The sequence below is a fragment of the Cajanus cajan genome, chromosome 10 (assembly GCF_000230855.2).
Source record: "Cajanus cajan strain Asha chromosome 10, NIPB_CcT2T_4, whole genome shotgun sequence".
In the NCBI taxonomy this organism is placed as follows: Eukaryota; Viridiplantae; Streptophyta; class Magnoliopsida; order Fabales; family Fabaceae; genus Cajanus; species Cajanus cajan.
Window position 1 is genome coordinate 39910669 of NC_138526.1, and position 72089 is coordinate 39982757.

The 72089-nt window shown below is 33.0% G+C and overlaps 4 protein-coding genes and 1 long non-coding RNA gene across 5 annotated transcripts in view; 1 reads left to right on the top strand and 4 right to left on the bottom strand.

The window, feature by feature from the left end:
- Window positions 1-8465: 8465 nt before the first annotated feature.
- LOC109788646 (retrovirus-related Pol polyprotein from transposon RE2) lies at window positions 8466-10337 on the bottom strand. The gene has a single exon (XM_083064857.1). It carries the CDS (start codon window positions 10335-10337, stop codon window positions 8466-8468), a length of 1872 nt encoding a protein of 623 aa, XP_082920983.1.
- A 312-nt stretch (window positions 10338-10649) lies between these two features.
- Window positions 10650-12992, top strand: LOC109817168 (organic cation/carnitine transporter 4-like). The gene is made up of 2 exons (XM_083065732.1): window positions 10650-11453; window positions 11650-12992. The coding sequence occupies exons 1-2, from the start codon at window positions 11039-11041 to the stop codon at window positions 12789-12791; spliced, it is 1557 nt and encodes a 518-aa protein (XP_082921858.1). The 5' UTR covers window positions 10650-11038; the 3' UTR covers window positions 12792-12992.
- A 15360-nt stretch (window positions 12993-28352) lies between these two features.
- LOC109817179 (organic cation/carnitine transporter 4-like) lies at window positions 28353-33146 on the bottom strand. The gene is made up of 2 exons (XM_083065502.1): window positions 31200-33146; window positions 28353-29574 (listed from the first exon to the last, which is right to left on the bottom strand). The coding sequence occupies exons 1-2, from the start codon at window positions 31738-31740 to the stop codon at window positions 28445-28447; spliced, it is 1671 nt and encodes a 556-aa protein (XP_082921628.1). The 5' UTR covers window positions 31741-33146; the 3' UTR covers window positions 28353-28444.
- Window positions 33147-42048: 8902 nt separating this feature from the next.
- On the bottom strand, window positions 42049-46698 carry LOC109817182 (organic cation/carnitine transporter 4). The gene is made up of 2 exons (XM_020382395.3): window positions 46111-46698; window positions 42049-43339 (listed from the first exon to the last, which is right to left on the bottom strand). The coding sequence occupies exons 1-2, from the start codon at window positions 46514-46516 to the stop codon at window positions 42159-42161; spliced, it is 1587 nt and encodes a 528-aa protein (XP_020237984.2). The 5' UTR covers window positions 46517-46698; the 3' UTR covers window positions 42049-42158.
- Window positions 46699-70256: 23558 nt separating this feature from the next.
- Window positions 70257-72089, bottom strand: part of LOC145952914 (uncharacterized) — a 3770-nt gene continuing 1937 nt past the window's right edge. Inside the window, exon 3 of the long non-coding RNA XR_014430414.1 lies at window positions 70257-72089. This exon is cut by the window's right edge and continues 1038 nt beyond it. This is a non-coding gene — a long non-coding RNA (uncharacterized LOC145952914).

Here is a 72089-nt window from a genome sequence, read left to right on the forward strand (position 1 = left end):
ATATTTTAAACTTTATTATTATTTTAAATTTATTGAGATTATTTTCTTATAATTATTTTAATTAGTTAAAGGAATTTTATAAAATATTTTTGAGGTTTTTAGTAATTATGAGTATTTTTAATTAAATAATAAACATTTACAAAAAAATGTTTTGTATAATATTTATTAGAGACATATGTATTTTTTATAATATTTTATTATAATAAGTATTTAGAGAAAAATATGCATTTTTGTTATAACTGATTATATATTTTATTTTAATTATAATTTTATTGGGAGAAATATATTTATTATATATATATATATTACATATTTGTTAATTATTAATTATTATATTTTTTATAATTATTTGTGTTGGGAGAAATATGTTTATTTGATATATTATTTATTTATAAATTTTAATATTTGAAAGAAAGGAAAAAAGAATTATAGTTAAAGTATTCTTATTGAAGGTATATGGTTTGCCACTTAAACTAGGAAAGTCTAATATCATTCTTAAGGATAGAACAACTTGAATATGAGCCTACCACGACCTTAATTAACATGCATATCTAAGTCTTTTATGGAATTAGCTCGCCAACTATACCCTCCAAATACTATGCAAATTTCCAATAACCAATTAGAATTTTAACCTTGAGCTTCATACCTTACTCAGTTGGTCACTTCTTAATTAACATGGCTCCCATACTGTTTCACACAAAATCTAGAGAAAACAACTTAAAAATAACTTCTCATTCAGGAGACGACTAACTCACTAAAGGGTTTTCAACTTTGGGCTCTTAGAATACTACAACTTATATCCACACAGTGAGATATTTTAATTTCTAACACAACTTTACTCTCCTATAATTTTTTTGTGTATCTCAACTAAAACATGCATCACATGTCTATACAACGTATAACATCATTCAACTTAATAACTTAAACAATATACAACTTACAACTTAATCAACTTTCAACAATAGGTAACCTCCATGTTAAGCAACTTAAAATATGTCATATAAGTAATTAACATACTTCACATATTCTATACACTTATTAGGAAACTAAAAACACATGCTTTCCTTCAACAAACCATGCTCGATGCCATTTGCCCAACGCTCGACATCATTGAGGCAGAGAGCCTCTATCTCCCCCGTGCTCAACACTAATCCACTTGCGTTTGGTGTAGATGAGACATGGGGTCCCATATGTCAATCATGCTTGATGTTATCTAGGCAAATAGCCCCTACTTGACCCATGCTCAGTGCCACAAAACCTGCACCTAGCATTGTCCAAGCAAAGAGCCATTGAGCAATCATGCTCGATGCCTCTCATTCCGCATTCAATGTGATCGTTGGAGAACTCCTAATTAACTCATATACACCTGCCGTTACCAATTTTGCGCCCTATATTAGTAAGATAGAGGACCCTTGACCTACATCATGCCCTATGCCATGAAGTTGTGCTTGGTGTGATGACAATTTTTGCACTTAGCAAAATCATGATTTTGGCTAAGTCATCTCATTATAACTCGATACTTAACAAAATATTCATAAATATTTCAATGAATCATAACTTTATCAATCGCGCATCATCATCACATCACAATTCGCAATTACAACAATCATCACAAATCTTGCAATCAACCCTATGCCAAGGTCACGCCTATAGCATCTCTTGCCCAAGGTCGTGCCACCCCCGACATAAGTATTAATTGCCTCACACATCCCACCCTATGCCAAGGTCACGCCTGTAGCATCTCTTTGCCCAAGGTCGTGCCACCCCCGACATAAGCATGAGAAATCACACATCCTACACTATGCCAAGGTCACGCCTGTAACATCTCTTTGCCCAAGGTCGTGCCACCCCTAGTCATAATGTGAGGAGCCACAATCACATCACAATCATAATCACATCAATCCATCACAATCCACATAAATCTTACAATTAACACTATGTCAAGACCACGCCACAACTGACACAAGTAATACGAGTTAATTGCCTCACTCATCCCACACCATGTCAGGGGTACGTTCGTCCTTGTAGCATCACTTACCCAAGGTTCGTATCATTCCTGGTCATTAGTGCGAGGAACCACAATCACATTACAATCCACACAATCTCTTGCAATTAACTCTATGTCAGGGCTGTCATATTTGACATAAGTGATGCGTGTTAATTGTCTCACTCATCTCACACCATGCCAGGGGCACGCTCGTCCCTGGAGCATCACCTCCCAAGGTTCGTCTTATCCCTGGTCATTAGTGTGAGGTACCATAGTCACAATCATAATCATATCCACACAACATCTCATCTCATATCACAATTCCATACTACATACTGATAAGTTCACACAATGCAACGATTCACATACCCATGAAGCAATTCACCATGTATACTCATTATAACAATAATATAACAATAATATAAAACTCAATTAATTCCCCAGTTTAATACAATATTAAATTAATAGAATTATGAATTTAATATAAAATTCATAAATGTAATAATAATCAATGGAATTATCAACATAAACAGTAAAATCCCTAATTATTCCAAAACCTAGCTCACCGACACTTTTCTACAATTTCGTTCTCTCTCCTAGATCATCATTCTTACAAATTAGCATATTCATAAACCTCAATATATAATTCTTAATTGAACCAATAATTCTCCAAATAGAAATAATTATAAAATTACTCATAATCCTAAAGGATTCTTCCTCTATCCAATTTCCTCATGTAACTCTACATATAAATAATCCTTTTTCCCCCGTACTTGGATAAACAGCAGTTAAACTAAAACAAGGATCTCTTGGTCTCCTCCTCTAAGTCTCCCTTGGTCTTCAGAGAGAAGAAGAGGGAACAGAAGAGAATAGGAAGAGAGAATGAGAAATGTGAGAAAATGAGAGGTGAGGTCTCCTATTTATAGGAATCTGCCTCACCTAACCCGGAACGGCTCGTTCCAAAAGTGGAACGCCCGTTTTGGGCCCGAAAAATCTACGCAAGTTTTTGCACAGGAACAGCCCGTTCCAAAATCAGAATGGCCCGTTCCAGGACTCTTCAGAACGGCCCGTTCTCCAACTAGAACGACCCGTTCTCCCTCCAGAATGGTCCGTTCTCAACTACATTTTTTAGGCAATTTCTTTATTCTGGAACGACCCATTTCACTTTTGAAACGGCTCATTCCGGGCAACGAATTGGGCCCACGGCCCAGTTAAAATTGAGCTGTTACAAAAATCACATCTAACACAACATGCAACTTAGGATTCAATATACATGCATTATCAATTAACTCAAAATCAACATAATAAGCAACATGAAACCATTAACATTAGAAGGAGAAAAATTTCTCTAGCTCAAGAGTCACTCTCTCTAGCTTCTCTCTAACTTTCTTTAAGTTATGAACCTATGAAGTTTACTTCTTAAGAAAACCTTAAATATCTTTCCCTAAACTTGGTCAACTCGACCCTAACTATAAAGACAACCTCAGAAACAACCTAACTCTCAAGGATCCCTTGATCCTTAGAGTTCTATAGTAGCAATAAGCACAACATATCAACATTAAAACACAATAAAACACATAATTAATCTATAAAACATATAAATCATATAGTGTTACACTTTGCGAAGTGTTGTTTCTTTCGCAAGTCCTTTTAATTTGTGGATCGTAGTACAACTCCACGACTGAAGTTTCACCTCAGATAAATAAAATTCAAACTAGAAATAGAACAAGTGACATATAATAAAATTAAAATCAAATTGATTGAATTGAAAAATCAACGAATTTTTAAAAAAATAATATAGTACCATATTATAAATAAACAATAATAGGATGCAAGTTCCTGGCAATGACACAATTTACTTGTTACGAATTTGGCAAGTACACAAATTATTGTAGATAGTAAATTGGATAGAAGTCTAAGTTATCAAATTCACAGGAACTTGAGTTATAATTGTTTAATTTAATTACAGTACTAAAAAATTGGATTAAATAAATTTATAATTTTTAACATGAAATAAAATAAATTTATAGAATGATAAACGTAAATGCATGTCACAAAGCAATAAAGAATTTGCATTTAGATAATAATAAGAATAGTCAAAGATTGAAATTCACTAACCTTTTCCATGCAAATCCTTCCCAATTTTTATTTAATATTAAAAATTATACAATTAATTCAATAGCTCTCAAATATATTTAAACCTGAATTTCTTAGGTAAGAAACTCTAGGTTGTTTAAGGAAAACCCAATTTTAGGTAATTTTTATTAAGTAACTCGCATTAAGGTCAACGACCTAAAATTTGACTAATAAGGCTTACAATATTCTTAGGAATAAATGTTATCAGTGTTTTACCTAGATTATAATTATAGAAGGGTTTTTCAACTTCAGTTAAAATTATAAAATTATCCATTGGTCAAACCACCAAAGCAAGCATCAAGTATAAAGTAAAAATAATTAATTAAATAAAAATAATATATTGAATGAGAATATGAAAAATTACATGATTACAACACATCAATCTACAACATTGGAGACCTAGCCGCTAATTGTTAAAGATTAGACAAGAAAAGAGGGATTATTGAGCAATTTGTGATTACAAGAACGATCTCACAGTAACTCTCTCTAAAATTGTATTATTATTAAAAATATCATATACAAAGACCTTCTAAAAATCCTTATTTATAATATTTTAACTAAGCTTTTGTCCATGCATGCTCGCTCAAAGCACTCAAACGTCTTGCTTAAGCGAGCCATCAATTTCTTTCAGGGGTTGCCTCTAACTTAATTACCTCACTTAGAGCGCTCTTCTTGATCGATTTAAGCAAATTCATCATTTTGTTGGCTCGCTCAAGGTGAGCAGTTCATTTTCTTAAGCGACGCAACATATGCTAGCTCCTAGTCGTGGTTTCTGTTTGAGCTTGCTCAAAACAAGTAGTTGCATCACTTTAAGTATATTCCTCTGAAGAAGCTTGTTGAGATTGCCTAGATGGTTGGCTTGGAGTGAACCTAGGTTGAATCTTCTGTAACTTCAAGTTTCCTTCTCCCCATGTCTCAAAACTTTAACAAAAAAAAAATAATAATTAAAAATACATAAAATTGAATAATTTCATTCTTTTTAAATAAAATTAACTCTAACTATGTATTTGTGACAAAAAAAAATAAGACTCTAAAATATAAAATATATTTAATATTTATCTAAATTAGATAAAAAAAATAGACATATTTTGTCAATTATCAGTGGTGCTATTTCTACCCATAGTTTATATACGACCTTACCCATCATGTTGTAGAAAAGTTGAAATTGAGAAAACAAAAAAAATGGTTAGTGTTGAGATGCCAACCGCGTTGTTTAAGGAAAACAGTCAGCAGAGCAACGACCTCCCATCACCGGCAAAGAAGTTATGCATGGACGAGATGCTTCGGGAGTACTACTACTATATATGGTAAGTTCAAACAGTGGCAGCTTAAGCATTTTGTCCTCACTAGCCTTGCTTGTAGCATTTCACACCATTGACGTGATTTTTGCCGATCATGAACCCCACTAGAAATGTCTCACCGGTGATTTAGATTGCAACACGACCTCTTATAGTGCCTTGAAACTTAAAGCAAGTTTGTGGGAGTGGGTCAAATGTTACGGTGGCACCCCTATGTCCTAGTGGGGGTTTAATTTGTGGTGACAAATTTAAAGTTGGGTTAGTGTGGGCTTTATTTTTGTAGATTCCATAACTAACTATCATGTTTAACTAAAATTATGTATACTGAACTTTATATTAATAAATTTCAACTAGATTCAATGATATCGCTTTTTAAATTACTTCTACTAATTTTACTCTAGATTCAATAATATTACTTTTAAAGTACTTGTTATTTAATTGATATTTTTATAATGACTTTTGTTATTTTTAGTATCAAGATTTAATAAAATATAATTTAGAAGAACATGTTATTTTTTAAGTAAAATTAATCAATAACATTAAAAGACGTTAATTATGTTTGATTTTGAGAGAGAAGATGAAAATGTGAATATCATTGATTTAGAAATTGATTACCTTACAAAAGGATTACAGAACAATGTATTTATAAGAGTTAGAAACAAACTAACTCTAACTAACTCAAACTAGAAAAACTAACTAACTTGTAATAACAACTTTCATCCATTTCCCTTAGCATCCCCCCTCAAACTCATGGTGTCCAAAGTGGTAACCATGAGTTTGTTTCGAAAATGATGAAAGTGTTGCTTAGCTAGAGGTTTGGTAAGCGTATCTGCAACTTGGTATTCTGCAGGAAGATAAATGACTCTTACTTCATTCTGTTTGACTTTATCTCTCACAAAGTGCAGGTCCAGCTCAAAATGTTTCGTTTTGGAATGCAACACAGGATTGACAGTAATGAGTACTGCACTTAAATTATCACTGTAAATTCGGGGAAGAGATTTTGGAACCCTCAATTCACTTAACAGTGACTGTATCCAGATAATATCTGCTACTACATCAGCTATGCTACGATATTCAGCTTCTGTTGTACTTCTAGAGACAAATTTTTGTTTTCTTGATGACCAGGAAATAAGATTGGAGCCTAGATACACACAATAGCCACTGGTTGACTTTCTATCATCTTTATCATTTCCCCAATCTGAGTCACAGAAGCCAGCCAGATTTAGTTGCTTATTCTTTTGAATGAGAAGACCATGATGGATGGTTCCTTGTAGATACCTCAGAATTCTTTTTACTGCCTTCTAATGATGTTCTTGTGGGCAGTGCATATATTGGCAAACCTTATTAACTGCAAAAGAGACATCCGGACGAGTAATGGTGAGATATTGAAGTGCTCCAACTATAGACCTGTAAAAGGATGGATCTGGTACTGATGTTGTCTCATTTTCTGTCAACTTCAGGTTAGCAAGCATAGGTGTAGGTTGTGGCGTTGAATCACTCATGCTGGCCTTATGAAGAATTTCTCTGAGATATTTTGTTTGAGTCAAAAGGAGATTACCTTCCTTTGTGGTAGTTACTTCAACACCTAGAAAGTAGTGGAGAGAACCAAGATCCTTTAGAGAAAACTTGTCATGAAGAAAGGAAATTACAGACCTTATTTCTTCCTTCGAGCTGCCTGTAATAATGATATCATCTACATAGATAAGTATCATGAGTGTTGTGGTTTTGGAGAACCGCACAAACAATGAGGTATCACTCTTGGTTGAATGAAAACCCATATGAATAAGTGTATTGCTGAGCTTACAATACCAGGACCTTGGTGCCTGTTTCAGACCATATATTGCTTTGTTTAGCTTACAAACCTTATCTTTGTGTTGAGTGTTGAATCCAGGTGGCTGAGACATATAAACTGATTCTTGAAGGTCTCCATGAAGAAACGCATTATTGATATCTATCTGATGTATAGGCCACTGATTGGTGATAGCAAGGGATAAAACGATTCTGACTGCTGTTGGCTTGACTACTGGACTGAATGTCTCTGAAAAATCCAAACCTGGTTTTTGATTGTAACCTTTAGCCACCAGTCTGGCTTTATGTCTTTGGAAGCTCCCATCTGGGTTGTATTTGGACTTAAAAATCCACTTGCATCCTATAGGTTTGTATCCAATAGGTAAATCTACTAGAGACCAAGTTTGATTGGATACAAGAGCTTGATACTCATCCTTCATAGCCTTTAGCCATTCAGGTTTTGCTAAAGCTTCTTTCACTGTGTTTGGCTCAATAGTATGATCATAGGATGACTTCACGAGTGCAGCTGCATAAGTTTTGGGCTTAAAAATTCCTGCCTTAGACCTGGTGGTCATGAGATGAGCATTTTGTGGACCACTTGATGAAACACCTGGTTCAATTATTGGAACAGTTGCTACAGCAGCAGGATTAGTATCATTCAGAGATAAAGCAGTAGTAGTAACTATAGGATTAGAATTAGAATGATGATTATTTTGGGATGATGATGTCAAAACAGTAAGATGACTTAAATCAGAATTATTATGAACAAAATTGGATGATCTAATTGTAGGAATAAAGGGATTAGGTTGTGTTTGACAGGGAAAAACAGTTTCAAAAAATTTAACGTTTCTAGAGATATATCTCTTTCCACTTGGAGAGAGGCAGATGTACCCCTTGTGATTAGGACTATATCCTAGAAAAAGACATTGTTGAGATTTGAAATCAAATTTATGGGGATTATAAGGCCTTAGCAATGGATAACAAGTACAACCAAATATTTTGAGAAACTTGTAATCAGGTGCTTTGTGAAACAGCATTTCATAAGGACTAGCATTATCAAGGTTGGGTGTAGGTAACATATTAATAAGAGATGTAGCAGTTAGAAAGGCTTCTCCCCAAAAACTTAAAGGGAGAGAAGCTTGAGCTAAAAGAGTTAAGCCTGTTTCAGTAATATGCCTATGTTTGCGTTCAGGGCTTCCATTTTGTTGGTGTGTGTGTGGGCAAGATAGTCTATGTATAATTCCATTTTGTTTTAACTAAGGAGAAAATGTAAGGAACTCTTTTGCATTATCAGATTGAAGGGCCTTGAGTTTAGTACCAAGTTGTTTTTCAGCAAGGGATTTGAGTTGTAAAAATGCAGATAAAGCTTGAGACTTGTATTGTAAAAGATAGATCCAACTATATTTAGAGAATGCATCAAGAAATACAATATAGTATCTGCTGCCATCAGTGGAAGCAATAGGAGAAGGTCCCCATATGTCAGTAAACACAAGCTCTAATGGCTTAGAATATACAGTTGTAGATTGTATAAAAGGTAATTGATGTACTTTCCCTAAACAGCAAGAGTGACAGTTAAGATTGTTATTAGTATTACAAGAAATTTGACATTTATCTAAAACAGTTTTGACTATTTTGGAGGAGGGGTGTCCAAGTCTTGCATGCCACAACTGAAGATTGCTAAAGGATTGAGCAGAATTAAGTTCTGTGACAGCTTGATAAGCAGAATAAGAATCAGTTGTCTTTAAGTTTGGAAAAACATATAGGCCTTGCTGAAGCCTACCTTGCAGAATAATCTGGTTGGTATCCTGTGTTTTAACATTACAAACGTCAGGGAAAAATTCAAAATATACACAATTGTCCCTAGCAAATTTAGATACACTCAATAGGTTTTTAGTGATAGAAGGTACATGAAGTAATTGATTTAACATAAAACGTCTAGAAGTGTTTGGCATAGTCAGTTTAGAGTAACCAAAGTTTCGAATTTTCAAACCTGCACCATTACCAATTTTGACATTGTCCGAGCCTTGATAGGAGGATTTGGCTAACAGATTTGCTTCATCATTGGTCATATGATGTGAGGCCCCACTATCAGGATACCACAAAGGATCTTGAACAGTTGGTGGAATGGCAATGCTTCCTTGGTCAGAATGGACTGATGCATTGGAATGAAATTGAGAGGTATTAGCCTGTGGAGGTTGTTGAAATTCTTGATTATACCTCTGCCAACAATCAATAGCCACATGCCCAAATTTTCCACAAATCTGACACTGCGGTTTAGGATTATTCCAATTATTTTGATTGGATTGAAACCAATTGTTTCTGTCAAATCCTCTTCCGGATGTATTTCTTCCTCTTCTATAGTTATTGAAGCCGCCTCTATTGTTGTTTCTTCCTCCACGACCATAATTGGTGCCACGGGCATATTGTTGTTCTCCTCTTCCTCTTCCAAAATGACCCATTTGAGAGTTTACTATTGCAGTATTTGCTTGAATGAAATTTTGTTCTGTCTTTCTGTGTTTGTCAAATCTTTCTTCTTGTGCTAATAACAGTGCCTCAATATCATCTACTGAGTAAGGATCCAAACGAGATGTAATAGATGTAATAAAAGAATCAAATTCTTCCGGAAGCCCATCAAGAATGGCCTCAATATGTTCTTCTTCTGAAATTGGTGAACCAACAGCTGCTAGTGAATCTACAGTCTTTTTAATTGAAAGAAGATATTCTGTTACCGTGCTGTTTTTCTTTGACATTCGTAACTGTAGCTTTAGTTTCTTGATCTTTGCTCGGGTCTGTGATGCAAAATAGGTTTCCAGCCGTTTCCATATTTGATGAGTGCGCACCAGTCCAACCATTTTTGTCAAGATAGGAGTAGTCATTGATGCCAATAGCCATGCCACTACTAGTTGATCTTGTTGGTCATACTGCAAATATTCTTCCCTGATCTTGTTTTCTGCTTCATCTTCTTTGGTCTTGAATTTTTCTGGAACTGAGTTTTCAAGAAGGTATTTCCCAAGGTTGAATCCACGAATTGTAGCATGAACTTGTTGTTCCCAGATGAGAAAGTTTTCATCATCAAGTTTTGTGGATATAGGTGTGTTGAAGGTTTGCAGATTGAATGAGGAAGCCATTGCGGAAGACAATTGTTACCCACTCAAGGCTCTTGATACCATGTTTGATTTTGAGAGAGAAGATGAAAATGTGAATATCATTGATTTAGAAATTGATTACCTTACAAAAGGATTACAGAACAATGTATTTATAAGAGTTAGAAACAAACTAACTCTAACTAACTCAAACTAGAAAAACTAACTAACTTGTAATAACAACTTTCATCCATTTCCCTTAACAAATTAAATTTCTTACTTAATGGTTGAATTATTATTTTTATTTATATTTGAAATCGAAAGAAGTAATTAATAATGAGATGAAAATTACCTAATTATTCTTATTTAGATGGGAAAAGTGAAAACTACAATATTATATCCCGCTTTATTAATTACTCGATTTATTAATTACAATGTAATTGTTCACCAGAGTTTAGTGGTCAAAAAGGAGGGAGCGGAGTAATTAAAAGGATGAGAGACCTAGGATCAGTTTTCATGAGATCATTCATTAATCTTTCCTATATTTTTTTAAACACAATTTAAATTCTGTACATGCAACAAGTTTCAACTGAATAAGAGGAATCTTAATTTTCATCAAAATATAAATTAATCTAAGAGTATTTTTTCAAAAAAAAAAAGGTGGCGCCGGATAGTGTATATATATAGATACATAGGACTATATACCTGTCATTGATGTAAGAAAGTTGAAATAGAAGAAACGCAAAATGGCAAGTCCTGAGATTCCCATCACGTTGTCTAACGAAACTAGTCACCGGAGCAGCAACCTCCCGTCACCGGCAAAGAAGATGTGCATGGTCGAGATGCTCCGCGAGTACTGCGGCGAGTTCGGACGGTGGCAGCTTAAGCACTTCGTCCTCACCAACCTTGCTTGTGTCTTGGAAGCCTTTCACGTCATGGTCACCATCTTTGCCGACCAAGAACCTCACTGGAGATGCCTAGCTGGCTCCGCTGGTTCCAGTTGCAACGCACCCTTCCAGAACTTTTGCCAACTCAAACCGGGTTCCTGGGAGTGGGTTGGAAGCCGCGGTAGCAGCACCGTGTCTCAGTGGGGTTTAGTTTGTGGTGACAAATTTAAGGTTGGGTTGGTCAGGGCCTTGTTCTTCCTAGGTTCCATGATCGGTTAGTTCAGATTCTCTTATTTATGTCTATATTTTTGAAGTAGAATAGTAAATGCATCTTGACTATATATTTATGTCTATAGACTTTTATTTTATAATATTTTCTATGTCACGTTGTTTCTCTTTATTTTTCTTTTTATATGATATAAAATAAAATGAAATTTTGTGGTTTGGAAATAATTTCATAGTAATGTCAGGTGGGGGAGTATTTGGCCACGTTGCAGACTCCTTTCTAGGAAGGAAACGCAGCCTTGGAGTGGCATGTGCCCTAAACGCCATCTTTGGCTGCTTAACAGCGTTGTCACCAAACTATTGGATCTACGTCCTCTTTCGCATCTTCACAGGTTTCAGCACTTCTGGCGTTTCCCTCTGTGCCTACGTTCTCGCTTCCGAACCAATCGGTCACAAGAAGCGTGGCGTGGTTGGCATGTTCACCTTCTACTTCTTCTCTGGGGGCATTGCACTTCTCTCGGGAATCGCATACATCTTCCAAACATGGCGCTATCTCTACATAGCCTCCTCCATCCCCTCCTTTCTCTACATCATCCTCGTCCTTCCTTTTGTATCAGAGTCCCCAAGATGGTACCTCGTTCGCGGAAGAGTAACCGAAGCCATGAAACTCATGTCAACCATTGCTTCTTCCAACGGGAACCACCTTCCTGATGGGGTTCTCCTCGTACTCGACCAAGAACAAAGTTCCAAGTGTGAAGGCTTGGAAAACAAAGGTGCACATAGTGCGTCCATTGTGGACGTGATTCGCAACCCTATCACACGTGTACGGCTATTGAAAGCGATGACGCTTAACTTTTTATGCGATTTGGTGTACAATGGTCTTAGCTTGAACGTTACGAACTTGAAAAACAACCTATACTTGACCGTGCTGATTAACGCCGTGGGGGAGATGCCGGCGTTTTTGATAACGGCGGTGCTCTTAGAGAGGCTTGGACGGAAGCCGTTAACGGTGGCAACAATGTGGTTTAGCGGGTTGTTTTGTTTGATGGGGAGTATGATGGGAAACGTAGGAGTGTGGAAGTTGATGAAAATGGTGTGTAGTGTTTTGGGGTTATTTGGAATGGCTGGGACTTCAAATTTGTTGTATGTTTACACGTCGGAGTTGTTCCCTACGGTGGTGAGGAACGTGGCGTTAGGGTGTACGACACAGACGGCGGAAATAGGAGCCATGTTGGCACCGTTTATTGTCGTTTTGGGAGAGTGGTTGCCGTTTGCGGTGTTTGCGGTGTGTGGGATGGTGGGAGGAGTGTTTGCTGTGTTTCTTCCAGAGACTTTAAACCAACCCCTCTATGATACATTTGATGGATTGGAAGCTGGACTTGCATGATATCACGTTCTTTGTATTAAGGAAAATTATGATTTTCTATTATCCTTCTTTTTTTTCATCTCGTATTTATCTTTTCTTTCATTATATTATATCACTTGTTATATGAACCATTAATACAACCTTCGCACTATATGAGTTTATGTAATAATTAAGTAAAATGTCGTTAATTTTAACTTTGCCTCTGTTATTATAAAAAAGAAATGATATTTATTACTTTACTCTTCTTTTCTACCTTAATTCACCCTAGTTTGCGTGCATGGTCCAATATCAACATTTAATTCATGCTTATTATATACGACTATACAAGTCGAGCGTTTCCACGCTTGTTATCTTTATTTGTGATTATCTTAATTTTGTGCTTCTTACAGTTTGGAAAAAATATTTAACTTGCTTCATCATCGCAATAACTCGAGCAGACTGAACCATGCGTACTAAAAACTTGAGGACAACACCATTTCTGTTACTAATCCACTCTTAAGTAATGTCATTGTTCTATGCAGATAAGACTGAATTTAAATGGAAAACATTCTGTAATCACAGTGTCGTCATTAGACGTCTTATTAATCCATCTTTTTAGTTAGAAACTCGATCCTAATGCCTTTTTAATGAAAAGTACAATGTAAATGTGTAGATCAAATTAATTTTAACACATTTTGTTCAAATTTATATTAGTGGTTTTAAATTAATTTAATGAAAATCACTTTTATCAAATTTTAAACCAAACAAGCACAAATATTAGCATTACCTATATTAAATTCAATAAATAATACAATATTAGTATATTTATCATTATTTAATATATTTTCATACAATAAATAATATATTAATCTAACGTCAGTGATGTATTTAAAAATAAAAAAATGAAATTGAAAAAGAAATGAAAGACAAAAGTAATTATATATTTATATTTTTTGTATAAAAGATATATTAAATAATAAATTATATAATCTATTTACTAAAGTATTTAAGTTTTATCATATAAATTTATTATTTATTAAATTTGAATTAAATTAAATAATAACTAAGAATTTAAAAAATGATAATTAATTCATGAAATAATGTATATATAATATACTGTTCATATAACAAAAATAAAAATAATATGGTGATTTAAATTGTGAATTTGATGGCGATGATTAAAAACGAAAACTTGAATTGATAATATAAAAGTATAAGCTTTAATGATCAATTTATACAAATGATTGTATTTTAGAATCAATCCAATATTATTTTTCAAAGTAAAACTAAATAATGGTTTTTTTCTTTCAACAATTTATTTTGTCAATCAAATGACCGATGACATGCAATTAGTAACAAAATTACTTTAATTTTATTAAGAATTTCAATTCAAATCATTAAATATGTAGTTGCGTAAGAAGAAATTTAATCACTTATAATAATTAATTTTACTCAATTAATTAATATGTTGTCTAGACAATAGTAGGTGGTCCTTGAAATAAATAACTTCGCTTAATATTGAGGCCACAAATTTTCTTTGACTCACTTGTTTTTCTCTTTTAAAAATAACTAATGAATTTCTTCGATTGTTGTTGTTTTTCTTTTCGTAAAAGGGAGGGTGAGAACTGAGAAGGTCCAATATGGACCACGATCCAAATATGGAGAATTGACAAACTAATGGTAATTTAACTCATCTTTTATAGAATTCTCCAGTTAGTTTCTTACTCAGATACAGCTCATTTACTATTAATGCTTTCATCTTGAATCCATGCCACCCAAAGTTACGAAGGATTTTGATCATAAATCTAATAAATATAACGATGATATTATTTTTGCCCTCACGAATAAGATCACGACATTGCAGGCACAATTCGATCAATAATCCCTACTCTATGACACATAACACGAATTCCTAACTTCTGTCCTTACTATCCTATTAAGTCAGTTGTTTTGTTGTAACACTTCATTTTTTATAAAATATAATATAAATATTTTATTAATAATTTTGATATTTTTATTTTATTAATAAAAGGTATTAAATGTTTATTTAAATTAATTAATATATTTTAGAATATAATATATGGTATTTTTATTAAAGATTATTATAATATTTTATTAAAAAAAAAAAAGAATTTATAACTTGGGTTAATATATTTTAACTAGAGGGTTAAAGGGGTGTTAATATTTTCTTTTAAAGAATAATTTTCTTTTGATCAAACCCTCTTATGCCTCTATTTTCATGTATGCGCTTTAGAGCTTGAAGAACAAGAGTAGGAAGAAAATCACCTGGAATTGTGCACCTGTCATCTAGAGCTTATCTAGGTAATGGGACAGTGAGAAATCTTGCTTTAAGTATAGGTTTATATGTTAGATTGTGGAATTAACTCTCAATTCTGTGTATGTTGTGTGTTCATGTATGACGAATTTTTTCCAATTGTATTTGTTTTACTTCTTGTTCTTCTTACACATAATTAATGACTTGAATTGTCTGAATGATTATCAATTTTGTGTTTTGGATGATAATTGTACGATTTTAGGTCCTTGTTTGTTTCCATGGAAAATCCTAAGGGAACTTGAATGATTTTGAGTAAAGAGATATTGGTTGTATGTGTAAATTGGGTGATATTGAATACTAATTTCTTGTTATAGAACATTTTTTTTAATTTGAATTAGGTGTTTTGATGAATTGATGCATGATTCTTAATTTTGTATTTTCTATTGCGTGTTTTTTCTGATACATCATTGGGTGCCATTTAGGACACGTTGTGCGTCATTAAGATCGAGAGTAAAGTTTTCTCTTAGGGTCTCTAATGTCAAGTGTGGGATGACCCTCATTGGACGTAGAAGCTCCAGGAGTTCCTTATGACGCTTCTATGCATGTTGGGCATGAACACTCTAGAGAGCTCTTGGTGGTGTTCTCGTCGGGAGAGGGCTCCTTCACACCGAGTGTAGTCCAGGTAGACACCAATGTGGTCTTTCAGAGGTATCTCATCGGACGCAAGGCGTGTGCCGTTGGACATCGTCCTGCTTGGGAATTCTCTATTATTTTTTTTGGTTAAATTCCATTACTATAATTATGTGCCGTGATGTTGTTGTAGATATGACCTGGTGTGTGTATATATATGTGTGTGTGTGTGTGTATATATATATATATATATATGAATGATGAGTAATGTGATATGAGGAACATGTGATATATGAAACTATAAGGTCATGTGAATGTAATGCATTGAGTCTGATTAACATGTATCATATGAATAAAGATATTTTTTAAGGGTACGATATGAAATATATTGTCAGGGAGTGTCTCTTGTGTAAAAGCTTGGGAACCAACATTGGGAATAACTCAGTTTGGAAGTCTCAGTCTACCTTTGTGAGTATGAGATGTATCTTGTGTAGCTTAACTATCTTGACCGAACCTTGGTAGTATGTCCTTATATGAGAATCCATAGAGGGTGTGACCCGACATGTATTTCTAGACTACTCTAGTGTATTGCTAGCAGTAATGCATAAGTGTGATGTTTTACTAGCATCACATACAAGATAACATGTAGTTCGTGTCCACTGCATATGTATTATAATTTTATTTGTTGTTGTTTATAATGTTATGAATGAGCAAAGTATGATGATGTGTAACTATGTATGCTATATCATATTGTATGCATTGTTTGTATTTGACTAGTCGATTTATATTCCTACATTTTGAGCCAAAGTGAAATATTTCTCACTCCCTTTCCTTTTGTGTTGTTTTCTTATGGTTGTTGTAGGTGATCATTAGCATGATGTTGAGGATATTGGTGATGAAGCCTAGTCCTCAATGTTGAGTTTTTCTTTGATAGAATATGTGATACTAAGGATTAGTTAGGACTAGTTAGTATTTGATTCATGTTATTTAATTTGAGTATTTTAATTTTAATTCTTTGTAATTTTATTATTTTTGTGAAGTTTAGTTAGGTTAATAATGTGATGTTTTCTACCTGTATGGATTTGAGATCTTTTATTTACATGAGGTATTTCAATTTCACATTATATAATGTGTTATGACATGCAAGATAGAGGGTGTCATGGTTACAACTTTTGGCTACCAGTTCTTTCTCATTTTCCACCAATGTTCCTAAATTTGGCCTTCCCATTTCTTTGCCAACTACTTCTACCCATTCAATTCCTTTACCCTATACTACCCCAATTCTTTACCTTTTTCTTTTTCCCAAATAACTTAATCATCATTCTATCCAAAAAAATTTTACAAATCCCACCTTCACCTCTCTATCCACCACAACTTTTCCTATTCCACATTTCGAATCATTTCTACACCTCTCTCATTTCCTACATCACTATTTAACACTTCCCATCATCAATTTTCCTTAAACCTTTGCCTTGTGCACCACTCTTCACCTTCTCGTCCTCCATTGTTTTGTCCACCAAAACTACAACTCAATTATTTTGAGGGTTATGATATGTTGGATTGGTTATTTTAGGCAGATCAGTGTTTTATGTTCTATCAAGTCCCTTAGGATTAAAGGGTTCCAATTGCAACATTCTATATGAAAGGGGATGCGTTAAGTTGTTTCAAATGGATGTTCTCCAACAACCAACTAGGTGATTGGATGCATTTTATTAGGTCATTGGAGCTATGTTTTGGACCTTCCACTTTTGAAAACCATGAGGTTATTCTACTAAAGTTGAGACAAACAGGTTTTGTTTCAGATTATCAAGCAACATTTTGAGAAATTATGTAATAAAGTGTTTAGTTGGTCCCCTACAACTATTATGAATTTTTTCATTTCTAAATTCCTACCATACATAATGAACTAGCTATTCTACAACCTCATTCTATCACCTAGTCCAATGGTTGAGGCTAAAATACAAGATAATTAATAATGAGTGTGACTGCGTCTTTGTCATCTTCAAAAAATGGAACAAGGATAACGAGTCACGAGGTCAAGTCACGAAGGGTGCAATGGGAGTGGTGAAGTTTTTATAGTGACTAATGTGACATCCTCTACCCCACAAACTGATATATGCATATAAATTGATAATTGTAGAACAAGACTTAGAAAGAGTTTACTGGATAAAACAATGTCCTCTAATAAAGATGTCCCACAATAAACAAAAATTGGAACAATTTTTCAACATAAATGTCTAATAAAGTGAACATCAATAAAATCTAACATCATGTCCTAAACATGGATAAAAAAATAAAAATACAATTCCCAACTATTACTCGATGTCACATTCTATTAGAGTACAAAATTCATCACAAGACCTAAGTCTCATCTCCAGTACCATCATCCTTATGAATATCCTCACATACAACAATATACACAAGAACACAACTAAGAAAAATGGGAGTGTGAAGAATCTCACTCAACCTCCCAAGGTAGGATATAGCCAAATAATTAAATACACAAAACAAGATATAATAATTCATAATATGAGCACGGCATACTCAACCATAGAATCACAAAATATCTCAATAACCAATTATATATGGATGTAGGCAATACAATGGAGATAAACCTTGTTGTGCAATATACATGTGGCTCTAGTAAAACATAACGTTGTACATTGGCCTAAGGCACACAAATAATAGTTTAAGAGAACATTTCAAACCAAGCCATCAAAACACTTTGCATTAAGAGGAGAAACATTAAGACACGTCAGAACAGCGGTGTTGCACAACTTTCACCTCATGCATAAAACGAACAATATTAGAGCTACCGAACCCAACTGACACCAAGGTCATGGATCTCCAAACTTTTACTCAAGGGTACCTTCTCTAATAACGTACTTTATATTGTACCCATTAAAATAAATATGCACATTATGCATGTCACACAAGATCTAATATAATTATCATGTTCTCTCATTATTACATTATCACAATTACATATTACTCACATCACTACTCACTAGTACAGAATATAGATTTTACGTCGGTCATTTTAGGGGGTTTTACGTCGGAAAACGTTGCGACGTAGAAGCGGGAGACGTAAATTTTACGTCGGGGCGTGAAAACCGACGTAAATTTACGTCGGGCATTACAAGGTCCGACGTAAAAAGTTGTAAAAAATTTATAAAAAAAAAAAAGAAAAATGACTGCAAGCAGAACGGGCCGTTCTGGTTGGAGAATGGCCCGTTCTCCAAGTAGAACGACTCGTTTTGAATGGAAAACGACCCGTTCTGCAACCTGGACTTGGCCACTTCCTTCTCCAGCTTCAAAAACTCAAAATGCACAAAGAAAGTAGTAAGTAGAAGAAGATGGGTTACCTTAAAGACCCTCACGAGGACAAATGCAACCTTAAACATGAAAAAATCCATTTTTTTTCATTGAGAAAACATTGTGTCAAGTGAAGAAAACGAAGAAAATAGGAAATGGGTACCTTGTTGTGAAGAAAAGTGAAGAAAACGAAGAAGAGAGCAAGATGTAGATCAACGAAGAGCCACAATTTGAGAAGGAAGCAGGAGATGAGTTTGGGTTTAAAATTTTGAATTCTCCATGTGTGAATGATCCTTTTAGAGAGTAGAAGGGGCGCGGGAATATGAGGCTAATTTACGTCGGCCTGGTGGGGATCCGACGTAAATTAGAAATTCTACGTCGGCTTGTATACTGCTCCGACGTAGAATTGCTAATTTACGTCGAACCCCCACCAGGCCGACGTAAATTAGTTCTTTTTATTTACCATTCTGCCACCCGCGTTTTTATAACGTCGATGTTGACCTATTCCGACGTAATTTAGGTGACGTAAAAGACTCTTTTTGCACTAGTGACTAGGCCAACATGCCCAAACTTTATTCTTGCTAAGTCTTAGTTTAGACTTCACATCACGTGACTATTACATAATCTACACACAAATACAACACATTTTATCTCACAAGAGTCACATGTTTATGGCTCAAACACAACAATGTCTACAACATTATTTGATAACATCTCAAATAGAATTATTACAGAAAAATAATACTTTTCTAGTAGTGATGTCGCATAATTAAAAATAGTCATTATTTTAAAATGATCAAATTAATTCAAATATAAAAGATAAAAGACTAAAATACATATTTTTAAATATAAAAATAATAATTTAAAAATAAAATAAAAAATAAAAATGGATTAATCGTAAAATCTAACCATCTAGAAAATAAAATGGCGTTTCAAAATATTCTAAAAGAAAATGTTGTCAGCGAGAATACATGGAATTTAGGAGATGTCAAAGTCTTTCAATTAATCAATAACAAAGAAAAATAACAAGAGCACGACGAGTAACTAATACAGGGAATGATGATATTGGACCACTTAAAATTGGGATGAATTAAGGTTAAAAATAGTAAAGAATCACGAAGAAAGAGAAAAGGTAGAAAGATAATTTAATAAATTAATATAACAAGTGATATTTAATGTCGAAGCACATCACAGTACGGAAACTCACGTTGCTAAGCTGACTTTAAAATACAGAGCATGAAGTTAAACTCGATTAGCCAGGAAAAAGATTAGGTACAACCAAACTTTTAAAATCATTGCTTTGTTAATAAGGAATTACACAAATTGATTGGTTGCTGAAAAGAAAAACTGATTTGCTTTAATTTTTAACTAGATGTCACCCGTGCAAATACACATAAATGTTTAAAAAAAAATTGAAATAACAAAACAAATAATAGTTATACGAAGCATACATATATTTATCATAAATTAGGAGAGATATTAAGATATTAAATAATATGATTTATAAGACAAATTGAAGCTACTAATTTTTCATATTCTAGTTCGATTGTTATTAAATCATAAGATGCATTAAAAGTTAATTGTAATTAAAGATATAAATGTGATGAACATATAACACTGAAAAATGTTATAATATTTGTCAAGAATACATTATTATAGTTGAGAGAGCTTATGTTATTATTTTTATTATGCAATTGTGCGATTTTTCTATTTAGACCAATTTCTAGGTAATTCACTTAAAAAATAATAATTATATAATTCTTATAGTATGATGTTCATTAACAGATTCATTAGAATAATTATTTAATTTAAACTGAACTACATAAATTTTTTGTGTGAAGTTTGATTATCATTTTTAAACTAACATTTAAAAATAAAAAAAATAACATAGAGGAAAAAAATGTATAATAAAAGATATCATTGGAAACTAAACTTACTTTTAATCATTTTTGTCGCAACCGAGATCGCGACAGGACGGTGAAAAATAAATTAAAAGAGAGGAAGTCACCACCAATATTATTTTTTTTCGAAAAAATATTAGAAAAACCATAAAAGAAAATGGTCTACGAAAAATCAGATTTTTGAGTTCGGGAGTCGGTTACATGTGAGGAAAGTATTAACACCTCACAACGTTCGTCCTAAGACGATTACCTTTATTTAATTAAACAAATTATTTATAATTTATAAAATATTTATCTCACTAAAATAATCAAATATTTAACTAACTTAACTAATGCATTAAAAAAAGTTAAAATTATTATTGTTATATAAAAAAGAAGATAATATATTTTTTTATTTTTTGGCTCGACAAGATTTATTTCTTGCTCCTACGTATCTCCATGTGTAATGAAGAATCAGAGTCACGTAGTTCTTTGGTAGAAAATATTTGTGTGTTTATATTTTTTAATTAAATTTTATTTTTGTTAGATGTAGGATTCTTGAACTGTTTCAGCTCATTCACCCTAAAAATATAAAATTGACTAATATGTACACGAAAGTCAATTCAATAAAATTTTAATTATAATTATTGCTATAAACATTATTATCTTAAAAGATTTTTTTGGTTGGACATTTATGTTTTTGGAGAAAAAATTTAAAGATATCAAGTTGTCACAACTTGTATTTTAAATTCAAAGGTTAAAAAGATGTCACATCTAATTAACCACTCCTCCAATAAATTTTTTGATACAATACTTCAAATATTTATATTGGATATTCTAATACTATATTTTGATACTTAAGCAAATCTTGAAATAAGGACTTTAAGAGGACAAATTGTCACAACTTGCACCTTTAAACCCTAGAATAAAGAGAATGTTGCATCCAGTTACTCGTCTTTTTTTTATTTTTATAAGCCAAATAATTAAAAATAAAGGAAGTACAAGGGGTACTCCAACCCATTACAAAATACTACATGTGAACTAAAATTACCGTTCAACAACAAGGAACCTAAGCTAGACCATCACAACCAGCCCACAACATTGAAATAAAAATTGCAGAATCAGATTTCTCTAATAAACTCGTTTACCACCTGAATACATTTATCCAGTTACTCGTCTTTTAAATGTGTCTATTATACATTGATTAAATTACAGATATTAGCCTTAATTTTCATCAAGTGTTTTATTCTAAAAGATTTAGAACTTCCAAACTGTCACAGCTTGTGTTCTAAGAATTTAAGATCAAAGAGATATTACGCCAAATAAATTAATCATATTTGAAATTTCGAATATTAACTATTCTATTATTAATCGCTAAAAATATTTAAATTTTTTAGTAGTTCATCTTACAGTAAATATATAATTAATATTGTTATAATAATAAAAGTAAAATATAAACAATGCGCTTATTTTAACAAAACTTCATTTGTGTAGATTTTTCATATATGCAAGCCAAATGATAATTTCACACAAGATCATCTTCAGGGATGTTAAATCCTTATGTAATGCAATAAAGGTAAGAGACAAGAGTCACGTAACATAGCAAACTTGGCAAGCGGGAGCATGCTTAAAGCTATTAATGGTAAAAGGAAAAAAACGAAAATCAATAGCATATATATATGGTGAATGTAGTACAGGAGATAAATAGCAAAATCATATTAAAGTGCGTCAAATCATGCTATAAGGAAAGCTAATGAAAAAAAATAACTTTGCAAGTGGAAGGCACGCGTAAAGCTGTTAATGGTAGAAAGAAAAAAACAAAAACCAATAGCACATGTTTATATGATGTGAACGTAGTACCAGGGGTGAAGTAAAACCATATTGAAATATGTCACATCATACTTACAAAGTGTTTATAATAGCTACTTGCTTATAGATTTGATGTGGATCCTGCTGGTACGAGGGTGCACCGTGCAAGGGATGATTTTCTCAAGGGCGTTTCCAAGGCCGCACCTCATTGACGGTGTCCCCATTGTTTAGACATTTCGTTCCTTTTTTATGGCTCCTCCCTATGCGAGAGATCCCCAAAATTTCCCGCTTTTTTATTCTTATCTTCTCCCCTTTTCCCAAGAATCGTTATCTTCTCCCCTTTTCCCAAGAATCGTATACAAGTCAAAGCATGCTGCCAAAAAATGTCAGCTTGCTAATTTGCAGTTTCGAGAATTGTTTTATGCATGGCACCAAAACCAAACTTTTACACTAACATAAAAACTTTACAGGATAAGGAAAAAGTTCTCCTGGCCACAAAACACATTTGTTGATATAAAAGAAGATTTGGCTTCCCTATTTTGTCTTTTTTTTATTTTATTATTTTTTATTTATTATTTATGGTTATTGTGCATTTTTTTGAGTTTAAATCTAACTTGCAAATTGTTAATTTGAAATTTTTGAGAAATAAATTAATAAAAAAAATTAGTGGAATAAAATTGGTGTTTACAATTTTTCTAGAACGTGGGTGAACAAATTTTTATTCTTTACTATGATGATTTTGCCTTTCTCTGAGGAGGAGGTGAAGGAAGCTGTATGGGATTGTGAAGGTGCAAAAAGTCCAGGACCAGATGGGTATAATTTTAACTTTATTAAAGATTTTTGGGATATTCTCAAAACTGATTTTTTAGCTATGGTGCATGAATTCTATATATATGGCAAATTGGTGAAGGGTCAAATAGCTCGTTCCTTGTGCTTGTCCCAAAAACTGATAGTCCGTAGAAAGTGGAAGAGTATAGACCAATTTCTTTAATAGGGAGCATCTATAAGGTTGTGGCAATTGTGCTGGCAAACAGGCTGCGTAAGGTGATTAGTAGTGTCATTTCAGATTGTCAATCAGTTTTTTTAAAAGGAAGATTCATTTTGGATGGGATTTTGATTGCTAATGAAGTTTTTGAGGAGATCAAAAGAGAGCATACAAGTAATTTGCTTTTTAAAGTAGATTTTGAAAAGGCTTATGACTCAATTAATTGGGAGTTCTTGCAGTTCATTATAGAGAGGATGGGGTTTCCTTCTAAGTGGAGAATGCAGATACAAGCATGTTTGAGTACTGCTAGAGTCTCTGTCTTGTTGAATGGTAGCCCTTCTAGCGAGTTTGGGGTTATGAGGGGCTTGAGACAAGGAGATCCTCTTGCACCTTTTTTGTTCCTTATTGTTGCTGAGGGATTCCATGCTTTGATGGCTAAGGCAGTTGAGTCCCAAGTGTTTGTTGGCTATAAGGTTGGTCAAGAGGCAGTGCTAGTTTCTCACTTGCAGTATGTTGATGACACTCTAGTCATTGGAGAGGCCTCATTGCAAAATATTTGGGCTATTAAGGCTATTTTTCAGTTGTTTGAGGTGGTTGCAGGGCTTAAAGTCAATTTCCATAAGAGTAAACTATATGGGATCAATGTGGATAGAGAGTTGTTAGATGGAATGGCTCTTTTCTTAAATTGTACAGTGGGTTCTCTACCTTTTTCATACTTGGGTCTACCAATTGGTGCAAATCCAAGATTGCTAAAGACGTGGGATCCAGTAATTAGTAAGGTGCAAAAGAGATTGTCTAAGTGGAAAGGCAAAAATTTATCATTTGGTGGCAGAAGTGTTCTCTTGAAATTCGTTTTGCATTCCATCCTGATCTATTATCTCTCCTTCTTCAAGGCTCCGACAGGTATTATTACTAGACTAGAATCTTTATTTAGGAGATTTCTTTGGGGTGGAGATGAGGATCATAGTAAGATTGCTTGGGTTGCTTGGGATGATGTGTGTAGGGACATAAGGCATGGGGGATTGGGCATCAAAGGTTTAAGGGGTTTTAATCTTGCATTGGTAGGGAAATGGAGGTGGAGGCTTTTAGTAGATAAGGGGAGGTTGTAGAATAGGGTGTTAGCTTCTTTATATGGGAAAATACATGTGAGAGAGAGAGATGAGGTAAGGGTTCTAATTGGTGGGTTGATTTATGGAGAATTGACAAGGGAGAGTTAATTATAGATGGTTGGTTTTCTAGTAGGTGTAATAAGATTGTAAGGGATGGGACAAATACATTTTTTTGGCAGGAAGCTTGGTGTGGCCCAACAGCTTTTTGTGTAAAATATGAAAGGCTATTATCTATTGCGACTAATAAAAGTGCCACTATTGCTGATTTGAGGGTAATAGTGGATGGGGACGAAGTGTGGAATTGGTCCTGGAGGCGAAACCTGTTTCAATGGGAAGGTGAACTATTACAACAATTGGAAGCTGACATTAATTTCTTGCACCTGCAATCGGGAGTTAATGATCATTGGGTCTGGTCAGCTTCAAAAGATGGTGAATATTCTGTGAGGTCAGCTTACAATGTCATTGTGAATAAGGATATATTCGGTGAATTTCCTCTATATAATTACCTATGGTCCAAGTTTCTTCCTTCAAAAGTGTCTGGCTTTGCTTGGTGATCTATGCTTAATAAATTACCAACAAAACAAAACTTAATTAAAAGAGTGATTCTACAAGCTAGAGATGGATTCTGTATTTGGTGTGGCCATGATCTAGAGACAGTCCCATTTATTTTTTGAATGCCCTTTTGCTTATTGCATATGAATGTTGTGTTTAAATTGGTTTGGTATAAAGTCTGTGCTCCATAATTCTTGCCACCTTCACTTAGCACAGTTTGTGGGTTTACCTATTTGCTCTAGTGTGGATCGCTTAAGATGGTCAACTGTGTGGATGACTGTTTTATGGTCTCTTTGGATTGCTAGGAATGAGGCTATTTTCTCTGATAAGGTCATATTACATTCTGACTTATTGGAGTTGATTCAAATTCGTTCTTGGTAAGGCTAAGGACATTTCTTTCCAGTAGCCCTATTCATCTTGGGTTGGTTCCCCCGCTGTCTGTCTAAATATTTTGGACATATACTCAGTTTCTGAGCATCTGAGTACGTAGGGTGAGATTCTTTAGCTGATTGTGCCTAAACTACTAGCAATATTATACTTGTGGGAGATCACATACTGTCATCACCAAGGGTACTTCAAACACTTTTCTTGTGTGAAATATGTGGTAAATCACTTAATAATTGCTTATTAGGTGTCGTATCTTCTGTTACTGTGACTGTAAAATAGGTACCGTATTTTTTAGTTGCTACAAGTATTCTTTGACCTATTGTATTTGTATATGGGTTAGAGAACCCTTTGTACTCCTTTTTAATAAATCTCTTTTGCTTAGAAAAAAAAAAAAGTTACACATTTCTTATTTTCACTTTTTTTAAGTTTTAATAAAAAAATTATTTTTTAACATATTAAATAAAATGTTACCAATATAAATTTAATTATAAGTAATAATTATCTATAAATGAGATTATCTATAATAATTATTAATAGTTAATAACCAATAATAAATGTGTAGTACTAATAAACGCATTACTTAATGTAATCAATAATTATATACTGTTTTATTTTTTTATAATCCTATATTAATTGTTTTGTTTATAAACACATATAAAAACAAAACATAAAAACTCAACTTCATTATAATTGAGTATCAAATTTCATATTATTTGTGTAAAATTGAAAATAGTGAAAAAAGATGTAGAAAAAGTGAGAGATAAATTAAATAAAATATGAAGATGTAATATATAAATGATAGATGAGAGATATAGCAAAAGATAAAGATTAACAAAATTGACATACAAAATCCCAATTATGTATAATCAAAATTCAAAAGAAAAAAAAGTACATTTTAATGATGATAATGATAATTGTAGTGAACTAAAAATTAAATAATAAAGGAGTGAGAGTTAGATTGAATAGAATATATATAGAAGATGTAATATATAAAGAATAAAGAGAAAATATATCAAAAGATAAAAGTGGAAAAAATTGACATGTAGACAAATATACCAATATCATATGATAATTATAATGATGTGTGAATTTAATTACATGTAATTTAATTTTTATATTATAAATAAATTTTTCTCGATTACAGAAATGTCAGCTAGATTCCGCGTAACATTTCCTTGGAACATCGTATGTCAAAATGGGGATAAGATAAGGTTCATTCTACATTTTATATCCTTTTATTATGAATTGTGTGCAATTATGTTGCTTTAACTTTTTTTTCTTCTTAAATAGTTAGATCTATTTAAATTTAAAGTCAAATACGTTTACTTTTTTTCGATTTCCCTGCACTTAAAAATTTAAATTATTATATTTTAGTTATTCAATTATTTGGGAGTTTATGAATTTGACATATGAGGTACTTTTTAATAAAGTTGAAGATTATAAATTTAGTAAAATTTTGATGAAATTCGAAAGATTATATAAGATGTAAGATTAGGATTTAAAGAGACAAAAATGTTGTAAGTAAATTATTATTTTTGTCACACATTTCCCAAAATATTTTTGTTAATGTAATTTACTAAATAAAGAGTTGGTCAAGATTTATTTAATAAAATAGTCATAAAATCTTTCAATTAATCAATAACAAAGAAAAACAATATATGTTTGATATAATTATATACAAAAAAGTATTATTTAAGTATAATATATATAAATATATATTTATTTGATATACAATTACATATATTTTAGTACATAAAAAAATTGAAAAATTGAAAAATATAAATAAATACATAAAAAAAATCACTTTTTATAAAAAATATTGATTAATTAAGTGATAAATAATTAAGTAAAAAGAGAAAATTTTTTTAAAAAATAATTTAAATTACTAACATATTTAATATTTTTAACTAAATTAACTAATTTTCTTAAATTACATAATTTATTTAAAAATATTTTATAATCAGAATCAAAGCAGCATAACAAGCGATATATATATATATATATATATATATATATATATATATATATATATATATATATATATATATATATATATATATATATATATATATATATATATATATATATATATATATATATATATATATATATATATATATATATATATATATATATAGGAGGGTTCAAACGATACCGGTGTAACTTTTATTAAGTGTTACACCGCTCAATAATTTTATATTAAATGTAAATTTTTAAAATGCAACCGTTAGATTGAAAGTTCACATCTCTTAGATCATATATGTCAAATTTTCTTAAAATTGAACAAAAACTTGAAGGTAATCAAAGTGTTCATATTTTAGTATATTTTGAAATGTATATATTACATCAATTTTGTTTTATGAGAATGAAGTATCAACTTATCTTAGATTAATATAAAATTTGATATATATGATCTAAGAGATATGAACTTTTAATCTAACGATTGAATTTTCAAAATTCATATTTAATATAAAGTTATTAAGCGGTGTAACACTTAGTAAAAGTTACACCGGTATCGTTTGAACCTTCCTCATATATATATATATATATATATATATATATATATATATATATATATATATTATTTCATTTTTACGATAACATCAACAAAAGTTGACATCACTCCATGCATATTACTCTGAAATTCACGTTTCTAAACCGACTCAAACGGTTCACATAACAAGTGATCATATAATAAAAGAAAAAGATAGAGCTGCAAAACGATAATTTTCGTTAATATAAATAAAACAAAATCATGCAACTCCAGCTTCCAATCCACCAAACGTATCATAGAGAGGTTGGTTTGCGGTCTCCGGAAGAAAAATAGCAAAAACTCCTCCCACCACCCCACATGCTGCGAACACCGCAAACGGCAACCAACCACCCAAAACGACAACAAACGGCGCCAACATCGCCCCCATTTGCGCCGTCTGTGTCGTACACCCTAACGCCACGTTCCTCACCACCGTAGGGAACAACTCCGACGTGTAAACATACAACAAATTATAAGTCCCCGCCATTCCAAATATCCCCAAAACACCACACACCATTCTCACCCCTACGTTCCCCACCAAACACCCCATCAAACAAAACACCCCGCTGAACCACATCGTCCCCACCGTCAACGGTTTCCGTCCAAACCTCTGCAACAGCACCGCCGTTATCAAAAACGCCGGCATCTCCCCCACGGCGTTAATCAGCACGTTCAAGTACACGTTGTTTTTCAGGTTCACAACGTTCAAGCTGAGACCGTAGTACACCAAATCGCATAAGAAGTTAAGCGCCATCGCTATCAATAGCCGTACACGTGTCCTAGGGTTGCGAATCACGTCCACAATGTACGCACTATGTGCACCTTTGTTTTCCAAGCCTTCACTCTTGGAACTTTGTTCTTGGTCGAGTACGAGGAGAACCCCATCCGGAAGGTGGTTCCCGTTGGAAGAAGCAATGGTTGACATGAGTTTCATGGCTTCGGTTACTCTTCCGCGAACGAGGTACCATCTTGGGGACTCTGATACAAAAGGAAGGATGAGGATGATGTAGAGAAAGGAGGGGATGGAGGAGGCTATGAAGAGATAGGGCCATGTTTGGAAGATGTATGCGATGCCTGAGAGAAGTGCAATGCCTCCTGAGAAGAAGTAGAAGGTGCACATGCCAACCGCGCCACGCTTCTTGTAGCCGATTGGTTCTGATGCGAGAACGTAGGCGCAGAGGCCAACCCCACCAGTGCTGAAACCTGTGAGAATGCGAAGGATAACGTAAATCCAATAGTTTGGAGACAATGATGTTAAGCAGCCAAAGATTGCGTTTAGGGCACATGCCACTCCCAGAGTGCGTTTTCTTCCGAGAAAGGAGTCTGAGAGGTGGCCAAATACTCCACCACCTGAAATTATTATCACAAATTATTCTCATGTCATGAAATTTCTTTGTTTTTTTCATTATTGTTTTTCTTTTTTAAACTCAGATTACAATGCAAATATTAAATGATTATTGTTTTACAACAATATACTTTTGATCTACTATTTTGCTCTCCAATTTTTTTTATTACAAATTTAATTTTATTTAAATTTTTAAAATTAAGAAATGTTGATCCATCTTAAAATGTTATTTAAAATTATGCAAAAAAATAATGAAAATTATAATCCATGAAATATAGTACTTGCATTTAGTTAGTCAGGATAGGAAATAATTCTGTTTTAATAAAATGTATAAATATTAATTAAAATAAAAAAGAATATAACAAATTTGTAGTAAAAAAAATAACGTTGATAGTTATATAGAAATAAGTATAATTACGTAACTTACTTTTAGAAAAATGTCATTTTTTTGCGAATTTTCCTAAAAAAGATATTTATAGATTTTTTTGTGAATTTTCTTGTAATAATAATTTTACAAAAAGTTTTGTAAATTTATTTGTGAAAAATAATTCACAAAAATTTCTTACAATTTTTTTTTATGAAAAATCATCCACAATTTTTTTGTTTTGCAAGTTTTGCTACAATTTTAATGATCATAGAAATTTTTATCCATGGTAAAAATTTGTAGAAAATGTTGTAAGAATTTTATCTTGTTTTATTGCGGATTTTCTTGTAAAAATAAATTTGCAAGTAATATTTACTAAATGATAGAAAAATTTCACAGATAACTTTTCTTACAAATTTTCTTACCATTTAATTCGCAGGAAAAATAAAAAAAAATATATATAAATTTATAAGTTTAAGAATTAAAAGATTTACCTCAAGTCCCACATCGATTAGAAATAAAAAAATTAAAGATTATATAAGTTGGGATAACACTCACCTTACAAGTTGATTTTGTATAATTGAGTGTTGGACTTATAATTTACATGCTTTGCAAAAATATTCGCAAGAAATTTCACAATAAACTTTCCTAAATTCGCAGAAACATATTGTTTACGAAAGTATTACCTAAAGATAAAAATTTGTAAGAAAAACGTCTTTTACGAATTTTGTTATAAAAATTCACAGGAAAAATCAAATATAATAAGAGAAATTCTAGTAGTAACTATTGGCTACGTAATATTACTCATGGACACATCAACATCTTCGGTTTAGAAACTAGAATTTTACAATTTATTGAACTAAAAATGAATTTTAAGTCTCTTTCATTTAATTAAATAATGAGTGAACCAATAACTCTAATGGTGGAAGTTAGAATAATATGTCAAGATTTTAAATTTAAATTTTATTACTATTATGTATTTCCTGTTTATAAAAAAATAAAATAATAAAAAGTAAGCTTATGCGTAGTTATGATGCAGGTGTGAACGAAAGGATTTTTTTGATTAATAAATGATCGGAAGAATTTACTTCTAAATATGATCATTAACCTCTCATGGTCCTCAAATTATGCATCATGCTGATATCATGAACACAGCGCGAGAATACAAGACTAGCATGCTGATGCTGCATGCAAGATGCATTAATTACTTCCAAAACAAAAAAAAAAAAAAAAACTGTAGACACAGACAAGAGAAAGGGAACGAACCTGTCATCCAACCAACGAAGAACAAGGCCCGGACCAACCCTACCTTAAATTTGTCACCACATACTAAACTCCACTGGGACACGGTGGTGCCACCACGGTCTCCGACCCACTCCCAGGAACCTGGTTTCAGTTTGCAGACGCTGTCAGAGGCGGCGTTGCAACCTGAGCCACCAGTGAGACATTTCCAATGGGGTTCGTGATCGGCAAAAATCATGACCATGGTGTGAAACGCTACGAGAATCCAAGCAAGACTAGTGAAGATGAAATGTTTAAGTTGCCACTGTCCGAACTCGCCGCAGTACTCGCGGAGCATCTCGTCCATGCATATCTTCTTCACCTGTGATGGGAGGTCGTTGCTCCGGTGACTGGTTTCTATGGACATCGTGGTTGGGATCTCAACACTAGCCATTTTTTGTTTTCTCTGTTTCAGCTTTTCTACAATATATATGATAGGTACGGTCCTGTGTATATATACACACACACTATGGGTAGAAATAGCACCACATTTTTTTTCTTCTTTTGGAAATATTCTTGGATTCATTTTTATTTGTCTAATTTGTATGTTTATTTGGGTTAGTTCAAATTTTAATTAATATTGCAAATAACCGTATCAAACAGACATTCTAGTTTTATTAATCCGAAACTCGGAATCTACCTACCTGGAAAACATGTTTTCTACTCTATCGTATTAGTATGAGCACTTAAATATTGGTTTTACCATATTTGATATATATCTAATATAGCAGATTATTGATGTCATTTTTTTATTTTATTTTATAACGTATGTGATTTTTAATGGGAATTTCACTTTTTTTTTTTTTTTTTTAATAATCTGGAAAGGAGCTAGCTAATTAACCTTTCCTCTTTCAAATCCTCCACTCAGGACCAAATTATTTTTAGATAGGTAGTTAGGAGAGCCACAAATTAGGTCTTTTACCCATGCAAAGTAAAGATATAGCATCGGTACAGCTCGAATAGCGAAAGATTAGGTTAGTGCCAAACTTTTAAAACTATTGCTTTATTAAATGAGTAATAGAAAATTACATGAATCACATTTAGAAGTTAAATTGCATGAATTACTTGAATCAAAGATTACGTGATTTCATGACAAATTTATTTTATGCTATATTATTTTCATTAACTACGAAAGCTTGAAGTTTAATAATATAAAAGTAGATGCTTAAAAAATCAATTTATACAAATGAATTTTTTAGAGAATAGTATTATTTATTTCAAAACTAAATAATATGTTTATTTAACAAGTTCTTATGTCAATTTTCTTATAATCAATTGAATCAAATGATCGATGATATATACACAACCGATTGCCTAGATTAATTATTAAAAAAAGTACTTTAGTTTAATTAAGAATTTCAATATGAAATCATTAAACATGTAGTTGCTTAAAGAACAAATTTTACCGTTTATATTCACTTTAACTTAATTTAAATAATTACATTCTCAAAGTGTTTGTCTAGACAAAATTAAGTGGTTCCTTCATAGTAAAAGAAAAAAAGAAAGATGGTGACAATTGATAAATTAAACACGGGGGGCTCCGTGTCTAGAAGTCATAAAAGTATTATTTTCTATATCATTTTCAATGATAAAAAAAATGTAGTTGTTTAAAGAAAAACAAATTTCCGTTTATATTCAACTCAATTTAAATTAATTACATTCTCAGTATATGTTTGTCTCGATAATATTAATGGGTGGTGCACATAGCAAAAAAAAAATCTCTAAAAAATGAGGCCATAAACTTTCTTTGACTCACTTTTTTTTCTTAAAAAATAAAATTATTAATTTTGTTTGATTATTATTTTTATTTTTATTCTGTTATATACAGATAAAATTATTAGGATTAATAATAGTATAGAAACTTGCTTTTGTTAGCGAGATGATTTTCTTTTATGTTGTGTTTGGATAGACAATTAGAATTTTAGCAGATTTTAAATTTTATGAATTTTAATTACTTCAATTAAAAATTTTACATTTTAAAACTTTTTTGTTTGAATAAAGAAATTATATTCTTTCATTTTCAAAATCTCGTGTTTGGATAAAAGTAATTAGATTTCTTTCATTTATTTACTTCTTATTTTAATAAAATAACCAAATTTGTTTATTTTTCAAATTTTATATTTGAATAAAACATTTGAATTTCTCAATTATTAATTATTGAACCATGTTTATGCCTAATCCGCGCCCAACCCACTTAATATGGGATTAATGGATTAGTTTGCGGACCCAATGATAAAAACAAATATAAAATATTAAAAATGAAAAATTATATAGTATTGAAAACCCATAAAATTATAAATTTAAAAATGATGACAATTGAAAAATACTTACACTAGATTAACCACAAAAAAAAATTAGAAAACATACATGATTTAATAAAATAATATTTTTGATCTCTCAATTTTTTATTTCACAATTTTAGTTTTCAAATTTTATAAAATTTGTGATAATACACACCCAAAAATATTATTAAAATGGTAATATTGATTATGACTTTACATTAAAGAAGATGACATATATTCCTTTTGTTCTCAAATACAAGAAAAAAAGAATTAATTCACCCTAAAAATATTAGTTAAGTAATATTATTTCATTTCACTAATCTCATTTAATAAATAACATATTTTTCCAATTTACACTTCTTTGAAACATGATATTCGGAATAAAAATATTGAAATATAATCTGAATTAAATAAAAAAATATTTTTACAAACATAACATTAAATGAGATGAAATTAGTTGATATTTACTTATATTTTAGATTAACAAAAAAAATTTCATCCGAGATCGAAGAGAGTTACAATTAATATTTAATAATATACTTGGATTATAATACACTTTAATTCTTTATTTTTATCTCCTCTTACTACTTTCGTGGGAAAAAAATAAATACTAAAAATATAATTTAGCTTAAATATTAATTGTCATATCATCTATTTAAATTTAAGTGATAATTAACATTATAATTTTAATAGTAAACGAATGAACATTTATTAATGAGGCAAAATTTTAAATTTTATAAAGTTATAAAATTTAAAATTATGGAATAAAAAATTAAGGAATCAATTATTATATTATATATTATTATAAGAAAAAAAAACTGCAATTTAGTTTAATTTTTTTAAAAAAGAATTGTGTGCACCAGTCAAACATTAAATAAAGTATAAAATTCAGCATTTTTAACTCTTTATATCCAGATATTATAAATATTTAAATTTTAAATTTATTTTATTTTAGTTTTTATAATATATCTATTTTTTTGTTTCTATAATATTTTTTCATTTTAAAATTTTTAAAAAATTCATAGGGACTAAAACTAAATTATTCATGTATTACATGGGCAAAAAAAATGAATATATTATATAAGGATTAAAAAAAATAAAAAAAATTCCAAAAGAAAAAAAGAAAAATTTTACAAGACTATCTTAAAAAAAGTATAATTTTATAACACCAAAATTAAAACATCATATTTGAACAAAAGTATATCAATGTTTAAATATTAAAAGCAGACGGCAATTTATTCTAAAATACTTATTACTAATCCTAACCATACACCAATTATTTTAAATAAATTAAAATATAAAATAATATTTTAAAAAGCAATTGATTTGCGAGCTATCCTGTTGATAAGCTGACCAAACTTGTTTAACTTAGGGGTTAAATGGACTAGGTCAAAATTAGGTTGCATTTAATATGAACCGATAGTTTAATTTCGTAGGGAATTTTGTGTTTCTTTCTCCAAACTAATAGACAGAACAAGTACAGTTTCCAGGTAATTGAACTCTATCGTGAGAGATGTGTAAAGTAAAAAATAAAAAATAAAGGTGTATCTGGATTTTATTTAAAATCAGTCAGTCACATGCATATAAAAAAGTTTGAATATATTTTTCTTTTATTTAATAATTTACTCACCTTTTGATTTTATTTATCAGATATAAATTATAATATTTATAATAAAATTTAAATATAAGTTTTTATATACATATATATATTTTTTAAAAAGTTAAATATAAGTCTTTATACATATTTTTTCAATCTTTTACTACTAGACTGATCATAATATTTCACTTTTTTTATTTTCATCTTTATGAAAAATATATTTTAAAAATGTCTATAGAATATTTTTTTGTTGTTGTACTATCCGTACTGTCATGCCGAGCTCGAGTTCGGTATCACAGCGTGGAATAACCTCGGGCACGCACTGGGAGATCTCGGCCTATGCGAGATCCGCAATCTAATCAGATCATAATTGATCTCGGAGATCTCGCTCCAGATGAGATCCGCAATCTAATCAGATCATAACTGATCTCGGGGATCTCGCTCCAGACGAGATCTACTATCTAATCAGATCATAACAGATCTCCGACCTAAGGCCCAACACAACTCTAATTCACACAAAGGTACGTGCATTATTTATACGAGACTCATACTCCCACAAACACTAACTTTAACATCAGAGTCTCTTTTGCAGGTACCACTCCCATCTTGGAGCACCAGCGTACCCGTGAAAGAGGCTCACCGATCTTACCTGGCAGATCAACTCTACAGCAGATTTCCGGTAAGAACAGTTGTTAATCTTTATTGTTAAAAATTACTAATTAGCAAGTGAAATTAGCAAGTGTCACATAAAAAAATAAATAAAAGACTATTCACATATTTAAGGATAGGATTAAATATATATAAGTCTTTGAATTTTTTTTTTGTTAATTTTTAATTTCAGTTCTTGAATAATTTTTTTTTTACTAATTTTAATTTCTAAATTTTTTTTTATCAACTTACAATTTTAATCTTTGAATTTTTCTTCTATTAATATTTTGGACTCTCATATCAATTTTTTTTGCTTATGCTTAAAAATTTTAGGGACTAAAATCAAATACAATTTATTTAGGAAGTAAACAAAAAAGCTGACAAAAATTTATGGATTAAAAACATATTTAATTTTTAAAAATATATTTAAGTCTTAAATTAAATATATATTGATGTGAAATAAACCTTTAAATTTGAAATAAATCAGATGTGCATAACAAAAACAATGAAATAGACCTATCATATTTTCTAATTTTGAGCTTAGTCTATTTTCTTGTTACATGCTAATTTTTAAAGCTTGTTCTTTCTTATTTGACTTAGGAATGACGAAAAAAATTGTATCTATACATATATACAAATAAAATTTGCAACGAATAATAAATAAATACTTATAAATAATTTAAATGGATATATTTATATCTATTAATTGATACATGGGGATGAGAATGAATATCAAATTACCTATCTTGTAGATATCTATTATAATAAAATTATTATAAATATTCTGTTTAAATATATAACATGTATTAAGTAAAAAAAATATATGATATACTTAAATTTCTTTTATTTATATCTGTGACATTGAAATATTATATTTTTTATTTTAATTTTGAAGTTGTAAAATTGAATTGTTTTAGTTTATTGAATTTGTTAAACTTAACTTTTAAATTTAGTTTTTAAATCGAAGAATCTTGATTTATAAAATTGTGTATAATATTTGAATAATTTTAAATTTTGACTTTTAAACTATTATTTAAAAATTAAAATAAATAAATAAATTAGTAAAATGTTTTTTAAAATTATTAAAAAAAATTCAAATATTCACATATACTTGGGAATAATAAAAATATTCACAAGTATTTGTTTAAGAGTTAATCATCCATACACTGTCAGTGTAAAGTATTTTACACTGGTAACCAATCATATCTTTTAAATTATTTTATTTTACTTTTATTTGATTAAATGAGCAAATGACATGACACTATTAAGAGATATGACTGGTTACTAATGTAAAATTTTTTTACATTGACAGTATATAAGTAATTAACTCTTTGTTTAATGAGTATCTACATAGATATAAGAACGAGTATGAGCAAATATTTGTCTGATGAGACAAATAGTAAAGAATTATTACTCATATTTCCTACCACATTGACATCTATAGCAAAATATAATTATATATATAGTTTGATACAAAAGGTGTTTACCAAGAGAATCAAGACTTTTTTATATGACAGTTTACATACATGACTTAACCTATTTGAAGGAATGATGACATCCTAACTTGTTTCTCTATATATTGTTATCATGGATCCATGGTGAGTTTAACTTTTTGTTTGGAATTTGTTCTTTTTTATATATAAAGTTGAGTATGATTCAATTGTGAAGTTAAGTATATGTTGATATTGTTTTCCTAAATAAATTAATTTGTTTTTTTAAAAAATCAATTTGACTTGACCTGAATTTCTTAAATTAAGGACTACGGGGATGAAAATATGAAGTGACTTGTCAATGATCAAGCCTTTGAATAGATTAAATTATACCTTAAAAATTGATCTAAGACACATAAATAGATCAAGTTTAAATTATATAATTATCCATTAGACTAAACAAAAACCTATAAAAGTCAATCAATTAACGTATTTTCACCTTTAAATGTTTATTTCATATTATATTTTTCAAACAAGTCTAGTAATAAAACATATTTGATATGTTCATTTGGTATTATTTTAGACTTATAATTAACCTGTGTGTATAATATTGATAAATTGATTATATTTTATATTAGTTAGCTTAATTCATAATTTTAGTTAATTCTCATATTTTGCCTCATTTTGGCATTGTTGTCTTGTACATATCCTAATTAGAGCTACAAATATTGAAATTTGACAAATGTCGTGGGTTAAACAAACTAAAAAAAGGTATTTATTTATTTTATATCTCGTAAACTAACACCAAGTCAGACTCTAATAGTTACAAATTCTTACACGAAGTCTTTGTCTCTGCACTTGAATTTGAGCTCTCAATAGGACTCCAAGTTAGGAATAGTTTAGCTTGTTAATAAGATAAATAGTGGGCTTAATTATAATTAAATCTGACTTGACCCCACCAACTTTGATATCTATAAATAAGTCATTATTGAATTGAGTGTAACACTTTCTCTTCATTTTGGAAGAATTTGGCTTAGCTTTCGAGAGAAGTTTTTCTAAATTTTCTTATCTTTCTTCTGAAAATTTTGGTTTATGATTATCTAATTGAATTATTGTTCATATGATGAGATTGAGTTTATTCGAATTCTGTTGATGAAGCATTATAATTTTACTAAATGAATTATTAGATCATCTGGATTGATGACTTTTTCAATTAAAATCTTTTATATCTTTATTGTTGCGCTGTTTCAATTTGTTAATTTTGTGTACTTTGTATTAAATATCCTCACTAATTGCGTAATAATTTAGAAATCAATAAATTTGTACCTCCAAAAAAACTGACTTTGGTTTGTTTCTATGCTATATAATTAAGAAAAGTCTAGTTTCTTTTTTCTTATAGTAACTTGTTATCACTATCATCTATTTCATACATGCATTTTTATATTAATATTTAATTTAAGATATATTTTTTATCCACATAAGTATGTCGCTTTTTTTTTCTTTCTACTCCCATTAATTGTTTATATTTAATTTTTTAGTTATCTAAATAATTTTTTGCTTTTAAATCTTGCCGGTACAACGTTTCTAGCATTACACTTTTTTACAGTAATATTTGATGATGTCATCATTTGATGGCGCGTGGAACACCTTTTAACATCATAAATAGTTAGTCAAGTCCAAAACATCCTCACACGAACTACTACGAATGTGTTTGATTTGTCGTTTGATACAAAATATATTTCGAATGTTTAAAATAATCATATTTTTTAATAAATTTATTATAAAATAATTATTTAATTTAATATTTTACCGTTTAAATTAATTTTTTTTAAGTATTTGAAACAAATTTCGGACTACTATTTCAGAGAATGTAGAATTTTTCTAAAATAAAACATATTTCAAGAACATTTATAAAAGAAAAAAACTGCAATGATCGGAATAAAATAAATGAGTAAATTAAAACCAAAACAATACAAGTATTGGATTGAAATTTTAAAAAAAATTTAAAAATTATTATAATTTTTTTTATGATATTCAATTAAGATTTTTTAATATAAAAATTATATTTTTTTTTCAATTTTCACATATATTCTAAGATTTCTCCTTATATTAATCTGGTTTGATCAAAGATAAGTAAAGTTTGACAAAAAATTAAGGATCTGGCCTGAATGATATAAAAAATAAATTATGTGATATTTAATTAAGATATTTAATATTTTTTTAAGAGTATGTCAAAATCTAGTTTTATTAAGATAATTGAGATTTTTTTAGAAGTACATCAAATTCTGATAGTATTCAAAGATATAAAAATTTCAATAGATCATTTGAAAAAGGATGAATTTTATGATACTTTTTTTTTTTTGTAGAATTTACTTATTCAACAATCTCACAAAAATATTTGAGATTTCACATGATTTTTTTTTATTTCTCCTTATTTTTTACTCCCTCACCTTTTTTCTTCTCTCTTCTCTCTCTCTCTCTTCCATATCTCATTTTTTCTCTCTTTCTCCCTCCCCTCCTCTCTCTCTTCTTATGTCTTCTCTATCTCATATTTTCTTTCTCTTTTTGTTCTTCTCTCTCATTTATTTGTTTTCTTTCTCTCTCTATTTTTTCTCCTATCCTTTTTTATCTATCAATATTTTTTGTCACATTTTTATCTATCAATATTGATATATAATTTATCAACCAGATAACTACAAACCATCCTACCAATCTTCACCATCTTAGAAATGTAGTCCATTGTCTAGTCCTCTTTTAAGTTTGGAAGTTTTCATTGAAAAATCAAGTCATCAAAAGAGAAGTAAATCCAAGTAGGGAGGAGTTCTAATTCAATTAGTACCAACAATGATACCAAGGTTCTAGATACTCTTTCAACTAGCATTGGAACTATTTTTTATCAATTTTATATATAAAAAAAATCTAACATATTGAAAAAAAAAATATGAGAAAAAGATAGAGAGAAAAAAAATTAATATTTGGGATCTTATAAAAGTGATGCCAAATTTGGATTATAGTTGCTGATTTGCTTGATACTAAAGCAAAGAAGACACATTCTTTGAGATATCATTAGAAGAATGTTTATCTTGGATAAACTTCAAGTTAGGATGATTCATTCTTTGTTGTAACCTATTTTTTAAGTGTCATTTTTATTATATTTTGATTGAAGTATTTGATTTATATTTTTGTGATTAAACTTTAATAATATATAAAAGAAATTATTTGGATTACATCGGAGCTATTGATTGTACTCACATTCCAACAATGGTGAGGGGACAAGATATAAACAATATCGTCATGGAAGATATCACAAAATGTATTAACAACTTGTAAATTTGATTTGGATTTCATGTATGTTTTTAGCTGTTGGGAGAGTTCAACTCATGATTTCAAGTAATTAAGTGATGTTTTGACAAAGAGAAATGGACTTAAAGTAGCTCAAGGTAAATATAAATATAAATATAAATATATATATATATATATTTAATAATAAATATATTTTTTAAACTTTTCATACTAATTTTATGTGTTATATATGTAATTAATAAATATTTTCTAACAAACTATGAGTTTCTTAAATGACGTTAATTTTTAGCTTCATTTCGAGATGTGTGATATCATCTCCAAGAAAATGAATTATTCAATTTATGTCTTATATCCTAAAAAATTTTTGATTGAGATGATATTTGATATTTTTAAATCACGTTTCACAATTTTTAGGTTACCGTCTCTACTCTTATTTAAGACATAAGTTGAACTTGTATTAATGTGTATAACACTACATAACTTTCTTTGCAAAAAAATATTTTTCTGATGGATTTTCAATTGAGTTAGATGATGAATCTTCATATATCTTTGGTGCTAACAATTAATGAATACCATAATTTTGAATATATTGTTTAGACTCAAGAGTATGAAAGAGAATATATCAGTGCATAAAGAATTATTATAACTTCAGATAATGTGGAGAAATGTTAGTTAGGAGGACATTAGAGTCAATTATTTGTCAAAAATTAAAGATAATTATTTGTCAAAAGATAAGAAAAATTGTGTTAACTTTATTTTTCTTTATTATTTATGTTATATTTTTTTTATTAATTATTATAACCTTAAATGTGTTTTACAAATCCATGTTTTCTTATGAAAATCATCAAATTCTTTAAAATCTTGTAATACAAATTCATCAAAATCCATTAAAATCTGAATTATAAAGTCTCGATTAAAATTCATGTTTTAAAAGTCTTTTAAATTAAAAAAGTTAAAAAGCCATGACATCCTTTAAAAAAATTTTAAAATTCATTTTTATGCTAAAATAGTCTTTTGAAATCTTAATCTAATACATCTTTAATTTTTTTTAAAAATTCAAACCAAAATGATAACCTTTTTTTTTTTTTACCAAGATATTTCCTTGTCAAATGTTAATGACTAATGTATTAAAATATTAAAATTTATTTAAAGGATTACCTATCTCAACGAATTTTTCCTTACTAGGGATTGATCCTTAGATGATTCTTCTCCTTTTCACTTTACACAATTCTTCGCTTCAGAGAAATTTAATCGACTTTTCCTTATCAATGATGTAGTGAGTGGAATTAGAAGTAAGATATGATATGACTATACGAGACATGTTAGAATCTTGTGAAAAAGATTAGAGCTACAGTGCAGCGAATTTCCTACGTACCCATCCTCAACCAAGCGAGAGAAGACAATATTCTGTGGGTTATAGTAAAAAAAAAACACACCAGAGTTATTTGCCTTTGTTTGTTTGGACGCGGTTGGAGTTGTTTAAGGCTTTAAGCTTCAATAGGTTCACTCTGTTGGAGTTGTTTTAATCCTTAGAAAATATATATAGTTTTTCACTCTACACAATCTGACAAAAATAAAAGAGGGAAACTATAGAGATTCCATTCAAAAGCACCAAAGCAAAACATGTATGAGATTAGTACTAATTAAAAAAAAAAAAAAAAAAAAAAAAAAACAGCAACAACAATCAAGCAAGTCCAGCTTCCAATCCACTGAATGTATCATAGAGAGGTTTGTTCAGCGTCTCCGGAAGATAAAACGCAAACATCCCTCCCACTATCCCACACGCTGCAAACACCGCAAACGGCATCCACCCTCCCAAAACGACAACAAACGGCGCCAATATGGCCCCCATTTGCGACGCCTGAGTGGTGCACCCAAGCGCCGCGTTCCTCACCACCGTCGGAAACAGCTCCGCCGTGTAAATAAACAACAAATTATAAGTCCCCGCCATCCCAAATATCCCCAAAACACCACACACCATTCTCACCACCTTCCACACCCCCACGTTTCTCACCAAACTCCCTATCAAACAAAACAACCCACTAAACCACATCGTCCCCACCGTTAACGGTTTCCGTCCAAACCTATCCAAGAGCACCGCCGTTATCGTAAACGCCGGCATCTCCGCCACGGAATTCAGCACCACGTTCATGTAAAGGTTCGTTTCGAGGTTCACGACGTTTAAGCTGAGACCATAGTACACCACGGAGGCTGCGAAGTTAAGAGCCACCGCTAGGAACAACCTTAAACGAGTTATAGGGGATCGAATCACGTCCACGATGGACCCAACTAGCGCGTCTTTGTTTTCCTCGTGTTGGTTATTGCATGCTACGACGTCATGGCCTGAACCTTGGTTGGTTTTCTCCGATGCTTCTTCATCAAGTGCGAGGATAACACCGTCGGGAAGGTGCTTCCCGTTGGAAGAAGCAATGGTTGACATGATTTTCATGGCTTCGGATACTCTTCCGCGAACGAGGTACCATCTTGGGGACTCGGTTACAAAGGGAAGGACGAGGATGATGTAGAGGAAGGAGGGGATGGAGGAGGCTATGTAGAGATAGCGCCATGTTTGGAAGATGTAGGCAATGGCTGAGAGGAATGCTATGCCGCCGGAGAAGAAGTAGAAGGTGGACATCCCCGCCGTGCCGCGCTTCGTCGGGCCGATTGGTTCGGTGGCGAGGACGAAGGCGCAGAGACCGACGCCGCCGGTGCTGAAGCCGGTGAGGAGGCGGAGGAGGACGTAGATCCAATAGTTTGGTGACAACGCTGTTAAGCAGCCGAAGATGGCGTTTAGGGCACAAACCACTCTCAGAGAGCCTTTCCTTCCTAAAGAGGAATCTGAGAGGTGGCCAAATATTCCAGCACCTGAAATTGCAATGTTGTTATGTGCCATTAATCAGTGTTGGGTTAACAATTATGTGTGCACCGAAGAGAAACAATACTGTGACATGTTAACCTCAACGAAAGAAACATTTTACTTGGATATATTGTCATGACAGTTTTCTGTTTTGTTGTTTTAGATGGAAACAGTTACCATTTGTAACTATGTGATTGATATCATTGCCGAGTCTTTGCATGAATTGCACTGACACAAGTTAAACTCTTCTCAGTACTCTCTTGTTTATTAAGTTAAAACTAGCTTATTCTAGTACTAATAATGTTAAAGAATCCACTCAATGGTTTGGGGAACTGTTGGCTATAGTATAAGCATAGATAACTAAAACACTATTTAATAAACAGTAATAATATAGAAACGATATATATTTTTGTTGGCATATTCCTGGCATACACCATCTATAGATGAATTTTGAGCCAATATGTTAATCAGAGCTAGAAAAGGCAAATCCCTGGTACTGTGTCAAAGTTTTACTGATTGAACAAACTTTCGATTGTCATCTTCCAAATTGGTCATATTATATCTTTCTTATAAAGTATATGTATAAACTATTTAAGATATGCGTGTCAAGTGGTGTTTTTTAATCTGGGAAAAGTTTAGGTGTGTACATATTTTGGAATGGTTTAAGGAGTCACATGCGTCATGCGCGCACAGGAGCTTTCGGCCAGGGAAAAGTCTAAGATTGTTCATATGTTGAATATTTTACACGCAACACACACACACACACATATATATATATATATATATATATATATATATATATATATATATATATATTCCAAGAATAACAGAGAAGCCAAGCATGTATAATAACAATTTCAAATTCACAACAAATATGTAAATATCATCATGTGTAGATGAAACTTCGAAATCATGAATCATGTATGGTGCAAAAGTGACTTTATCTGATATTGATTTTAATAATTGCTGTATCTTTTCAGTAAGAACTTGTATAAATTTGTACCACTGTCATGATATAGCCCACGAAGCTCTACACTTATCTTTAGCTTTATTGAATTCTTTTTTCCTTTTTGAATTATAGTGGTCTACGGACGACAAGATGAGTATTCAATTTACAGCGGGAACCTACTACATTTTTTCTACATATAAAGAAGTGTGTATATTAATGAGTATCTAATTTTATTTTATATTATATGTACTTAATGGTATTCACTGATACGTCAAAAAGAAAGGAACGAAAGCAAAATAGTGACACATGTAGAATAAATATTAGTAAACAAATGACTTAAAAAGTTGTCGTCCACTTGTTCTTTGAAATGAAGTATTCAACTTTGCCAACCAAGAATTCTGAGAAAACGACAAATTGGAAACAAAAACAACCAAATAAATAAACGAAATACATCTAACTGGGAAAGGACAAACAAAAATGTCTGCACTCTGCTGTCTGCATTCGGTTAGTTCTTTTTCTCATTCACACTTTTCTTGCTTTTTCGTTCTTATTCCAACCCAACTTCTCCAGAAACTGACTTTTTCTCACTTATATTCTCCCTTACTCGAATCTCACGCGAATATACCATTAATTTAGTTTATAATAAAGCATCATTCTCTTTTTTAAAAATAGTCTTTAAATTGATAAATCCTTTAAAAATTCTTTAAATTAATAAAATCATTTAAATAATTTCTAATATATTGAATATTTATCAATTTATCTATTTTATTAATATTGAAATATTAATTTGAATTTTTTAATACTAATGTAGCATGATATTAACTGTTTATATAAATGTAGTAATCTAAGGATTATTTAAGAAAAAGAGTGATACTTTACTTTGGTAACGAAATGATAGTTTATTCAGTATTCTCCACTTGTCCCTCACGCCCATCTCGCCGTTCATCATCTTATCCTTTAGGCGACTATATTATAATTCTAATGCTCGAAATTAAAAACAAAACCTTCCCAAACAAGAACCACCACAAGTCCAAAAGAGAAAAGAAAACCATAAACATTACGTCATACTCAAATTTTGTGAACCATTCACTTGTTAGTTTACTACTAAATATATTTCAAGTTGCGCCACTAGTACCCGACAAAAATTTACATGTTTCAAGTTACGGTTCTCGTGAAATTTTACATATTTTTTATAGAAAATTCTTTAAAAAATTATCATCTACAACGTTCCTCAATCACATCCTACCAACGCTTTCTTAAACGCTATAGTCAAATAATCTCGCTATCAATATTTTCAAATAATCATCAAATAGTTCAATATTAAGATCATCTTTAGATAACTACTTATCAAATAAAAAGAAAATAGTATATTAATTAAAATCAACTTATCTACTTCAAGGGTCAAAGAAAGAAAGAAAAAAAAAAAATTCGTAAAAATTAACTGTATAAGTCATTTTTAATTCATTCAAAGTCAATTTATTTTATTTTCCTAATGTTTTTCTAAGCTAATTTTTCCTCTCTTAAAAAAGTGCACTATTTTAGTTACTCTAATTTGAAATCAATAAATTTTAATTTTTAATATTAAATTTATTTGAATATAAGTTGAAAGCATAGTATAATAACAACTTTGCTTCTAAGCTTGTATTCAATCAGAATCATTATCTTGCTAACACTTAAATGCAATTGTAAAAACAATATCTAAACTACTTTGAATATCAAAATTAGGCGGTTCAAAATTAAAAAGGTTAAAATAGAAAAAAAAAAAACCAAAAACAGAAGAAAAATTGATGGCTAAGAAGAAGAGTTTAGAAGAAGCAAAAGCGAACTAACCAATCATGCAGCCGGCGAAGAACACGGCCTGGACGAGTCCAACCTTAAACTTGTCACCACAAATCAGACCCCAATCGGAGACGGTGGAGCCGCTGGGCCCGCCGACCCACTCCCACGACTCCGCCGGGAGGCCGCAGAGGCCGCCTCCGCCGTCGCACGCGGCGCCGGCGACGCAGGTCCAGTCAGGCTCACGATCGGCGAAGATCATGACCATGGTGTGGAAGGCCTCGAGCGCCCACGCGAGACTCGTGAGGATGAAGTGCTTCAGCTGCCACCGCCCGAACTCTCCGCAGTGCTTCTGCAGCATCTCGTCGATGCACAGCTTCTCCGTCGCCGGCTTCCTCGCCGCCGCCAGCAGCAGCGGCGACCGGAGACCGTCGTAATCGGAGGGTAATGTGGCGGCCATTTCAGCCCTTTTTTTTTTAATCTCTTCTGCGTTTCCTTTTGGTTGCGGACTCTAATGTTGTGTCTGCTATGTATATATATATATATTTAAGGTGGGTTATGGTATCACGTGGTAACTGGACAAATACCAAAGGCCGTTGAGGTTGGATAGAAATTACTCTAATCTAAGGAGATTAAACAATGTTATTCAAATAAATTCATGTATGAACGCGTGGATGTGGAAATATTCAGTTTATATTAATTTTCGGATTGAATTTTTGATAGCTTTAGATATTAAAAGGAAATATTATTTTTTTGTCAGTGATATTGGAATAATATTTACACAATTTTAGTTGGGATTTTGTTATCTTTATTATCATTTTTTGCGGATAAAAATTATTAAGAAAATGTTTTCCATATATATTAATGATTATATACAATTATCAATTAATATATAAAAAGTCATTGTTGATATGACTCAAACTCAACATGAGGATAAAGGTATGAAAATCTTAATTTTAGGTCACAGGTAAAAATATTTCCCTTTTATGTTTTATAAAACAGAAAAGATGTTGATAAAAAAAGGTTTTAAAAATTTGGTAATATAATTCAACACAGATTTTTCTAATTTAAAAAGAAAAATCTCAAAATTTATTTTAATCCTAATTTATTATTGAGTAAATTTTGATATAACTTTTAAAATAATTATTGTAAAGATTAACTAATTTAATATATGAAGAGATAGACACACATAAAAATACTAGTTAAGGATATCTAGTTTATTTCTACGATATATAAAGTTCTTTTAACAAAGTCTAGAATCAATGTTAAAATATATTTTTAAAATATTTAATTACATTTTTTATTACTCATATTTTACAATTTTTTGAAATTGTACATTTTGTAACACAAGTTTAAATTTGTACATTTTGTATGATAACAATAATAATAATGATGGCAATAGTTATAATGATGATAATGATTAAAACGATAATGATGATGAAGGTAACAATTGTAACATCTAAATATTTTAAAATAAATAATAATTAAATTAGAACCATTAGAAAATATAAGAGAAATATTTTATTACTAAAAATAAAATAGGGATAATTAATCAAAAGATTTTGAGCTAGACTTTAGACCTAATCTGGAAACTAATTAAAAAAAGGGAAAATAGAAAAAGAGTTATGTCATTATACACTTATTCTAAAAATTTAGAGCACCCGTAGGAGGAGACCACCAAGAAATGAATAGAAAAACTGTTAAGTCAAAAAATGATCTTAAATTTCTTCGACTAGCTATAAAGTTTTAATGATAACAAACACAAATATTTTTTGATAAAAGTTTTAAGATTATCAATAAGACAAATGCTCAATATAAGACGATTCTTCTATATGAGACAAATGCATTAAGACAATCTATTATCTTGACAAAAATGTCTAACATACGAAATACTTCATCTGGAAGACATGTACTTTGAATTAATATCATTTATGATGTTTAATAACTAAATCAATCTTTTTGTATGTGATTCCTTAACAGATTGAAGTAAAATATCTTCCTCGGTACCTGCAATGACAAAAGAAAATAAAGACATGCTTTTTGTTAGAAAAAGACAAGTAGATCCCTTGAATTACAAAAATTTTCAAAAAAGTTGTTTTGAATTGACACATGCATGACTCCATCTATTTGGTACTTAAAAGATAATAAGTGATTTTCTTGATCAAATAAGAAATGACCATTTGGTGAAATATATTTAATGTAAACAAATAATGCACCAACAGACACTTCTCTCCACAAGGAACGAAAATTGAAGGCATACGAAGCAAGCCTATGAGAGACGCTTAAGGATTTGCATCAATCATTTTAACTAAAGAACCAATATAAATAAGCTTGAAGATTTAGAAAAAAAGATAACACACATTGTAAACATCATAATCAGTCTTTTTGTAAAGCATTGTACTTAATTGGTTGTATCAAATTTTGATAGTAAGACGAAACAACATTATTAGTTTACACAACTTTAGCTTTGTGTTATTATTTTGATCCTAGAGAGACTTAATTGTAAAAGAATATTTGTTTTTCTTTGAGCCTAAAGAGACTTGTCTATAAAAGAATACTTGGTATTTGAAGCCTAGAGAGGCTTTGCGTTAAAGAATACTTGCATAGTTGCTTGAAGAAATAAATTAAAGAATACTTAGGTTGAGCTTATTAAGTGACTTGTTAAAGAATACTTATATCTTGGTAAAGGATAGTGGATCTTGATCAGGTGTAATCAAGAATTGGACGTAGTCTTAATGCTTGAGATGAATTAGTATAAAAAATACTTTGTGTTATTCTGACTTACTCTTTCATCTACACTCCTATAGTTTCACTACTACTTCATTGTTTCGAAAAAGTCTAAGTTTTTTTATTGATACTATTCAACCCCCTTTTTAGTATCTTTCTTTTCTCCACAATAGTAACAAGAACTACAAGAGAAGCATTGTTCCACTAGAGTTGTAACTATTAGTAAAAGGGAGTGAAATTGTCTATTCCTTTGGCATATATGAGAGATAAGAGTAGAGGGATGATCCTTAAGCCCCGTAGGTTGTTGAAATTATTATATGTGAATGCTTATGAGCAAATTAGTCATTGATTTCCTTTATATTATATGAATTCCAATGCTAGTTGACATTGGATTGCGTTGTTGGTATGCATTGGTGTATTTGCAGATTGTAGACCCCTAAAATTGTCCGGGTCGGAAATAAGACTCGAAGACTCTCAAAGATTGAAGGAAAGTCAGCCAGAAGGACTCCCAGAAGACCATAGGATGACTATCTTTAGGTTTAGAGGTCTTAGAGTAACCAAAAATAAGAAAGTGGGAGGTTTGGAGCTCAATACGGCCTCCTTGGAGTTCAGTACGGCCGTACTGCACATTTTGAACTACAATACGGCCGCGCTGAACTCAATACGGCCGTATTGAAGTTTCTGAACTTCAATACGGCTGCATTGAATTCAATACGGCTGCACTGAACTTCAATACGGCTGCATTGAATTCAATACGGCTGCACTGAACTTCAATACGGCTGCACTGAACTTCAATACGGCCGTATTGAGGTTTTTTGAACTTCAATACGGCCGTATTGAATTCAATACGGCCGTATTGTAGTTCAAAACTTCAATACGGACTGTATTGACCCCCAGAGACCGTATTGAGCCTCATCCCTATAAATATGACGTCAATGGGACGTCATTCTACACTTTCACACACAGTTTTAACCCTCTTCTTGAGTATTCTGGGTTTTTTTGAGCAGTGCTCTGCCTAGAAATCACTCGGAGAGTTGATCCGACGAAGTTCTTGAGTCACGAGCCATTTGCTTGAGTCTCGAACCTAGTCGAAGGGAAATCCTCCGGATTTCCATAGTTAAAATTTTATAGGAGGGAGCGAGCGGTCTTGTAGAGGGAGGGAACGCCAAAACGCTTCCCAATTTCTGTCAAAATATATAAGAAAGCACGCTTCAAAGGTTTATCTCTTTAAAGTCCCTTCTTTTACCGCTTTCTGTGTGTACATATTTAAACTGTCATCATGTAGATAGTTAATTTATAATTGCTTAGAATAAATAGGGGTAATTTAGTAATTTCGCACTATTATTTTTAAATAATCTGTCATAGGGAACCCGAAAGGGGCGCTGTGGGGTGCTAACACCTTTCCCACGCGTAACCGACTCCCTTACCCGACTCTGGTTGTCATGGCCGAAGTCGATTTTTGAATCGATTGCCTTAAACTTCTTTTTCCAATGTTTTGAGTAAAACATTGGTGGCGACTCCACGAACCCTTCCTTTTTATGAAAACCGCTAATCCATGGAGGGTCCCGCTTGGGATTAACATGGATTGGTGAGCCTTTTAATAAAATTGCTCGTTTGACAAGGTCTCAGTTTGAGAATAAGTCATTCTAGCAATCCATATTTTTAAACAAATAAAAGAGTCCAACCATCCATCGCGAATGCCGAAAGCCCGTTTCGGGCCGGTGGCGACAGATGGCGACTCCACTGGGGAAGCTTCGAGAGTCAGTCCCATTTAGTGACAGATTATTTTTAACAAATAATAGTTAAAATTACTTTATTACCCCTCACTTGTATGATAACATGCTTTATTTATTTGGCTTTAATAACTGTTGTATGTTTAATTTTACGCAATTGTTTGAAATAAAAACTGCACACAAACCTTTGCACACAACAGTTCCCTCTATACCCGGGGGCATGAGTGGTAAGCCATAGGGAGTGGATGTTAGTACGGCCGGTTGTCGAATGGGTCTATAGGTGCCCGTAGACCGTTGTCGGAAAGCATCACTCAAGGTGATAACCATGAACTCGAGTCCGACAGTGCGTTGGAGCTTTCCATCGACTTACGACGAGAGGAATTGGGTCCCTATAATGGGGGCACCTTGGGGGCCTCAGACCGGTGAGAACAGTTAGAACCACCTTGAATATGCACCTTTCTGCAGGAAACCCCTACCTCGTGATTCGCTCGTGACTGTTCGTGGATGAGTGAATTGTTTGTGTAAATGCTTATGTGCAATTGTTTGTGCATTAATAAATAACCTCGTGATAAGGTCTAAGAATAAATCCCCATGCATCAAAATGCCATGACATGAGGGAAAAGACCGTGTGTGAAAATATAATAAAAGTGAGGAGCATGTGCATCATTACCAATAAGATATCATGCATCCTCATAAACCATGCATTCTAGGTTCACCAATACCTCTTGACATGAGTAAAAGAGACCCATAATTATCGAGACTCTCCGTTGGGGAGGGATCATAAGTCAAGGAGGGTGGTAACTCTCCGTTTTAAAAAGGCAGCGCCTTAAAAATGGAGGGTTATCAAGCTCATGTCAAGAGCGTATTCATTCCATAAATTAATTAAATTAAATATTCATTTTTAGAAAGTGGCTGGTCATCTCTCTGTCCTCACACGCGCGCAGAAAATCAAGAAGATGGAGGCGCTGGAAGAGCAAAATAAGAAGCTCACAGCCGAGCTCTCACAGCTCAAAGAACAAATGGCGCAAATGATGGAACTCATGCGTCATCATAATGTACATGGGGCTCACCACAGTGACCATGAGTCCCATCATCATGAGGAGGAAGAGCACGAGGAAGAGCCTCCACACGCTATACCTATAGGGGCTGGAATTGTAATTAAAGAGCCCGAGGTTTCAAAGGAACAATTCCACGCCCTAGAGGATCGGCTAAGGGCTATGGAGGGGCATGACTTCGATATTAAAGATGCCGCCGACATGTGTTTAGTGAGAGACATCCAATTCCCTCCTAAATTTAAAGTGCCGGATTTCCCAAAGTACGTGGGATCGACTTGCCCTAAGAGTCATCTCACCATGTACTGTCGCAAAATGGCTGCATATGCCACAAACGAAAAGCTCTTGATCCACTGCTTCCAAGAGAGCTTGGCTGATACCGCGCTCAACTGGTATATGCAGCTAGATGGAAATCTAGTACACACATGGAGGCAGTTGGCCGACGCCTTTCTCAAGCGCTACAAATACAACATCGACCTAACACCCGATAGGTCAGATCTTCAAGCCTTGAGTAAAAAGAACGATGAATCCTTCAAGGCGTACGCCCAACGTTGGAGGGAGTTGGCGGCACAGATAGAGCCCCCGCTGTCGGATAAGGAGACGGTGTCCTTGTTCATCAATTCGTTGACTGGTCCCTATTATGACAAGATGATAGGGAACACGACAACACTCTTCTCGGACATCATCACCATTGGAGAAAGGGTGGAACAAGGACTCAAAAGTGGGAAGCTGGCTAAGCCTTCCCAACCATATGAAGCTAAGAAGGCCTTCGGGAAGAAGAAAGAAGGAGGAGTCAACGCTATAACCATTTCTTCATCTTCTCGAAGTCAGGAAAGTCGCAGTATAACCCTGTGAGGAAGCTTGATAAACTTCCGACCACATATAGCGACCTCCTGCCGAAGTTAGTGGAAGCACATCTTCTAGCTTACATTCCACCAAGGAAGATGGATCCACCTTATCCCGAGTGGTACAAACCACAAGATAAATGCCTATACCACTCGGGGGCACCAGGACATTCAACGGAGAACTGTAGGGCTCTCAAACACAAGGTCCAAGACCTTATTGATGCCGGGTGGGTCACCTTCGATTCGACAGCACCCGACGTGAGCAAGAATCCTCTACCAAAGCAAGAGTAGAGAATGACAAGCCACAATAGGGCCCCTCCATATTTTTCTTTTCTTTTAGGGACTCGTGATCAGTACCCGAGATCATGAGAACCTTTTCATGTAAATAAGGGTCTTTGTACAAATTTTAATACATATCAATAAAGAGGCATTTTTCACACATTATTCTCTCATTTGTTCTTTTCTCTCTTTCTCTCATTAATATTAATAAATTCTAAACCTAAACAGAACCAATAAAACAATTATGTCTGTGATTGTTCGCTCCGACCGGGATCCGAAAGTTGAGGATGAATGGGTTGAGTTGGACAGTGATGAGGAGACCATTTCTCCGGACTTGCAAAGACTGCTAGATCAAGAGGCTCGTCTACTCCAACCGCATCAAGAAAAATTGGAGACCGTGAATTTGGGGCAAGGCCAAGAAATAAAAGAGGTCAATATTGGAACCCATATCAGTGATGAAATAAGGGAGCAATTGATCCAGTTGTTAAAGGAATACAAAGATGTATTTGCATGGTCGTACCATGATATGCCCGGTTTGGACTCTAATATCGTCGAGCACAAATTACCACTGAAAGAAGGGTTTCGACCCGTCAAACAAAAGCTCCGACGAGTTAAGCCCGAATGGTCTTTAAAGATCAAGGAGGAGGTAGAAAAACAATTAGACGCGGGGTTCCTGGTTGTGTCCCAGTATCCCGAATGGCTGGCTAACATTGTGCCAGTCATTAAAAAGAATGGAAAGGTTAGAGTTTGTGTTGACTACAGGGATCTTAATCGTGCTAGTCCAAAGGACGATTTTCCCTTACCACACATCGATACATTGGTGGATCATACAGCCACAAACACACTCTATTCCTTCATGGATGGGTACTCTGGGTACAACCAAATCAAGATGAATGTGGAAGACCGCGAGAAGACTTCCTTCATTACACCCTGGGGTACTTTTTGCTACAGGGTAATGCCTTTTGGACTCAAGAATGCGGGTGCCACCTATCAACGAGCGATGGTGACGTTATTCCATGATATGATCCACAAAGAAATTGAAGTATATGTGGATGACATGATCGCAAAGTCAAAAGATGAGATGGACCATGTCCAATATTTGAGAAAATTATTCAATCGGCTTCGCAAGTATCAGCTTAAGCTAAATCCGGCTAAGTGTACTTTCGGAGTCCGGTCGGGTAAGCTTCTCGGGTTCATCGTCAGTGAAAAAGGCATAGAGGTGGACCCTGATAAAGTAAAGGCAATAATGGAAATGCCTCCTCCTAAAACTGAGAAAGAAATTAGAGGATTCCTCGGCAGGGTGAACTACGTTGCAAGGTTCATCGCACAGTTGACTGACACGTGCAAGCCAATATTCAAGCTGTTGCGCAAGAATCATTCCGAAGTTTGGGATGAAAATTGTCAACAAGCTTTTGATAAGATCAAACAGTGCTTGGCCAATCCACCGGTATTGGTGCCACCTGTCGAGGGAAGACCATTAATCCTCTACTTGACGGTGCTTGATGAGTCTATGGGGGCTGTGCTGGGACAACAAGATGAAACAGGAAAGAAAGAACAAGCCATCTACTACCTGAGCAAGAAATTTCTTGATTATGAAACCCGCTATACGCCGCTAGAAAAAACGTGCTGCGCGTTAGCATGGGCAACGCAAAGGCTCAGGCAGTATATGATAAGGCATACTACTTGGTTGGTTTCCAAAATGGACCCAATCAAGTACGTGTTCGACAAACCAATAATCACTGGGAAGATTGCCCGATGGCAAGTACAGTTATCAGAATTTGACATCATACATGTCACTCAAAAGGCCATCAAGGGTAGTACCCTAGCTGATTACCTAGCACACGGGCCGACCAACGACTACCAATCCCTTCAGGATGATTTCCCTGATGAGCATATAATGCATCTACAACATGAAGAGCTTAAAGATGATGCATGGACCATGTATTTTGATGGAACCTCCAACATGCTTGGACGAGGGATTGGCACAGTGCTAATCTCTCCACAAGGAAAACACATTCCCATAACGGCAAGACTCAACTTCGATTGTACAAACAATATGGCAGAATACGAGGCTTGCGCGTTGGGAATCCAAGCAGCCATCAACAATGGTATCCTAAAGCTCAAAGTATTTGGTGATTCGGCCCTAGTCATCTACCAATTACGAGGTGAATGGGAAGTCCGAAATCCCAAATTGATACCATATGTTGAGCACATCAAAGATTTGACACAACTCTTCCAAAGTGTCATCTTTGAATACATTCCAAGGGAGGAAAATCAGTTTGCCGACGCTCTTGCCACACTATCATCAATGTTCGCCTTGGATGATGAGCATGAAATGCCCATCATCAATATCCGGAGGCATGATAAGCAAGCGTTTTGCCTTCTGATAGATGAAGTAGTTGATGGTCATTCATGGTTCCATGACATCAAGCAATATTTGACAAAAGGGGAATATCCTGATATGGCCAGTGATAATGACAAGAAGCATATCCGAAGAAGGGCCATGGGATTTTTGCTAGTCGGCGAAACCCTCTACAAGAAAAATTATGACTCGGTCTTGTTGAGATGTGTAGACCAAGTCGAAGCCCAAAACATGATCAAAGAAGTTCATGAGGGAGTTTTCGGTACCCACATTCCCGGGCCCGCAATGGCTAAAAAGATCCTCAGGGCGGGATATTATTGGTCGACCATGGAAAAGGATTGTTACCAATATGTGCGAAAATGCCATAAATGTCAAGCATATGCCGACAACATTCATATCCCACCAACCCCACTCAACGTATTGGCTTCACCTTGGCCATTCTCAATGTGGGGCATGGATGTTATTGGACCCATTGAGCCGAAAGCATCCAACGGGCACAGATTCATTCTTGTGGCCATTGACTATTTCACCAAATGGGTAGAAGCGGCATCGTATGCTCATGTGACCCGAAAGGTGGTAACATCCTTCATCAAAAAGAATATGATATGCAGATACGGTATTCCTGATAAAATCATCACTGATAATGGATCCAATCTAAATAACAAGATGGTGGAAGAACTGTGCCAAGAGTTCAAAATCCAACACCACAACTCTTCCCCCTATCGACCAAAGATGAATGGGGCAGTCGAGGCAGCCAATAAAAATATCAAGAAGATATTGCAAAAGATGGTTGTCTCGTTCAAAGACTGGCATGAGATGCTACCTTTCGCTCTCCATGGATACAGGACTTCAGTGCGCACATCCACAGGAGCTACTCCATTCTCCCTCGTTTATGGGATGGAGGCGGTCTTGCCTGTTGAAGTTGAGATACCTTCTCTAAGGGTAATCATGGAAGCGAAACTTTCCGAGGCAGAATGGGTTCAAAGCCGATATGACCAGTTAAACCTTATTGAAGAAAAACGGCTGAACGCCATATGCCATGGTCAAGCCTATCAAAGAAAGATCAAAAAGGCTTTTGACAAGAAAGTCCACCCTCGAGTCTATCATGAAGGAGAGCTGGTAATGAAGAAATTACTACCAGCCCAAAAGGACAAAATCGGAAAGTGGGCCCCGAATTACGAAGGACCATACGTGGTGAAGCGAGCCTTCTCCGGAGGAGCATTGATCCTCACAGACATAGATGGAGAAGAACTTCGATACCCAGTCAACGCCGACGTGGTAAAGAAGTATTATGCTTGAAGACGTTGCTTGCATAAGCCCGCTAGGATGAAAACCCGAAAAAGGGCATCCTATGCAAAAGTTAGGGCAAAACAAAAAGCCCGCCAGTACAAGGGTACTAGGCAAAACAAAGGCAAAATTATCCCCGCTAGGATACGTCCTAGGCAAAAGTTAGGGGCAAAAGAATAAGACATAAAAATAAAGCAAGCGACGATCACTTGAATCGAAAACCGAAAGGCGATTCATGTGATCATCTTCTAGAAGCAAGCGTCTTGCAGTGTCTACACTCCTGACTCAGGCATATCACCCAAAACAACTAGGAGAACGTACGGAGCAACAATTACAGATATAATTGTTAAGCCCAATGAAAATAGCCTACCCAGGCCAGCCATTCTTCAGAAATTACCTTCTGTATATCTTTCTGTAAAAACACTTGTGAATATTAATAAAACATCTATTCATTTCTTTTCTCTCTTGACCATGTGATTATGCCTCTAAATTGGTATTTCTAAAAAATTGTATGAAATTCCTTAATAATCGGTCAATAAAGAAAATTGGAGGGGTTCCTATAAAATCCATAATCTCCTGCATAAAAGGCTCACAAAAATATTCCCTCACGTCAACGACAGAAATTCCTCCAAGAAGAGAAGGATAGGGAGAGCCATTCATTTTTCTAAAAAGCATTAATAAAATAATCAAACTTGCATTTGTGCATCACACACACATTAGTTGCACATTCAAAGACCTTATCATGAGGCAATTGCATAAAATAGAAAAAAAATAGAAAAATTGCTTGTGTATGACAGCAGTCAACAGAAAAGGCCAAAAAACAACAAAAAGGCAAAATACAGAAAAAGCCAAAATTCGAAAAAAAAGGCAAAGATTCAGAAAATCAACAGCATCATACAGAATAACTGAGCCTGGAGAGGCTTGCCGAAACAATACTCATGCAGAATAACTGAGCCTGGAGAGGCTTGCCGAAATAATACTCCCACAGAATAATTGAGCCTGGAGAGGCTTGCTGAAAAAATACTCCCACAAAATAATTAAGCCTGGAGAGGCTTGCCGAAATAATACTCTCCAAAAGACGTCTCAGCTCGCATTCTCGGGCTGAACAAAAAACAAAACTCATGCAGAATAACTGAGCCTGGAGAGGCTTGCCGAAACAATACTCCTACAGAATAACTGAGCCTGGAGAGGCTTGCCGAAATAATACTCTCTCAGAATAACTGAGCCTGGAGAGGCTCGCCGAAATAATACTCCCCAGAGATATCTCAGCTTCCACTCACGGGCCAAATTCCCCAGTGAAAGCTATCAAAGCGAGATCAGCAAAATTCCCCAACGGAAGCATGATCCAAGCAAAATATTCAGTCAAAGGACTTAAAACTTCCTCAGTGGAAGATAGCTCTCCAACTCAGGCATTGAGTGAGTCTAAGCCTGTAGAGGCTTCCTAAATAATACTCTGGGATACATAAGATCCCCAAATCCCCAGTCGCCTACTCAAGAGGCATTCCTACAAAAAGGAAAAAATCAAAAGATCAATAATCATTCCCCAAGTGGAATCCGGCTCTTGGCCAAACATCAAGCGTCAAGATGATCTGCCTAACAGAAGAGGCTAATCACAATCAACGACAAAATCCCCCAGCGGATAACAGCCTACACAGAGGCAACAAAAATAAAAAAAAAATCAAAAAAAGAGTCACCCGAATAAGGATAACTGGGATACTCCACCACCGTCAAAAGGACGTCAGCCAAACATAAGGCATCGCTCAATTCAAGAAGAGCATCTGTGTCTACACCCCAAGGAGTCAGAAATTCCCCATGGGTACCAACTATGCAAATGCAAGTTGGGGCACAAGAACCTATGAATGACTGCACATCCCCTAGACGGATCCCTGCGTTATCCAGCCCCCAGTGGCACAAAATCAGAAAAAACGTCGAAGCAGCATAGTGGACTGTGGAGACAAAAACCATCTCAGATCCCTGGAGAGGGCAAACTCACATTGCCAATGTCGTCAAGAACACGGAGGCAGACCCTGGGGAGGGCAAACCGCAGACCCTGGAGAGGGCAAACTCACGCTACCAAAGTGATCAGAAGCACGGAGGTACACAGACCCTGGGGAGGGCAAACCGCAGACCCTGGAGAGGGCAAACTCACGCTACCAAAGTGATCAGAAGCACGGAGGTACGCAGACCCTGGGGAGGGCAAACCGCAGACCCTGGAGAGGGCAAACTCACGCTACCAAAGTGATCAGAAGCACGGAGGTACGCAGACCCTGGGGAGGGCAAACCGCAGACCCTGGAGAGGGCAAACTCACGCTACCCAGATGTCCAGAGCACCGAGGTATGCACAAGCCTGGAGAGGCGGTACTCACGCTACCAAAGTGTTCAAAAGCACAGAGGTATGCAGCTTCCAGCTCGGGCGGCGAGCGAAGCAAAGCCTGGAGAGGCGGTACTCACAACTTCCAGCTCGGGCGTCGAGTGAAGTTGAGCCTGGAGAGGCGGTACTCACAGCTTCCAGCTTGGGCGGCAAGCGAAGCTAACCCTGGAGAGGGCAAACTCAACTGCCTAGGATGTCAGAAGCACCGAAGCAGAGCCTGGAGAGGCGGTACTCACAGCTTCCAGCTTGGGCGGCAAGCGAAGCTAAGCCTGGAGAGGCGATACTCACAACTTCCAGCTCGGGCGTCGAGTGAAGTTGACCCTGGAGAGGGTAAACTTAGCTACCGAGGTTGTCAGAAGCGCCGAGGTATGCAAACAACCTGGAGAGGCTACTCAACAATTTTCCACCGGAAGACGCTACAAGTCGGAAGGATGGCCTTATTCCCCGGACAATTGGGTCAACTCCTTTACTTATCAACCGGTACACTAAAAGGCCGTTTGACTAAGTAAAGGGGGGGCAGCTGTAGACCCCTAAAATTGTCCGGGTCAGAAATAAGACTCGAAGACTCTCAAAGATTGAAGGAAAGTCAGCCAGAAGGACTCCCAGAAGACCATAGGATGACTATCTTTAGGTTTAGAGGTCTTAGAGTAACCAAAAATAAGAAAGTGGGAGGTTTGGAGCTCAATACGGCCTCCTTGGAGTTCAGTACGGCCGTACTGCACATTTTGAACTACAATACGGCCGCACTGAACTCAATACGGCCGTATTGAAGTTTCTGAACTTCAATACGGCCGTATTGAGGTTTTTTGAACTTCAATACGGCCGTATTGAATTCAATACGGCCGTATTGTAGTTCAAAACTTCAATACGGACCGTATTGACCCCCAGAGACCGTATTGAGCCTCATCCCTATAAATATGACGTCAATGGGACGTCATTCTACACTTTCACACACAGTTTTAACCCTCTTCTTGAGTATTCTGGGTTTTTTTGAGCAGTGCTCTGCCTAGAAATCACTCGGAGAGTTGATCCGACGAAGTTCTTGAGTCACGAGCCATTTGCTTGAGTCTCGAACCTAGTCGAAGGGAAATCCTCCGGATTTCCATAGTTAAAATTTTATAGGAGGGAGCGAGCGGTCTTGTAGAGGGAGGGAACGCCAAAACGCTTCCCAATTTCTGTCAAAATATATAAGAAAGCACGCTTCAAAGGTTTATCTCTTTAAAGTCCCTTCTTTTACCGCTTTCTGTGTGTACATATTTAAACTGTCATCATGTAGATAGTTAATTTATAATTGCTTAGAATAAATAGGGGTAATTTAGTAATTTCGCACTATTATTTTTAAATAATCTGTCATAGGGAACCCGAAAGGGGCGCTGTGGGGTGCTAACACCTTCCCCACGCGTAACCGACTCCCTTACCCGACTCTGATTGTCATGGCCGAAGTCGATTTTTGAATCGATTGCCTTAAACTTCTTTTTCCAATGTTTTGAGTAAAACATTGGTGGCGACTCCACGAACCCTTCCTTTTTATGAAAACCGCTAATCCATGGAGGGTCCCGCTTGGGATTAACATGGATTGGTGAGCCTTTTAATAAAATTGCTCGTTTGACAAGGTCTCAGTTTGAGAATAAGTCATTCTAGCAATCCATATTTTTAAACAAATAAAAGAGTCCAACCATCCATCGCGAATGCCGAAAGCCCGTTTCGGGCCGGTGGCGACACAGATTATGGTATATTGTGTATATGAACTCAAGAATTTTAATGTGATTAAATGAGTTGTATGATTTAATAGTATTATTATTTTAAGTGTGGATAAATTAATTGACCAATTGGATAATGAATTGAAGTAAAAGGACGTGTATGGATATATTGGGGGTTATGATTTATGTATGATTTGAGAGTTTTAGTGTAGTTTGTTTAATTCTAAAAATTCTAGTATGAGCATATCTCAATATTTAGATGATTTCTCTCTATGTGATTAACTAAATAGAGTTTTGTTTTTGGGTTGGAAACTAAACATTTGAGACTATATTTTAGATTTAAGAATCACATAAAGATGTTAAGAAATGAGTAAGTTATATGAGCCGCAAGATGAGTCTCAAGTTTTGTGCGTGAAATGTAACATTTGAAACTTCTAAGCAATGCGAGGTCCCTTAGATGATTGCATTAGGTTTCATGATATTCATAAGAGTTATAGGCTTCAATGTTAGCTTTCCTATGGTGTTGGAATCATCTAAAAATGAGGTCTAGAACTCAAGTTATTATCAAATTAGTAAAATAAGGTTAAGTTATCAAAATTAGACTAAAATACTTCGATTTTGTAATTTTAAAAAATAGTAAATGGTAAAATTAGCTCTTAGGTCAACATAGATGTTGTAGATAATTATCTTAGCTTTCTAATAAAATTAAGATCAACTTGATAGTATAGATATATCTCTAGATCGATAACTTGTTTAGACTACATGATGTCATGGAATCTTAAGATAAAAAGAGAGTTTGTAAGTTGTTTTATTCCTTAAGTGTTTAATCTTTAGACTTTATGCCTATATTGATGAAAGATTTTATAATACTTTAATATTTGATGAATGAATAATATGAGTAATGATAATGTAATTATTATGTTGTATGATAATGTTATGATGATGATCTGTGGTGATAATATGATGTATGACATGAATGATGATGTGATGTAATGTTGAGTTGTGCTGAAACATACTATGATGGGAAATGATTGAATTGATGTAGTGAGATATTGAGATGTGATGATGCATTGAATGTTGAAATATGATTTTATATATATATATATATATATATATATATATATATATATATTATGATGAGTACTATGATGAGATAGGTTGAATAAGTCTAATGTTACAGACTGACATTTGAGAAGTTAAGTATGCATATAGTGTTGTTGTATTAAGTCCATACGTTCATACTTTGTTTTGCGGGATAATGTGATTCAATGCAAGTGAGACATCATAGGTCATTTGCTTATGCCTCGGGGTAGGGGGTGCTATGGTGGGGAAACCTCTAAGAAAAATGAGAGACTACCATGACCTACTGTAATACTTCGATAGAATCTTGATATAGACTTTCTCTAGTTGAAGTGGTTTGGGGGGATCACTATTGATGGGTGGTCCCTACACTATGGGGTGGTATTATTCCATTACTCCTAAGTTAGTGTATTCTCGATGATGAGGAGGAGATTGGTACCACATGCATATAGAGTTAGGAGCATGCATTACATGAGTCTTAAATCATGATTATGTTATATTTTGTGATTGAAGGCATGCGAGATATAATTGATATTATATTGTGTGTTTATCTTTATATCTTGTTTATGTTGTTTATGAATGATATATATTCTCACTCCTTGTGTTTGTATGTGTTGTGTTTGGACTAAACATCATTTATAGGATGAGAGCAAGTGCAGGAAGATGGATGTTTTTGATGAGGGAGAGACATGAAGAAAGATTTTGCTCTGTTTGTATTATATCAAGACAAAGTTTTAATTTTAAGAACTATTAAATTGTTGAATTCCTCTACATTTATGTCTTATTCTTAAATTAATAATTAGGAGATTATGTTTTATCTTGATTCAAATAATATTTTATATGTTTCTTTGTTAATAAAGTGATAAATAAAATTTTGTGAAACCTTTTACTATGTCTTCAAAAAAGTTTTATTATTAAATTTATTATATATATTTTAAAATTTTTATTATTTATTTGTGATAGAAAGGTGTCACAACAACTATATTAGTATCATAAGATAAGTTTATAATTAAGTTTTAATTTTAATTTATTATTGTTATTTTAATTTAAGGGATATCATTAAAGAATATTATTTTTCATGTGAAACACTTAATGAAGTTAATCAAAAGGTAACTAGTATTTTAACCGGGATATTTGACAAATTTAATATTTATTATATATAATTAAAATTTATAATAAATTATGTATATAAAGAAATGTTACATTTGAATTTATACACATTATATTTAAAATTGAAATAAATAAATATTTTAAATATATAAATTATATTTTAAATATAAGATAAATAATTTATGTACCTGTTTGAGGGTACACTCGTAGTCTTCTGTGGGGAAGGGTCGGTCGAGAGCTTCAGATATATACTTCGGAGAAAGGGGAGGTACCTGCAAAAGGTACTCCGACGCTCAAGTCAGTATAAGCACGATTTCTCACAATAATTAATGAACAGTGACGTACCTCGATATAAGTGACCTATTTATACTATTACAGGTGGGCCTTGTCAGTAGTGGACCTCTCATAATCTTACCAAATTAGGTAATACAACCCTAATCAGCCAATTGTGTCTTAATCATGTGCTTACTGCTATTAACCATGATCAGTATTATAATCCTTGCTTTGTTCTTCGGCATATCGCCGAACCGACAGGGTAAGGCTGTGTTGATCGTCTCGGCCGTTGGCCGGGCCGATACATATTTGATGTCGTTCCGTTCGGCCGGCATTTGGCTAAACCGATATACAATATAGATACGTATTATGATTCCACTCGTGTCGGCCTTGCGCCGAGCCGACACTAGTATAACAGTGCCCTCGGCCTTCGATTACAGACCGTGCCGATGGTAACGTCAAGACTGGGTAGTCTAGTTTGCATCGGTATCTGACGAAACGGCACGTGTTGGTCCACGTGACCGATAGGGTCCTCCCGGTACAATTTATATTGTGATAAAAAATATTTTTACTTATTAATAATTTATTTGAAAAACGCATATTTAATAGTTGTTAGCGTTTAATGCAAGAGATTGATTTTTTAAAAAGTTACCTTTTTATTTGTTATCAATTTTTTAATCTAACTATTAAAGATGAGTTACTAATTGAGATCGCAACATTGAAAGAAAATAAAAGATAAGAATGAAGGGTAACGATCCATTAAAAATCGAAGCCTTTTCTATTTAAATATTCAAAGATATACACACAAGAATATTTTTACTCTGATTCTTACGATGTATTGAATTGATAAAAGTATATTGATAATATCTTTTCAACAATTTTTAATTATCTATAATTTATTAATTATTAATTAATATTTTAAATGTACTTGTCAACTGTCTTCCATATTTAAAAGGATTTTTTTTTATAATTGATTTCTTATCATTGAAATTAAATCATGATTAGTACTTTACCAAAAAAAAAATCATGATTAGTAGCTAGCCGTTTAAATTTTGAATTAGATTACTAATTTTACAAATTAATGTATAAAAAGCTAGTAAAATATATTTAATATTAATGATTTATTAAATATTATAAATTAAATATAATAATAATAATAAATGTTTTTATATATTTTTAAAAAATAATTAATATATGCTATGAATTTGTTAACTTTTTATTATATCACTAATATAGTATTAGTAGATTGTACATTTCACATGTTAAAACTTATAATAATTAATATATACAAATAAAATTTATATTAGAATTTATATATGTGTATATATTATTTAAAATTGAATAAATAAATATTTTTAAGCAAATTAATAATATTTTAGATTTAATGTAAGTAATTTATTTACGATACAATATCATTTTTATCTTTTTGATAATTTATTTTAAAGTATTAAAATTAATTCATAAATAAATATGAGATTTAATTAGATAAGAATTTAAGAAGTTTCCTAAAACCTTCTTAGATCATCAAAATGCTTAATACGGACATACATACACACATATAAATTGATTTAAGTTATTAAAGATAATATTTTAATTATTATATTTTTTTGTTAACAGTTTAATCTTTTTTATTCTAATTAACAGTATATAAATATTAATCTCTTCTAAATATATTAACATTTTGGTTGACATTTGTTGTATATTAATTAAATGCCATGAGGTCCATGGCATGAGGAATTAGTAAATTTGTTGTTTATTATTTTGTTAGGTAGATCGTAGATGTGTGGGTTTTGATTTTGAAAGATGCATAAAAGCGGGTTGGCGAGGTTATTGTCATAACGTGCGACTGTCCACATGTGATAAGTCATAACACGTGGAAGACGAGTCCACACATTATCTATCTGCTCCACTGCCTTATCGATTTTTATTCCGATAATTAAGATATGATTCGTACAAGATTAATTAAATTTTATTGAAGTGACAAGAATGTGATTAGTTTTTTATATTTATTTTTTATTTTTGTATATAATCATGTTATTACGATCTTACTTAACATATCTGATCTTCGTTGAACATATCTGTGTTTTGTAGATCGTACTTGTGTGTGCTTGAGTTTAAATATTTTTGTCGTTATTTCTAATCAAAATTGTTTTTAATGTTAATTTCTACGGAAGGAACTATTAATATTATATATATATATATATATATATAATTTAATTAAAAGAAAAAGTTACATACATATAAGTTTGTCGTGATTATTGTGGGGACAAAGTATCTCAGGAAGAAGTTGTCTGAAATAAATGAAAAATGAATTTGCAGGGTTGGTGGGTAGCCTTCACTTTGTTGCCATTTAGTAGCATTCAGTTATGGTCTGGTATGAATATGATTGGGTTATTTTGGAAGGGTTCGTATGAGTTGTATTCAAGTAGATCATACCACGAGCAAATCGGGACGAATAAATTAAACAATAAAACTTAGCTTCAATTTCTTAAGAGTGAAATTCTTCTATTAGAATTAAAATTTTAATTTGGTAATATGGATATTTGCATTTAGTATTTTTTATTAATATATGTATTTATGTATATTATTAAGATAAACTTCAATTTAAATCAAACTTTCATCTTCCTTATGAGTGGAGGAGATTCAAATTCTTCTAAAGTCACTTTCTTTGTTTGGTGAACAGTCTTCTTTATGGAGATCCTTAAGTACCTAATTAAAGACTAGTCGGAACTCTAATTGGATAAAATCGTTTGTAGTCAAGCATATACGATAAATATTAATCTTTTAAGTGGGTCTCTATGTACAATTGTTACCTGTAAATCACTTTCTCTTTCATTATCTTTTATTTATTATTTTTTTTTCTACTTCATATTCAATTTTCAAAAACTTCTTATACCTTTTAAGTAACAACTTTGTCGTCTTTGAATAATAACAGTTTAGCAATTGTTTTTTCTCGTTAACTTTTCTTATCATTATGTAATAAACTACTTGTGTATACATATCTTGTTTGTACCTCTTTTGAAAAGATAAGAAAAATCAGATTATCCAATCCTGTTTTTTTATATGGATTACTTAAACTAATTATAGCACATAAAATTCAAGTCGCAACTCACAAATATATAGCAGTAGGGTAACAACCAAACAAATTAAGGAATCACGTTTTTTTATCACTTTGATAGGAGGAATTTCATATCTCACAACAAGAAATGTTACATACAAAAAATGTTATTATAAATACAATATATATATATATATATATATAATATAATTATATACAATTTTAGTATTGATTTTAAATGCGATTTAACAACATATTTTGTATTACGTACTATAACTTATATACTCACATTTTTTAATAATATATTAATATATATTATATTTATTGTGTGAATAAAAATAGTTTTAGTGACACATATTATGTCACTATAAGGTGTATGTTACTATATGATAATTTTTTTGTAGTATCTATGAGAATTGACACGGAGAATTGACATGATGAGAAAAAGCTACATCTTTTTATCAAACAAAAAACAAAAGCAATCACTTTTGGTGAAGTTATCACATTTCATCTTTTTCTTGGATAGATAATTGACAGTGCATATACTCCTTTTTGTTATTTTTCTCTTGTATAACACTATAAAATTTACTTTGTGACACCCTTTATCCCATATGCATAGATTTAATAAATATATATACTATTATTATTTTTGGATAAACTAGAACTTAAGGTAGAAGTATCACATTAAAATCGAATCTCCAAAATAACAATACTAAATCTAAAAGAAATTACAAGGAATATTAAGTTAATGTTAAAACAACTCTAAGAAAGAATATAAATTTGAATGCAAATAATAATAGAAAATAGTTCCTTAACTAACGTCTCAGTGCTACATCTTATCAGAACATTCCCAATATAAAACTTAGACTTCTCCAACATTATCATAGTTAAAATCACCTACACATATGCAATAAAACAAAATACCAAAAAGAACAGGGAAGTAAGAAATATTTCACTCTAACTATCGGTGTAGAAAATGGCCAATAACCATATACATAATAATAACTATACATATAAAATAATAAAAAATATCATTAATCACATTTATAGTTCTCAATAATCAAGGCATACTAGACAATATATTATATTCACATGATATAACAAGGCTTGTTACACATATCTCAATATCTATCCAATTCATAATTCAAAAACAATGAGTATGTTATGATCATGCAATGGAATTAGACTTTCCTAAAACTATATGCATGTGTCGCTAGTAAAATCACTTTATCTTGACCTGAAGGCATGAGTAGTTTACAAGAACATGTCAGGTCACAACCATCACTGTTGAGCTTGGGAGAGCTTAAAAGAGTTTTGATGATCACAACATGAGAACAACAACTTGGAGCACAAAAACAAAGTCAAAGAAGTGTCAAGAAAATGCTATGAGTTGGAGCTATGTAATAGAACTTAGGATATAAATTGTTGTGAATATGTTTCTATAGTTTTGTGTGCTTTGTATGCTTTGTGCATAAGAAAATCTATATCTAAAACAAGTAGAGAGTATATGATGATGAGTTAAAAATATTAAAAAGTTATTTTGAGTCTTAAAATGAAGTTTTAAGAACTGACTCAAAATAATCGATTATTGTTAAATATAATCGATTATTTCAGCAGATAGGCTAAGTGGAATGCCTTGCTGTAATAATCGATTATTTGCCAAAATAATCGATTATCCCAGGAACAACTCTCTGGAATAATCGATTATCCAGCAAAATAATCGATTAAATTGTTCTTGGTTGGTTTCCAGAAAACCTGAAGAACAAAATAATCGATTATTCTTTAAAATAATCGATTATCTGTGTTTGAAACTTTTATAAATAGTTTGAACTTTGAGAAACTTCAGACATGAGTTAGAACTGATAATCAATTTGTGAAAAACGTTTTTGTGAGTCTTTGTGACATCTTGGAGAGTTTTCTTTGTGAAATCCAAGAGTAAAAATGTTTGTGAAAAGCTTTGTTAGAAAATCATCATCATCATATTCTTGAAAGGGGAAGATAAAGATTTGTTCAAGAATTCCAGGTGAATTCGTTCCTTTTATTCTTTGTGAATCTTTGTGGAAAATCTTGAGAAGGGTTTCTCAAGTAATAAGGTTTCTTGTAGTGGGTTCTACAAGGGGTGCTTTCTTGGGGTCAAGAAAGTGGTTATCTTTAGTATAGAAGTATATGCATGTGTGTTTGCTTGTAAACCTTCTTGATTAAAGATAGTGGAACAAATCTTAATCAGGTGTTGATTAAGGACTGGATGTAGGTCACATGTGGAGTGGCTGAACCAATATAAAAGACTTGTGCAATCTTCTTCAACCTTATCTCTTACTTTAAGTAATTGATTAATTGAATATTAAAGAAGATAAAACTTGATTAACTAGTGTATGTGAATCTTGATGGTTTAAATCTGTAATTGAACATTATTGTTGAACCTCATTATGTTGTAATCAAGTGAGCACATTGCATTCATATTCTCATAACAAGTCTTTAGGAGGGCTTCGTTTGGAAATTCTGTCATAGAAAAGTTTTGATTGAAATTAAGATCCAAAATACTCTGATAAATTTTTAAAGGGTCATTGAATCCAATTCACCCCCCTCTTGGATTGTGCCATTCTTTTCTATCAATTGGTATCTAGAGCAAGGTTCTTGAGAGTTATTCAAGATTTCAAAAATGGCCAACAACAACTTACCCTATGGTGAGGGTGTGTCTATTCATAGACCTCCTGTTTTCAATGGTGAAAACTATGTCTATTGGAAAATTATGATGAGAATTTTCATTGAAGCTATTGATATTGCTGTATGGGATGCTATAGAAAATGGACCCTATATTCCTATGAAAAAAGATGATGATGGTGAGCTTAAGGAAAAACATTGGAGTGAGTGAAGTGATGAGGAAAAAAAAAGATCCCAACATGATAAAAGAGCCAAAAACATCATAACATCTGCATTGTCTATTGATGAATTTTTCAGAATTTCACAATGTTTATCTGCTAAAGAAATGTGGGATACTTTGCAAGTCACTCATGAAGGAACAAGTGATGTAAAGAGATCAAGAAAGCATACTCTCATTAGAGAATATGAGCTGTTTAGAATGCAAAATGGTGAATCTATTTCTAATTTTCAAAAGAAATTTACACACTTGATAAATCAACTTGTTGACCTTGGCAGGAAATTTGAGAAGGAAGAGCTGAATTTGAAAGTGCTGCAATGCTTGGACAGAACATGGCAAGCAAAGGTAATAGCCATTGAAGAATCAAAGGATTTGACCTCCTTGACATTAGCTACTCTCTTTGGGAAGTTGAGGGAGCATGAGCAAAAGCTGCACATATTTGATGAACATGAGCAGCAAGATAAGAAAGGCAAAAGAGTGTCATTGAAAGCCTTGAAATCTGCCAAAGGTAAAGAGGTGTGTGAAGAAACAAGCTCCGATGATTCCGAAACCGAGAACTTCAATCTGCTGGTAAAGAAGTTCAAAAAGTTCATGAGAAGAAAGAAGAATTCTCCCTATAAATTCAACAAAAAGACAAACAAGAAAGAGGAAGCAAACAAATCCTCCTTTAATTGCTTTGAATGTGGAAAAACGGGACACATGAAAGCTGAGTGTCCAAATCTCTTGAAGAAGCAACAAGAGGAGAAGAAATTTAAGAAAAATGGAAAAGGGAAGAGAGCCTACATTGCTTGGGAAGATAATGACTCAAGCACGTCAAGTGATGAATCTGAATGTGAGGAGAACAACTTGTGCTTGATGGCTGGAACTAACCATGACACAATTGTAAGTGACTCTGACCTTGAATCCAATCCGGATTATGATTAGCTTCAAGAAGCGTTTATACAAATTCATGAAGAAGTTGTCAAATTAGGTGCCTTAAATTCAAAGTTTAAAAACAAGCTGAAATGGTATGAAAATGATTTAATTGAAGCTGAACAAGAGCTTGAAGATTTGAAGCATGAGCATGAAAATCTTCAAACTATGTTTAACTTTAGTGAAGCTCACTCCTCAAAAGATGGTTGTGAACATTGCAAAATTTTTGAAAAAGAAAATGCTGATTTAAAATCTACACTTGCAAGGTTCACTAATGGAAATGAAAACTTGAACATTCTTTTGGGAAAACAAAGAAACACTTTTGATAGGAGTGGACTTGGTTTCAACCAAAGTATGAGCATGTCATTTAAGTCAAAGAAAGTAGCTTTTGTGAAAAGTCAAAACTTTAGAAAATTCAAAAGCAACTTTTCTAGACAAACAACTTGTTTTTATTGCTGCAAAAAAGGCCATACAATTAGGAACTACTATTCTAGAAAATATGGAGTTCCAAATGGAGAGATGGTTTGGGTTGAAAAGAGTCAAAGGCTGAGAACTAACCAACAAAGACCCTTCACATGGGTACCTAAATTTTTCCTCTGAATTTTGTTGTAGGAATGCTTGAGGGCCAAAAATCTACTTTGGTATCTTGATAGTGGCTGCTCAAGGCATATGACTAGGGATCCTTCAAAATTCACAAATCTGAAATTGAAGAATGAAGGGTATGTTACCAATGGTGACAACAATAAGGGAAAAATTCTTGGACATGGCAATGTTGGTAATCCCTCCTCTCAAACATTGATTGAAAATGTTTTGCTTGTTGATGGCTTGAAACATAATTTGCTGAGTATTAGTCAATTGTGTGATAAAGGCTTTAAAATTGAATTTGATAATACATGTTGCTTGATATGTGATAAAAAGAGTAAAGAAATCAGACTCATTGGTAAAAGAATTGACAATATATACATGCTTGACTTAGAACACTCTGATGAGTCATTATTTTCCCTTATTTTCTTACCTTTCTGTGCTTATCTTAATCTCTGATTTGTGCTTAATTGTTTATATTCTGCACTGTTTTCTATTTGGGCTTTAATTGGACCGGTAATTCATATTTTAACTAAATTGAATTTTCTGGATCTTATTATCCCAATTTTTATTTTCAGGGCAATTTAATAATTATTTGGGCTTGGAATAAATTTTTGGACTTCAAGAAGATCTGCCACATCACATGCCATGTCACCATTGCACCACTTATGCCATATCAGCATTTTATTTTCTTTTTCGTTTATTTTTATTGTATTTTCGGGTCAGACCAGTGGGGGCCCATTTTTACACTCTATTAGGGTTTTTTTAGGGAAAGGAGCAGCTACCCACATGCAGACTTGATGTGACCACGTTGCTGTCTCTCTTGGAACTTTGTTTTTTTTCGTTTTCTGCTGGTGGCTCTTTGTTCTTCACGTTTTCTGGTTGTTTTCTGGTTGATCTTCCTCTTGTATCTAAACATTCACGTTTTGCTATTATTATTCACGTTTTGCCACTTTCATGTTTTCTTCTATTTTCGTTTCTGTTGCTATTTTAATGGAGGGCTAAATCCCAGGGTTTGGGCCCTTGGACAGAATGCAATCCTCTGAAAGAGGTTCTCTGTGCGTTACATTTCTTCTCCGCTTGATCCTCCCTTGTGGGATCTCTGTTCTGAGGCGTTCAACATCTGAGCCATGCTTAATGACTCTGGGTTGTTCACGTTCAGTATCTCAGGTTGCTTAATCCTGGGGAAGGAGGTCTTGCAAGGTTCACGTTTGCTTAATTCGTGTAGTGGGGTCTCATGTTAGTCTTCGCTTAGTTGATTAATCATGGACTGAACAGGATTATGTTGGACAGATTATTTGTTGTGAACCAAGGAAATCAGAGGTGCATTATGTTCAGGGGTCTGACCTATTTTAATTACTGCAAGTAATCCATACTTCTGCTCGTTTTATTTAACTCGATAATCTGAACCAACCCCCCCCCCCCCCACTGTGTGTTTGAACCTTTGACTGAGACAATTGGTCCTTGGGAGACGACCTAGGAGTCACTTCCTAGTACTACATTAATTGTTTTTTATTTGACCGGGTACGGCCTCGATCAAATTTGGCGCCGTTGCCGGGGACCATCGGTTCTTGTCAAAGGTTTTGTGTTTGTTGTGTGTTTTGTGTTTTTGTTAGTAGTTTTAAGTTTCTGTTGTGTTCTGTTTGTTCTTGGTGTTCTTGGTGTTCTTGGTGGTGTGTTAGAGTGTGTCAGTCCCATATCAGTTTCATTTCAGTTTTGTGAGTTAGTTTGATGCTTGCATTTTCGTGTCATATTGCATGTTATGTTGTGTAATTTTGTGTGTT

Coding starts and splice junctions, on each gene's coding strand:
- LOC109817179 (XM_083065502.1), bottom strand. CDS start 31,740: ATGAATCCAAGAATATTTCCAAAAGAAGAAAAAAAATGTGGTGCTATT. Junction 29,575..31,199: donor CTTCGTTGGTTGGATGACAG/GTTCGTTCCCTT, acceptor TAATAATTTCAG/GTGGTGGAGTATTTGGCCAC.
- LOC109788646 (XM_083064857.1), bottom strand. CDS start 10,337: ATGGCTTCCTCATTCAATCTGCAAACCTTCAACACACCTATATCCACA.
- LOC109817182 (XM_020382395.3), bottom strand. CDS start 46,516: ATGGCCGCCACATTACCCTCCGATTACGACGGTCTCCGGTCGCCGCTG. Junction 43,340..46,110: donor CTTCGCCGGCTGCATGATTG/GTTAGTTCGCTT, acceptor TTGCAATTTCAG/GTGCTGGAATATTTGGCCAC.
- LOC109817168 (XM_083065732.1), top strand. CDS start 11,039: ATGGCAAGTCCTGAGATTCCCATCACGTTGTCTAACGAAACTAGTCAC. Junction 11,454..11,649: donor CTTCCTAGGTTCCATGATCG/GTTAGTTCAGAT, acceptor TAGTAATGTCAG/GTGGGGGAGTATTTGGCCAC.